Source organism: Bos mutus, chromosome 10 (genome assembly GCF_027580195.1).
Source record: "Bos mutus isolate GX-2022 chromosome 10, NWIPB_WYAK_1.1, whole genome shotgun sequence".
NCBI classification, from domain to species: Eukaryota; Metazoa; Chordata; class Mammalia; order Artiodactyla; family Bovidae; genus Bos; species Bos mutus.
In genome coordinates this window covers 90591592-90663680 of record NC_091626.1, presented here as the reverse complement: position 1 = coordinate 90663680, position 72089 = coordinate 90591592, and positions in this window count along the sequence as shown.

Here is a 72089-nt window from a genome sequence, read left to right as displayed (position 1 = left end):
GTATGTGATTGTTTTTGTGTATCCCATGTATGGACTTTTCATCTCATACTTACAAAATTTTCTGAGATAAGTTCTACAAGTTCCCCCACTATACAGAGGAGAAAGCCAATCATGGAATGATTAAGTGCTATATATTAGATTTAGGTAAAAACGGTAATAGCAAATGGTTAAACAGGGGATCTAGAATATAAATATCTCAGATGCTTTGAAGAATGTCGAGTCTTGGAAAATAGGGGAAGCAAAAGTGAGGAAGAAGAAAGAGTTTGAGCATGTTGAAGAACAATTAAGGAAAGTATAACCCTCAATCATAATCTCGGTGGAAGGGATAGTAGAAGGGGAAGATATGTCCCCAGTGATATGCTAAATTGCAATAAAATAATTATAATCATCATTTTTGTTTTTTTCATACTATACCATCAGGCACTCTGCCATCAGGCTTTCCAGATTCAATCCCTGGGTCAGGAAGATCCCCTAGAGAAAGTCATTGCAACCCACTACAGTAGTCCTATCTGGAAAATCCCACGGACAGAGGAGCCTGGCAGGGACCCTGGAGTCCACAGGGTCACAAAAATACACACACAACTGAAGCAACTTAGCCCTCATGCACATCCCATCAGGCACGGTATTGTAAGAATGCTTTATTATTACAGAAACATTCAGTGCTGTTATCAGACGCATTTTACCAAATATACACCTGAAGACTATTTCTTTTAACAGAAGATATATAGGACCTGAGAGGCAGAATGTTACTTTAGAATTTTAATGTCACTTTACTTGTTTAAAGTATTGGTTTAAACTTGTTTATTGGTTTACACTATCTTCTGTCATCTATTGCCTGCCTGGCTGGGCTATTTTTTTAAATTAATTTATTTTAATTGGAGGTTAGTTACAACATTGTGGTGGTTTTTGCCACACATGGACATGAATCAGCCACAGGTGCACATGTGTTCCCCCATCCTGAAACTCCTCCCACCTCCCTCCCCACCCCATCCCTCTGGGTTGTCCCAGAGCACCAGCTTTGAGTGCCCTGTTTCATGAATTAAACTTGCACTGGCCATCTATTTAACATATGGTAATATATACATTTCAATGCTATTCTCTCATATCGTCCCACCCTCACCTTCTTCCACACAGTACAAAAGTCTATTCTTTGCATCTGTGTGTCTTTTGCTGTCTTGCATATAGGGTTGTTGTTACTGCCTTTCAAAATTCCGTATGTATGTGTTAGTATATTGTATTAGTGTTTCTCTTTCTGGCTTACTTCACTCTACTGAGGTGTTGGAGAAGACTCTTGAGAGTCCCTTGGACAGCAAGAAGATCCAACCAGTCCATTCTGAGGAAAGCAGTCCTGAATATTAATTGGAAGGACTGGTGCTGAAGCTGAAACTCCAATACTTTGGCCACCTGATGTGAAGACATGACTCATTAGAAAAGACCCTGATGCTGGGAAAGATTGAAGGTGGGAGGAGAAGGGGATGGCAGAGGATGAGATGGTTGGATGGCATCATTGACTCAATGGACATGAATTTGAGTAAACTCCAAGAGTTGGTGATGGACAGGGAGGCCTGGTATGCTGAAGTCCATGGGGTTGCAAAGAGTTGGACATGACTGAGTGACTGAACTGAACTGAACTCACCCTGTATAATAGGCTCCAGTTTCATCCACCTCATTAGAACTGATTCAAATGTGTTCTTTTTAATAGCTGAGTAATATTCCATTGTGTATATGTACCACAACTTCCTTATCCATTCATCTGCATATGGACATCTAGGTTGTTTCCATGCCTTAGCTATTGTAAACGGTTCTGCAATGAACATTGGGATACTTGTATCTCTTTCAATTCTGGTTTTCTTGGTGTGTATGCCCAGCAGTGGGATTGCTGGGTCTTATGGCAGTTCTGTTTCCATTTTTTTAAGGAATCTCGACAGTGTTCTCCATAGTGGCTGTACTAGTTTGCATTCCCACTAACAGTGTAAGAGGGTTCCCTTTTCTCTGCACCCTCTCCAGCATTTACTGTTTATAGACATTTTGACAGCAGCCATTCTAACCGGCATGAGTTTGCACCTCATTGTGCTTGTGATGTGCATTTCTCTGCTAATGAGCGATGTTGAGCATCTTTGCATGCGTTTGTTAGCCATCTGTATGCTTTCTTTGGAGAAATGTCTGTTTAGTTCTTTGGCCCATTTTTTGATTGGGTTGTTTATTTTTCTGGTATTGAGCTGTTATAGGCTACTTGTATAGTTGGGAGATTAATTCTTTGTCAGTTACTTTGTTTGCTATTATTTTCTGCCATTCTGAAGGCTGCCTTTTTACCTTGCTTATAGTTTCCTTTGTAGTACAAAGCTTTTAAGTTTAATTAAGACCCATTTGTTTATTTTTGTTTTTATTTCCATTACACTGGGAGGTGGGTCATAAAGGATCTTGCTGTGATTTATGTCAAAGAGTGTTCTGCCTATGTTTTCCCATGAGTTTTATAATTTCTGGTCTAACATTTATTTATTTATTTATTTTTAATATAAATTTATTTATTTTAATTGGAGGCTAATTACTTTACAATATTGTATTGGTTTTGCCATACATGAACATGAATCCCCATGGGTGTACACACACATGTTCCCCATCCTGAACTCCCCTCCCATCTCCCTCCCCATGCCATCCCTCTGGGTCATCCAAGGGCAGCAGCCCCGAGCATCCTGTATCATGCATTGAACCTGGACTGGTGATTCATTTCACATATGATATTATACATGTTTCAATGCCATTGTCCCAAATCATCCCACCCTTGCCCTCTCCCACAGAGTCCAAAAGACTGTTCTATACATCTGTGTCTCCTTTGCTGTCTCGTGTACAGGGTTGTTGTTACCATATTTCTAAATTCCATATATATGTGTTAGTATACTGTATTGGTGTTTTTCTTTCTGGCTTACTTCACTCTGTATAATAGGCTCCAGTTTCATCCACCTCATTAGAACTGATTCAAATGTATTCTTTTTAATGGCTAAGTAATACTCCATTGTGTATATGTACCACAGCTTTCTTATCTAGATTACTTCCATGTCCTGGCTATTATAAACAGTGCTGCGATGAACATTGGGGTACACGTGTCTCTTTCCCTTCTGGTTTCCTCAGTGTGTATGCCCAGTAGTGGGATTGCTGGGTCATAAGGCAGTTCTATTTCCAGTTTTTTTAAGGAATCTCCACACTGTTCTCCATAGTGGCTATACTAGTTTGCATTCCCACTAACAGTGTAAGAGGGTTCCCTTTTCTCCATACCCTCTCCAGCATTTATTGCTTGTAGACTTTTAGATAGTAGCCATTCTGACTGGTGTGAAATGGTACCTTATTGTGGTTTTGATTTGCATTTCTCTGATAATGAGTGGTGTTGAGCATCTTTTCATGTGTTTGTTAGCCATCTGTATGTCTTCTTTGGAGAACTGTCTGTTTAGTTCTTTGGCCCATTTTTTGATTGGGTCGTTTATTTTTCAGGCATTGAGCTGTAGGAATTGCTTGTATATTTTTGAGATTAGTTGTTTTTCAGTTGCTTCATTTGCTATTATTTTCTCCCATTCTGAAGGCTGTCTTTTCACCTCGCTTATAGTTTCCTTTGTTGTGCAGAAGCTTTTAAGTTAAATAGATCCCCTTTGTTTATTTTTGCTTTTATTTCCAATATTCTGGGAGGTGGGTCATGGAGGATCCTGCTATGATTTATGTCGGAGAGTGTTTTGCCTATGTTCTCCTCTAAGAGTTTTATAGTCTTACATTTAGATCTTTAATCCATTTTGAGCTTATTTTTGTGTATGGTGTTAGAAAGTGTTCTAGTTTTATTCTTTTACAAGTGGTTGGCCAGTTTTCCCAGCACCACTTGTCAAAGATAAGGGGTCCATAGGTGTGTGGATTTACCTCTGGGCTTTCTATTTTGTTCCATTGATCTATATTTCTGTCTTTGTGCCAGTCTCATACTGTCTTGATGACTGTGGCTTTATAGTAGATCCTGAAGTCAGGCAGGTTGATTCTTCCAGTTCCATTCTTCTTTCTCAAGATTGTTTTGGCTATTTGAGGCTTTTTGTATTTCCATATATTTGTGAAATTATTTGTTCTAGCTCTGTGAAGAATACCGTTGGTAGCTTGATAGGGATTGCATTGAATCCATAGATTGCTTTGGGTAGTATACTCATTTTCACTATATTGATTCTTCTGATCCATGAACACTGTATATTTCTCCATCTATTAGTGTCTTCTTTGATTTCTTTCATCAGTGTTTTGTAGTTTTCTATATATAGATCTTTTGTTTCTTTAGGTAGATATATTCCTAAATATTTTATTCTTTTCATTACAATGGTGAATGGAATTGTTTCCTTAATTTCTCTTTCTGTTTTCTCATTATTAGTGTATAGGAATGCAAGGGATTTCTGTGTTGATTTTATATCCTGCAACTTTACTATATTCATTGATTAGCTCTAGTAATTTTCTGGTGGAGTCTTTAGGGTTTTCTACATAGAGGATCATGTCATCTGCAAACAGTGAGAGTTTTACTTCTTCTTTTCCAATTTGGATTCCTTTTATTTCTTTTTGGCTCTGATTGCTGTGGCCAAAACTATGTTGAATAGTAATGGTGAAAGTGGGCACCCTTGTGTTTTTCCTGACTTTATGGGCAATGCTTTCCATTTTTCACCATTGAGGATAAAGTTTGCTGTGGGTTTGTAATATATAGCTTTTATTATGTTTAGGTATGTTCTGGTCTTACATTTAGATTTTTAATCCATTTTGAGTTTATTTTTGTGTATGATGGCTGCCCTATTTACATTGCTGCTCTGAGGTATTAAATATCAATATATAACATTGATTAAAGGAAAGGAAATTTTAATATCTTACACTTTAGTAGTAGAGCCATCTACTTAAGTTTGTTACAATTTTAGAATAAGGATATGTGAAATGAATCACAGCCAACTTATAATAGGAGGAAGGAATTAGAAATACTCTAAGGCTTGTACTATGTGTAAATATGGCATAATGCTATTTCAAAGTGTATCTAGACTAGTTGATAAGGTATACTGCATGTTCTATAGAAAGCATTGTTTGTTTTAAAAAGTACTGTGATGTGATACAAGAGGAAATAACATGGAATCATTTAAAATTTGCAATTAAAGCCATACAACACAGGAAATGAGGAGAAACAGATACAACAAACAGAAAACATTTACACCATAAATATTAGTTTCTAAATAATCACTTTAAATGTGAATTGTCTAGATACAAAAATTGAAAAGCAGAGTTTTTCAGTCATAAAATAATATAGTAGCCTACAAAAATATTATTCATTAATAAGCAAGAATAATATTAAAACAAGATAGCTATAGGTTGTTGTCTATAAGAAACTACTTAAAATATAAAGATTCTGAATTTTTTTAAATGGGAAAAGGCATATCATGATAACATCAATTAAAATTTAATAAGAACAGCTATAATAATTTCAGACTAAGCAGATTTTAGAACAAGAAAGTTATTAGGGAAAAATAGAAGCATATCCTAATGGTAATTGGGCCTGATCTAGAAGAAGACATTATTACTTTAATGTTATTCAACTAATATGAATGTCAAAATATTTGAGAAAAGAATCTGATAGGACTATGAAGAAAAATAGAAAAGGAAAGAAAAGGTATACAGATTGGTAAGGCAGAAATAAAACATGTTTTGTTCCCTGAATGCATGATGGTCTATGCAAAGTGTCAAAGAAATAACAGAAAAAACTCCTGGAATGTATAAGCAAATATATCAAGTTATCAGGATATAAATTTAATATACAAAAGTTTTTTCTTCCCTAATGCCAGTAATGAACAGTTAGAATTTAATACTTGAAAAAACAGAACAGCATTAATATCAAAAATGCAAAATGCTTAAGTATAAATCTAACAAATTATTTACAGGGTCTATATGTGAAGAACTATAAAACTCTGATGAAAGAAATCAAATTTATCCAATAAATAAAAAGATATTCTGTGTTCTTAGATTGCATTTTGTATTTTTAGTAGTCTTATATATTCTGTATTCAAAGTCAGTATGGTTTAGATGTTAACTCTTCCCAAATTGATCCATGGTTTCATTTCAATCCTGATCAAAACCTAAGCTAGCTATTTTGTGGATATCAGCAAATGGATTATAATGTTTATATAAAAAGCCAAAGAATCAGAATAGCAAACGTTAGTGTGAAAATGTAGAACAGAGTTGGACTGACATCACCAAATTTATGAAACTATAGTGTTCAAGACAGTGTGGTTTGGGTGAAAGAACACATAAATGCATTTGTGGAACAAAATGCAGAGCCTACAAATAAACCCATACAAATGGAAGGCACTGATATTTGATAAAGGATCAAGTCAATATAATGTGGAAAGGATATTCTTTTCAACAAATGGTGATGGAACAATTGGATGTAGAATGCAAAGGAATGAATCGAGACACAGCACTTTCACTTTTGCAAAAATATACTCAAAATTAATCGTCAAATTAAATGTAAAATGAAAAAAACTATAAGATTTCTAGCAGATAAAATAAGATAAAATGTTAATAACACTAGGTCTTAATGAGTTTTTAGAAAGAATATCAAAATCACATTCCATGAAATAAATATTACTGAGTAGGGCTTTATTAACACTAAAATTTTTGACTATGTAAAAGACATCGTTAAAATTAAAAAAAAAAAAAAACACATAGACTGGGAAGATTTTTCAAAGCAAACATCTGATAAGGTTTTAGTATCTGAAGTACACAAATAACTCCTAAAAGCCATCACATGAAAATAACTCATTTTAAGAATGAGCAAATTATCTGAACAGACACTTCACCAAAGAAAACATTCAGATGGAAAATAAGTATAGGGAAAGACATTTAACATGCCTTTTCATTATGGAATAACAAATTAAAACATCAGTAAGATATAACATGCCTTTTCATTATGGAATAACAGATTAAAACATCAGTAAGATATAACATGCCTTTTCATTATGGAATAACAGATTAAAACATCAGTAAGATATAACATGCCTTTTCATTATGGAATAACAGATTAAGAAATCAGTAAGATATGACTGTCATTTATTTAAAGTAAAAGTGACAGTGTTAGTCTCTCTGTCATGTGCAACCTTTGCCACCCCCTCAACTGTAGCCTGCCAGGCTCCTCTGTCTGTGGAATTCTCCAGGTAAGAATACTGGAATGGGTTGCCATTCCCTGATCCAGGAGATGTTCCCAACCCAGGGATCAAACCCAGAGACTGAACCCGGGTTCCCTACATCACAGGCATATTCTTTACCATCTGAGCCATCAGATAAGCCCCTAAAAGGAAAAAGAAAACAACAACAACAAAAACCCTAAAAGTACCAGTTCCTGGCACAGATGAAAAACAGCTGGAACCTCTCATCTATTACTTTTTAAAATTCAGAATTATACTCTCACTTTGAAAGATTATGTCATAGTTTCTTACAAAGTCTTGTTTTGTGATCCAGTACTTATGCTTTTATTATCAAACTAGTTTATCTTCCTGCATGTGGTGGCTCAGTGGTAAAAGAATCCGCCTACCGATGCAGGAGACTCAGGAGACGCAAGTTCGATCCCTGGGTTAAGATCCTCTGAAGAAGGAAATGGGAACCTGCTCCAGTATTCTTGCCTGGAAAATTCCATGGACAGAGGAACCTGGCGGGCTACAGTCCAAGGGGTCACAAAGAGTCAGAAATGACTTAGTGACTGAGTGCAGCTACACGTGTGCACACACACACACACAGAAATGAGTGTTTATAGAGTTTAATTCATAATTGCCGAAAAAAAGGAAGCAACTAGCACGCCCTAGAATTAACAGATTAACAACTGAAATATCCCTGTGGATAATATCAGTTATTTTAACATGTGAGCTATCAAGCCACATAAACACACAGATTCATCTTAATGGTGTATTGCTTCATGTTAGAAGTCCATCTGAAGTGTTATACAATATATGGTTTTAATTATATAACATTTTGGGAAGGGAAAACTTATAGCTACTATAAAAATACTAGCAGTTCCTAGGAGCTTGAGGGCCACAGACGAGTATTGAATAGGTGAACACAGGATTTGTTATGGCAATAAAACTAAATGTGATACTGTAATTAAAGGTATATGACAGTATGCATTTGTCAACATCCATAGAACCTGACATGACGTAGAGTGAACTTCACATAAATTTACAGAAAACATTTAGTAGATTCAGTGTTCAAAACTAAAGGCAGGATACAATAAAACAACCTACCCATATTGCACGTGTGCATGCTAAGATGCTTCCGTTATATCTGGCTATTTGCAACCTTGTGGACCGTAGCCTGCAAGGCTTCCCTGTCCATGTGATTCTGGAGATAGGAATACTAGAGGCCCTTCCCCAGAGGATCTTCCCAACCCAGGGATTGAACCTGCATCTCTTATGTTTCCTGCATTGGCAGGCATGTTCTTTACCACTAGCACCACCTCAGTAGCCCCCAAAATTACAGTGTATAATGTAATGTAATACAATGTGTTACAAATGTATAAAATAATTTCACTGAAGTTGCTGACCTGAGAAATAAGTGAAGTTTGCAAGAGTAGAGACAAAAGAGACTAGACATTAAGACTGTACTCTACTTGATAAAATTATTTCCCGTGTATGGGTTAACAAATATGATACTACCATTCATGTATGTTGAAAACGAACAATTCAGTAAATGAGAGGCAGATGGTAGGAACCGGATTTCTCACTGATATACTGGGAAGTTACAGATAAGGAAGGGAAGGAGGCTAAAATGACCCATATGATAATACTTTACAGTTCGAAAGATCAGTTCCAATTCTCGTTTTGCTTTGTATTGACACATAGCTTTACATTTAGGCATATTTGTAGGCATGTGCATATATACAAGTTAATATACACAGATAATTCTCATGGTATCTCAGCTGAGAGGCCCTGCAAACAAGGACACCCTGTGTCAACAGCACAGCTAGAACCTAGGTCTTGGTTTTTAATACTATTGTCCAATAAAAAGAACCAGGTCTCCTTGGAGAAATGACTAATTCTAAGACTAGCGATGAAGTATACAAGAAGAGCCTGGAGTGTCTCTAATACGGGAAAGTAAAAAAAGTAGGTGAAATGGATGACCAGTCCACGTTTGAAGCATGAAGCAGGGCACTCAAAGCCGGTGCACTGGGACAACCCAGAGGGGTGGGATGGGGAGGGAGGTGGAAGGGGGGTTCAGGATGGGGGTCACATGTACACCTGCGGCTGATTCATGTCGATGTATAGCAAAAACCACCACAATATTTTAATTAACCTCCAGTTAAAATAAATAAATTAATTTAAAAAATAACATCTTTTCATGTTGTTGTTTTTAAAAATTAATTAATTCATTTTAATTGGAGGCTAATTACTTTAAAATATTGTGATGGTACGGGGAGGGAGGTGGGAGGGTGGGTTCAGGATGGGGAACACGTGTATACCTGTGGCAGATTCATGTTGATAGGTGGCAGAACCAATTCAATATTGTAAAGTAATTAGCCTCCAATCAAAATAAATAAATTTAAATAAAAAAACAAACAAAAAAAATAACCAAAAATAAAGTGCTAGAAACACACAGAAAATGGTAAAAACAAGTGATTGAATAAACACATAATGAAAGACAAGAGAAAAAAAAAACCTCCTGTTTAGAAAAATTCCTAATAAATTATGTAGATATTTTGCTCTTAAGGAGGAGGAAAGTTTAATTCCTTAATGTGTGATACATATAGTAATGGGCTTCCCAGATGACTCAGTGGTAAAGAATCTGCCTGCCAACACAGGAGACAAGGGTTCAGTCCCTGGGTCCAGAAGATCCCCTGAAGGAAATGGCAACCCACTGCAATCTTCTTGCCTGGAAAATCTCATGGACAGAAGAGCCTGGCAGGCTACAGTCCATTGGTCGCAAAAGAGTTGGACACAACTTAATGACTAAACAACAACAACAGATAATAACATCCTTCCAATGAACACAGCCTGAGAAGGGGGATAAAAAAAGAGGCTTATGATAGAAAAATCTGTCAAACCTCATCCAGGAGATCCAGGTTAATATAGTCATAAACTGCACTGATAGTATACATCCTTGACAAAAGATGATGAAAGGCATTTTACCTTTTGGACGTCTGTGGTTTTCCCTCAGAAACACACATCCCTAGTCTTATCATCGGGGAACATTAGGTATATCTCAGTTGACAGGTGTTTTGCAAAACACCTGAACAATGCTTCTAAAATGTTAAAGTTGTAAGACCCAAGGAAAGTCTAAGAAACTGTCCAAGCCAAGACATTTAAGGAGACATAAGGATTAAATGTAATGTGGTGATCTGGAATGGATCTTGGGGCAAAAACAATAAAAAAAGATATTAGGGAAAAACTGAAGAAATGAAAATGAAGTATAAGCTTTATTTAATGATAATGTATTAACACTGGCATACATATATGACAACTAGAGCATTCTAACACACATGCATTCAAAGTCTCTTCAGTGTCTGACTCTTTGTGACTCTAAGGACTGTAGCCCACCAGGTTCCTCTGTCCATGACAGTTCTCCAGGCAAGCATACTGGAGCGGGTTGCCACACCCTCCTACAGAGGATCTTCCCAGCCTGGGGATGGAACCTGTATCTCCTGAAACTCCTGCATTGCAGGTTGATTCTTTACCTCTGAGCCACTGGGGAAGCCCATTCTAGCACAAGATATTAATTGTAAGTGAAACTGGGTTTGACGTATCTGGGAACTCTCCCCACATTCTTCATAGTTTCTGTTAATCTAAAACTGTTGCTGAAATGAAAGTTTACTAAAAAAAAAAAAAAAAAAAAAAAAGAAGTGAAGTGAAGTCGCTCAGTCATGTCCGACTTTTTTCGACTCCACGGACTGTAGCCTACTAGGCTCCTCCATCCATGGAATTTTCCAGGCAAGAGTACTGGAGTGGGTTTCCATTTCCTTCTCCAGGGTATCTTCACCACCCAGGGATCGAACCTGGGTCTCCCACATTGCAGGCAGATGTTTTAGCATCTGAGCCACCAGGGAAGCCCCCCTACCTCTCAAAAATAAATAAATAAATAAAGTACATAGGGCTTAAATTAAATATGAGATTAGAGTGCAACATTCAAAAACTTTGATAGAAACATGTTAAAAAAAAAAAAAAAAAACTTAGGAAACTTACAGGAAGCTAGTACAATTTGACACATATTGAATAGCTAAGAAAGTCCTAAGTACTTAAATAAGTCACTCTTTACCTCAAAGTTGACCTTAGCTTCCTGGTGGAAAGGAAACCTGTTCTCTTATGGGCTGCCCACTGGACTCCCATATCTGCTACCCTGTGTACTAAAAAGAGAGAGAGACAAACAAAAATAGAAAAAATATTGATGGAAAGAAAGAAAAAACAAGCTGATAAAAAAATGAATTAAAAAGAGCAGAGGGTCTTTGGCTGTGTCTGAAGGGCTGTATCTTGTGAGCTGTTGTGACTTTGCATAGGTGGATTAAGCGAAACTGGATTGAAAGCTGTAAGGCCAGATGTGGACAGGTGTGGCTCATAACGGAAGAGGCACACTGGTGTGCCTGTAGCTGGTAGTCGCTGTAGGGCTGCGTGTGCACACTTGTGCTTCTATGCCTGCATGCTCGCGCACCTTCATATCTTGTACATTCCTACTTAGTTAAGCTAAATGCTGTTTTCTGCATTTTTCTAGTGTTTCTTACAGACAGATCATGCCTAAGCAAATGTGGAATTCAAGTTATGCTCAGATTGCTCTCTAATATGTCAAACGCATTGGAACAAATTCACATTTTCAAAACAAGTGTTATGGCACAGCTGACTGTACAAGCAAATATGAATACAGATATGCATGCTTATATCCTTTGTTACACGGAGGTAACTTACTTACTATTTATACTCTCCTGTCCCTTGTTTCTTCTTTAGGAAATTTCACAGTGTCTGAAAATGACCAGGGTTAATAAGTGATATTTTGATGATTAAATACCTATATTAGAGTTGACGTTGTACACTCTAAACTGTATTGCCAAACATTAACCTGTAAGTCAGAAACCGATGAACTTCTCTGAACGCCTGAACTATGCATGTGACTTAATATAGCAAGACCTCAAAACCTTTTTCTAAACCAGAGGTCTTAAAATTTCATTGGTATAAACTATTTTGGAATATTTATTAAAAATGTACATTACTGTTTTCCCGGAACCACTGAAGCAGAGTCTTAGGAGATATACTTGAGGTCCAGAGCCCATGTTTATTAAACCTATTTAACAAACACATAAGGTGATTTTTATGCAAAGTATGTTTTAGAAAGGGCTTCCCAGGTGGTGCTAGTGGTAAAGAATCTGCCTGCCAGTACAGGAGACATAAGAGACAGGGGTTCAATCCCTGGATCAGGAAGATCCCCTGAAAGAGGATATGGTAACCCACTCCAATACTCTTGCCCGGAGAATGCCATGGACAGAGGAGCCTGGCTGGCTACCATCCATCGGGTCAGAAGGAGCATGCTGAGCACACACGCAAGTTTTAGAAACACTGGTTTAAACCCACTGAATCAGAATAGCTGGGCTGGAACTCTGATGTCTGCATGTCTAATAACCACAGCTGATGTTTATCATGAACATCTACATTTGAGAATTGTTTTTTTACAACACAAATTCAGCTCAGGAACAATCTTATTTCCCTGAAGCGCATCATCATGACTTCTCTGGTCTACTGTTTTGCCTGGATGGTCATTTAGCAGAATGCTCGTCAATTTCAGCCAGAGCTAGAGTCAATTAGAACAATATATAGAAGTGTATTTTAACACTCTGAAGCACAAGCGATTTCCCTAAGACTTACTCATAAAACATCAGGGTAGAAGAAAGCTCAGCATCTCTGGAGGGTAAATTCAACTGAGTGTGTATCTCCTTTGCCACATCTGGAAGTTTGCTTTTCAGTGTTCTGGACTGCTTGGCTGTCTCTAAGTGAGATTCTCTTCCATTCGTTGTTGGCTGGGGTCTAGCTAAATGTTTTGCTGATACTGAAATCACACCAGCTGTTCAGATTTTCTTGTCACCGTTTTAAAGGTTTCTCTGTCTTTCTCGTTTATTTCTATCCTCTTGCCCTCCCTTTTTTACCTTTTTTTTTTTTTTTTTTTAAGCCAGCCACCTATAAAGAATATGAACTCCCATCTGCTCAGACCAAGCAGAGGCTGGACCAGATGTGACCTGCAATTTGCTGAATGGGAAACAAACGCAAGGAATGGAGCCATCTGCCATCTGTTGATGCAGAAACCAGCAGGGCATGCCTGGCATTTCAACAGGGCTTCCCCCACTGGGAAATTGAAAGGGGAAAAGCATTTGCTTCATTTTCCCCCTTTCCTGACCTGACAGCTCCTTTGAGCAAAGTGGAAAGGAAGAGAGGACATCTTGCCATGAAGAAATGACAGCTTATATCTAAAAGGTGGAGCTCAATAAATAAATTCTCTTTTGCATTAGATGGTCTACCCTGGCCTCTCCTCAGTGGGATTGAGCACCTCATCTCTGCAGTTGTCAGAAAAACTGCAGAAAGGCAGATTCTCCTCTTCCCAATTCCTAATCAGTTTTTTCTGCTTTTTATCCCTGAATGCCACACAAAAGGCTGTTAGGGGAGTTAAAGGTAATGAGGCAGGTGTTAGCTGCAGACACAAACAAAAGGAAAGATTTCTCCTGGATGTGGAGTCCTGGTCTTACATGGTCAGAGACCATCTGGTTCACATTTTCAGAAACGGATGGATGTAATAGAACAAGTGGCCCTGGTGACATAGACATGTTAACTTGGACCCTTCTCTCTCCTAGCCTGATAGTGTGAACTGTGCCATTCCATTCAGACACATGACACAGAGATAGCAATTTCCTTCCTGGATGCAAACTCTTACTAAAGGTCCCTCTTGGTCACCAGATTGCACTGTGATGAATAAAAGAGTCCCCAGTCTCATGAGGAATTTTGTCTCACAGAACATGCTTTCTAAAAAGAAAAGAACTTTAGTTATAAAGGTGTCTTTTTTGTTTGCTAAAGTAGGCAACTCTGAATTTTAAAATGTTTTCTCAAAGGAGGATGCCTCAGTCATCTTGATGTTCTTAAATTGTTTATTCAGTAAATACAGCTTTAGATTATTTCAAAAATTACACCTGCCACAGAATTATCACTTAAATCAACCCTAAGTAAATTGTAAAATTGGTATTAAAATGGAATTTACAACTTGAAATAGTAACAATCCTATTTTACATGTGGAAGTGGAAGTGTTAATCGCTCAGTCCAGTCATGTCTCTTTGTGGCCCCATGGACTGTAGCCCGCCAGGCTCCTCTGTCCATGGGATTCTCCATGCAAGAATACTGGAGTGGGTTGCCATGCCCTCCTCCAGGGGATCTTTATGACCCGGGGATTGAATCTGTGTCTCGTGCCTCCTGCACAAGCAGGCAAGTTCTTTAGCCCTAGTGCCGCTGGGAAAGATTTTTAAATGTGGATGGTGTTTCAAATAAACAAAACTCATAACCAGACCTCTACAAACTATGTTTTCCTCATACTATAATGATGTGCAAAACACCTTTTCAGTAAGGGCAAGAGAAAATATATTTTTCAAACTATCTGTAACTTTCAAACAACAAAAAAATCTCTTGCCAATGTATTTGGTATGCAAAAGTGGGAACGGTTCTCTTCCCTAAGTTCCTCGTTTCCGACTCATATGTAAACAGCTATGTATACATAATAATATTTTGATGCCTACAAATACAATAAGAAAACAAATCCTACACAAGTGATCAGAGCCTGTCTCAAAGAGTGAAACACCTATCATAACTGGAGGTAACCTCATGAGTCATGATTTACTATGTATTTTAATACTTCTGTTAAGGAAGAAACTATTCACAGATTTTTAAGACTATAAAGCAAATGTCCTGTAGCTATGTGTTATAATTTTAAAGCAAATTCCTAAAAAATTCTATATTATTTAAATCATGAACTAAATATGTGTTGTTGAGGATGAGCTAACCTTCCAACTAAATCACATCAACAACATTTAGATGTGACCAACACCCCTGAAAGTCCAGTGTCACCTTGGCTGCAGTATTCCTGCCTCTGGGGAGAAGCTTCTGTAAGTGCCCTCAGTGATAACATCCCTTGTGTTCTGAACTAAGATATTAACTTTACTTCTGGATGAATGAAATTTCAGTGAGTTAATATACTGTGCAAAACCATTATTACTAACCCTATCTTTACATGTCTATAGGGGAACACTTACTGCTGTCCTCAAACTCTGGAATAAACCCCCACAGGCTGTATCGTTGGAGGTCAGCTATCTCTCAGAAAGTTACTAGCTGTTTCTGAGATTGCAAAATTCTGGTTTTGTGTATGCTAACATAGAACTTGTCATTTACAGGATCCACACACTATTTCTTTGTAATTATTTTTTTCTTTTCCACAGAGTCATACAGCCTGCCCTTTAATATAAAGTAGAAAATTTTGTTACAATCATTCATCATCAAAAATGAAATTTTCAAAATAATGCTGGTCTTTAGGATTGCCAGATATACTGGCGGGGGGTGGGGAGGGGGGTCTGAAGAGAAGTGTGGAAAAGGGCTTTCTCTTCATGTGTGTGGCATATATTATTACTTGAATTCTATAACTCGTTGAATCTTCTGTAGTCAATGTTTCACAAAGTCTTTTCCAAGTTGAAATGTTCTGTCTCTTTTACTTCTATTCTTGAAATTCAAAATTGGGCACGGACTGAATGAAGGACAAATAGTATTTTTATTCATTCATTCAGATGATAATTATAGAGAATATTCTATGAACTGGGCATCGTTCTAGGTGTGACTGTGAAATGGGAGCATGATATGGAAAGAAACACAAGAGACTAAAATTCCTTCCCTCATGAAATTCACATTTGTGTTGGAAACAGATAAAATTCTTTTAAAGAATAATTAAGTGTATAGTACCTTATATTATATGAGCTACTATGCAGACAAATCAAGGGTTATACTAGGTCCAGTTTTATGTAGGAAATAAAGGAAGTCTTTATGAAAAAGTGTTATTGTTGTAGTCTTAGAGATGGTGAGGAAGTGAGTGAAGTGGATGTTTAGGAGATGGGCAGAGAGAACAGCAGGTGCAATGACCTTGGGGCTGAAACATGCCTGGCATGTTCAAACAAGAGACTAGGATTCAGTGTGTAGTGAATATGAGTTAGACCTGGACTGGGTTCAAACCCTGGAAGGCTTTATGTGCCACTGTAAGGACTTTCATGTTGTTTCTGGATGAAATGAAGAGCAATGGGAAAGCATCCAGCAGAGAGGCAATAGGATCTGACCTATTCTTACTAGGACTATGCAATATTGAGGCTAGACTAAAGGTTCTCATGGTCAACAAAAGAGTCCAAAATGCAGTACTTGGATGCAATCTCAAAAACGACGGAACGATCTCTGTTCATTTCCAAGGCAAATCATTCAATATCACAGTAATCCAAGCCTATGCCCCAACCAGTAACGCTGAAGAAGCTGAAGTTGAATGGTTCTATAAAGACCTACAAGACCTTTTAGAACTAACACCCAAAAAAGATGTCCTTTTCATTATAGGGGACTGGAATGCAAAAGTAAGAAGTCAAGAAACACCTGGAGTAACAGGCAAATTTGGCCTTGGAATATGGAATGAAGCAGGGCAAAGGCTAATAGAGTTTTGCCAAGAGAACGCACTGGTCATAGCAAACACCCTCTTCCAACAAAATAAGAGAAGACTCTACACATGGACATCACCAGATGGTCAACACCAAAATCACATTGATTATATTCTTTGCAGCCAAAGATGGAGAAGCTCTATACAGTCAGCAAAAACAAGACTGGGAGCTGACTGTGGCTCAGACCATGAACCCCTTACTGCCAAATTCAGACTTAAATTGAAGAAAGTAGGGAAAACCACTAGACCATTCAGGTATGACCTAAATCAGATCCCTTATGATTATACAGTGGAAGTGAGAAATAGATTTAAGGGCCTAGATCTGATAGATAGAGTGCCTGATGAACTATGGACGCAGGTTCGTGACATTGTACAGGAGACAGGGATCAAGACCATCCCCATGGAAAAGAAATGCATAAAAGCAAAATGGCTGTCTGAGGAGGCCTTACAAATAGCTGTGAAAAGAAGAGAAGTGAAAAGCAAAGGAGAAAAGGAAAGATATAAACATCTGAATGCAGAGTTCCAAAGAATAGCAAGGAGAGATAAGAAAGCCTTCCTCAGCAATCAATGCAAAGAAATAGAGGAAAACAACAGAATGGGAAAGACTAGAGATCTCTTCAAGAAAATTAGGGATACCAAGGAAACATTTCATGCAAAGATGGGCTCGATAAAGGAGAGAAATGGTATGGACCTAACAGAAGCAGAAAATATTAAGAAGGAATGGCAAGAATACACAGAAGAACTGTACAAAAAAGATCTTCATGACCCAGATAATCACGATGGTGTGATCACTGACCTAGAGCCAGACATCCTGGAATGTGAGTCAAGTGGGCCTTAGAAAGCATCACTACGCTGTATATGAGACAGCAAAAGAGACACTGATGTATAGAACAGTCTTTTGGACTCTGTAGGAGAGGGAGAGGGTGGGATGATTTGGGAGAATGGCATTGAAACATGTATAATATAATATATGAAATGAGTCGCCAGTCCAGGTTTGATGCACGATACTGGATGCTTGCGGCTGGTGCACTGGGACAACCCAGAGGGATGGTACAAGGAGGGAGGAGGTAGGAGGGTTCATTATGGGGAAAACATGTATACCTGTGGCAGATTCATGTTCATATATGGCAAAACCAATACAATATTGTAAAGTTAAAAAATAAAATAAAAAAAGAAAGCATCACTATGAACAAAGCTAGTGGAGGTGATGGAATTCCAGTTGATCTCTTTCAAATTCTGAAAGATGATGCTGTGAAAGTGCTGCACTCAATATGCCAACAAATTTGGAAAACTCAGCAGTGGCCACAGGACTGGGAAAGGTCAGTTTTCATTCCAATCCCAAAGAAAGGCAATGCCAAAGAATGTTCAAACAACTGTACAATTGCTCTCACCTCACACACTAGTAAAGTAATGCGCAAAATTTTCCAAGTCAGGCTTCAGCAATATATTAGCTGTGAACTTCCAGATGTTCAAGCTGGTTTTAGAAAAGGCAGAGGAACCAGAGATCAAATTGCCGACATCCACTGGATTATTGAAGGAGTAAGAGAGTTCCAGTAAAACATCGCCCTTTGCTTTATTGACTATGCCAAAGCCTCAGACTGTGTATATCATAACAGACTGTGGAAAATTCTGAAAGAAATGGGAATACCAGACCACCTGACCTGCCTCCTGAGAAATCTGTGTGCAGGGCAGGAACCAACAGTTAGAACTGAACATCGAAAAACAGACTGGTTCCAAATAGGAAAATGAGTATGTCAAGGCTGTATATTTTCACTCTGATTATTTAAATTATATGCAGAGTACATCATGAGAAATGCTGGGGTGGAAGAAGCACAAGCTGGAATCAAGATTGCCGGGAGAAATCTCAATAACCTCAGATATGCAGATGACACCACCCTTATGGCAGAAAGTGAAGACAAACTAAAAAGCCTCTTAATGACAGTGAAAGAGGAGAGTGAAAAAGTTGGCTTAAAACTCAACATTCAGAAAATGAAGATCATGGCATCTGGTCCCATTATTTCATGGGAAATAGATGGGGAAACAGTGGAAACAGTGTCAGACTTTATTTTTTTGGGCTCCCAAATCACTGCAGATGGTGATTGCAGCCATGAAATTAAAAGACACTTACTCCTTGGAAGGAGGGTTATAACCAACCTAGATAGCATATTCAAAAGCAGAGACATTACTTTGCCAACAAAGGTCTGTCTAGTCAAGGCTTTCACGTCACTCCAGTACTCTTGCCTGGAGAATCCCATGGATGGAGGAGCCTGGTAGGCTGCAGTCCGTGGGGTCGCTAGGAGTCGGACACCACTGAGCAACTTCACTTTCACTTTTCACTTTCCTGCATTGGAGAAGGAAATGGCAACCCACTCCAGTATTCTTGCCTGTAGAATCCCAGGGATGGGGGAGCCTGGTGGGCTGCCATCTCTGGGGTCGCACAGAGTCGGACACGACTGAAGCGTCTTAGTAGCAGCAGCAGCAGCAGCAGCAGAAGCAGTGATCATTTATGGATGTGAGAGTTGGACTGTGAAGAAAGCTGAGTGCCAAAGAATTGATGCTTTTGAACTGTGGTGTTGGAGAAGACTCTTGAGAGTCCCTTAGACTGCAAGGAGATTCAACCCATCCATCCTAAAGGAGGTCAATTTTGGGTGTTCATTGGAAGGACTGATGCTAAAGCTGAAACTCCAGTACTTTGGCCACCTCATGCAAAGAGTTGACTCATTGGAAAAGACTCTGATGCTGGTAGGGATTGGGGGCAGGAGGAGAAGGGGATGACAGAGGGTGAGATGGCTAGATCGAATCACTGACTCAATGGGCATGAGTTTGAGTAAACTCTGGGAGTTGGTGATGGACAGGGAGGCCTGGCATGCTATGATTCACGGGGTCTCAAAGAGTTGGACACGACTGAGCAACTGAAGTGAACTGAAAAGTTCTCAAGTGTAGAAACACAACAATCAATTTGGAGGTGATAGCAAGTGATGGAGCTAAAGATCATGGTGTACAGGGACAGGACAATAGTAAAGATGGCAAAGGTAGGAGAATTTTGGGTGTATTTTGAATAAAATTCAATATGCTAATTGATTGGATGTGTAATTAAAAAAGAAAAAGAAGAGATTACTTCACAGTTTTCATCCTGGGCAACTAGAAGAAAGGAGCTGCTGCAAACTGAGACAGAAAAGGCATAGAAAGAATAGCTTTGGAGGAGAGGAGCAGATTTGAACTTTGAATTTGTAAAAGTCAAGGCAACCATTAGATAATTAAGTGGAGATTGCCATCAATCAGAATACAGATTTAAAAAGTCTGTATTTCAAGGGGAAATTGTTCTTGGCTCAGTTCAGTTCAGTTCAGTTGCTCAGTCGTGTCCAACTCTTTGCAACCCCATGGACTGTAGCACGCCAGGCCTCCCTGTCCATCACCAACTCCTGGAGCTTGCTCAAACCCATGTCCATTGAGTCAGTGATGCCATCCAACCATCTCATTCTCTGTCATTCCCTTCTCCTCCTGCCTTCAATCTTTCCCAGCATCAGGGTCATTCTTGGCTCTGTATTTGTTATCAGCAAATAGATGTTCTCTGAAACAAAAAGGTTAGATGAGACCAAATTTAGAAAAGCACAGAGGCATAGAGATTGAGCCCTGGGGAATAGCAATGGTGAAAGTTTAGTAAACTGAGGAACATTTCCTTCCTAGCAATATAAAGGGTTTTCTTCCTAGAAATGCTTTCATAAATGGAAGAGGAAAATGATGAAAAGCTGAAAAGAAAGAGAAGTTTTTTGAAGAAAGATGGAATAATCATTTAGATGATTTAGGAATTAAATAGATAAGATAAGTATAGCATTTAGAGACATTAATCTGACCCCCTGCAATGAGTGATTATACATTTAAAGTCAGAGCAATCAGCATGGTTGTGTTTTCCATCCCTCTGAATTGCTTGTCACTAGTACAGGAGCAATATAAGAAAAAAAAAAAAAAAAGGTAAAATCAGAGTCGTGATTTTGTTAAAGTAAAAATGCAGAACAAAGAGGAATTTCAAGGTATCAGAAAAAAAGTGTTTAATATGATTGAACATTGAATTTAGGCTAAGTAAGGAGAAAAGAGAGAATAATGATTGGAACCAGAGGAGTTAAATATTGGAAATAAATGAAAAGCAATTTTACATATGTCAGTTGCTGCAAAGGTTATTGGACAGAAATAAGTAGACGGAGTAAACTAGCTAGATGGAAATTGTTTGTCAGAGAGTGGAGATTTTGTAATTCAGTTTTAGGGGGGCTAAAGTTACAAGTAGTTTCTACTAGAGCATCATCATAATATTGAGTGGTTTTGGTGGGATGAGAAACAAGAATATAACTAACTTGAGAGACCAATTCATGGGATGGTTAGATAGCATCATTTACTCAAGGGGCAGAAATTTGAGCAAACTGTGGGAGATAGTGGAGGACAAGGAGCCTGGCATGCTGCAGTCCATGGAGTCACAGAGTCAGACACAACTTAGTGACTGAACAACAATTTGCTGGAAGTTTCATCAGTGTGGATGTTGAAATTACCAAGTATTCTGGAAGAAACAGTGTAAGGAAAAGGGACAGTGATCCTGGAGGTAAAACATCCACAAAGGAAGAGAAGTGTCCTGGGAATGAGCGGATGACTTCCATAAGCAGAAATGAGTATGTTGTTGCCTGACGCTTTGAAATTCAAAGGTTGCTATTTTTACTTCAGGTGAAGTAGTAGGGGTAGAGTAAGAACAAAAGTCAACTTTACATAGAGAGCTCCAAGGCAAGAGGAACTCAGAGCATCAAGGTTCCACTAAAAACAGATGATAAAGAAAACTTTCAGATACATTTTCTTGATCGTAAGGGATTTTGCTGATGACTGAGAATGGCTAAGTGCAGGCGGCTGCCACCGGCGCGCTAAGTGCAGCGTGGCCGAGAAGAGCTACTCCACGTCCGAGGTCAGGGGCAGAAGCCGGGAGGACCCCATGCCCAAAGGGCGGCGGTCAAGAGGAGTTACCCCACGTCCGAGGTCAGGGGCAGCGTCCGAGAGTGCCAGACTGCGACAGCGCAGGGACGGCCGAGAGGAGCTACCCCGCATCTGATGTTAGAGGGCGGGGCGAGAGGAGATACCCAGCGTCCGAGGTCAGGGGAGGCAACGAGAGGAGTTACCCCATGTCTGAGGTCAGGGGCAGCGGCCTGGAGGAGCTACCCCATGCCGCTAAGCCCCAGGCTAGGGGCGGCAAGTGGGAGGAGCTACCCAATGCCGGATGCCAGGGCAGTGGCCAGGAGGACCAACCCCATGTCCAAGGAGCTGTGGCTGCGCAGGAGGGCCTAGAGGAGCTATCCCATGTTGAAGGTCAGGAAGGGCGGTGCTGAGGAGATACCCCTCATCCAAGGTAAGGAGCAATGGCTGCGCTTTGCTGGAGCAGCCATGAAGAGATACCCCACGCCCAAGGGTAAGAGAAACCCAAGTAAGACGGTAGGTGTTGCAAGAGGGCATCAGAGGGCAGACACACTGAAACCATACTCACAGAAAACTAGTCTATCTAATCACACTAGGACCACAGCCTTGTCTAACTCAATGAAACTAAGCCATGCCCGTGGGGCAACCCATGATGGTGAAGAGATGGTCATGGTGGAGAGATCTGACAGAATGTGGTCCACTGGAGAAGGGACTGGCAAACCACTTCAGTAATCTGGCCCTGAGAACCCCATGAACAATATGAAAAGGCAAAATGATAGGATACTGAAACAGAAACTCAGAGGGTCAGTAGGTGCCCAATATGCTACTGGAGATCAGTGGAGAAATAACTCCAGAAAGAATGAAGGGATGGAGCCAAAGCAAAAAGAATACCCAGCTGTGGATGTGCCTGGTGATAGAAGCAAGGTCCGATGCTGTAAAGAGCAATATTGCATAGGAACCTGGAATGTCAGGTCCATGAATCAAGGCAAATTGGAAGTGGTCAAACAAGAGATGGCAAGAGTGAATGTCAACATTCTAGGAATCAGCGAACTGAAATGGACTGGAATGGGTGAATTTAACTCAGATGACCACTATATCTACTACTGCGGGCAAGAATCCCTCAGAAGACATGGAGTAGCCTTCATGGTCAACAAAAGAGTCCGAAATGCAGTACTTAGATGCAATCTCAAAAACGACAGAATGATCTCTGTTTGTTTCCAAGGCAAACCATTCAATATCACAGTAATCCAAGTCTGTGCCCCAACCAGTAACACTGAAGAAGCTGAAGTTGAGCAGTTCTATGAAGACCTACAAGACCTTTTAGAACTAACACCCAAAAAAGATGTCCTTTTCATTATAGGGGACTGGAATGCAAAAATAGGAAGTCAAGAAACACCTTGGAGTAACAGGCAAATTAGGCCTTGGAATACGGAATGAAGCAGGGCAAAGACTAATAGAGTTTTGCCAAGAAAATGCACTGGTCATAACAAACACCCTCTTCCAACAACACAAGAGAAGACTCTATACATGGACATCACCAGATGGTCAACATCGAAATCAGATTGATTATATTCTTTGCAGACAAAGATGGAGAAGTTCTATACAGTCAGCAAAAACAAGACCAGGAGCTGACTGTGGCTCAAACCATGAACTCCTTATTGCCAAATTCAGAATTAAATTGAAGAAAGTAGGGAAAAGCACTAGACCATTCAGGTATGACCTAAATCAAATCCCTTATGATTATACAGTGGAAGTGAGAAATAGATTTAAGGGCCTAGATCTGATAGAGTGCCTCATGAACTATGGAATGAGGTTCGTGACACTGTACATGAGACAGGGATAAAGACCGTCCCCATGGAAAAGAAATGCAAACACAAAATGGCTGTCTGGGGAGGCCTTACAAATAGCTGTGAAAAGAAGAGAAGGGAAAAGCAAAGGAGAAAAGGAAAGATACAAACATCTGAATACAGAATTCCAAAGAATAGCAGGAAGAGACAAGAAAGCCTTTCTCAGCGGTCAATGCAAAGAAATAGAGGAAAACAACAGAATGGGAAAGACTAGAGATCTCTTCAAGAAAATCAGAGATACCAAGGGAACATTTCATGCAAAGATGGGCTCGATAAAGGACAGAAATGATATGGACCTAACAGAAGCAGAAGATATTAAGAAGGAATGGCAAGAATACACAGAAGAACTGTACAAAAAAGATCTTCATGACCCAGATAATCACGATGGTGTGATCACTGACCTAGAGCCAGACATCCTGGAATGTGAAGTCAAGTGGGCCTTAGAAAGCATCACTACTAACAAAGCTAGTGGAGGTGACAGAATTCCAGTGGAGCTATTTCAAATCCTGAAAGATGATGCCGTGAAAGTGCTGCACTCAATATGCCAGCAAATTTGGAAAACTCAGCAGTGGCCACAGGACTGGAAAAGGTCAGTTTTCATTCCAATCCCAAAGAAAGGCAATGCCAAAGAATTTTCAAACTACCGCACAAATGCACTTATCTCACACGCTAGTAAAGTAATGCTCAAAATTCTCCAAGCCAGGCTTTAGCAATATACGAACCCTGAACTTCCTGATGTTCAAGCCGGTTTTAGAAAAGGAAGAGGAACCAGAGATCAAATTGCCAACATCTGCTGGATCATGGAAAAAGCAAGAGAGTTCCAGAAAAAGCATCTATTTCTGCTTTATTGACTATGCCAAAGCCTTTGACTGTGTGGATCACAATAAACTGTGGAAAATTCTGAAAGAGATGAGAATACCAGACCACCTGATCTGCCTCTTGAGAAATCTATATGCAGGTCAGGAAGCAACAGTTAGAACTGGACGTGGAACAACAGACTGGTTCCAAATAGGAAAAGTAGTACCTCGAGGCTGTATATTGTCACCCTGTTTATTTAACTTATATGCAGAGTACATCATGAGAAACGCTGGACTGGAAGAAACACAAACTGGAATCAAGATTGCCGGGAGAAATCTCAATAACCTCAGATATGCAGATGACACCACCCTATGTCAGAAAGTGAAGAGGAACTCAAAAGCCTCTTGATAAAAGTGAAAGTGGAGAGTAAAAAAGTTGACTTAAAGCTCAACATTCAGAAAACGAAGATCATGGCATCCGGTCCCTTCACTTCATGGGAAATAGATGGGGAAACAGTGGAAACAGTGTCAGACTTTATTTTTCTGGGCTCCAAAATCACTGCGGATGGTGACTGCAGCCATGAAATTAAAAGACGCTTACTCCTTGGAAGGAAAGTTTTTACCAACCTAGATAGCATATTGAAAAGCAGAGACATTACTTTGCCATCAAAGGTTCGTCTAGTCAAGGCTATGGTTTTTCCTGTGGTCATATATGGATGTGAGAGTTGGACTGTGAAGAAGGCTGAGTGCTGAAGAATTGATGCTTTTGAACTGTGGTGTTGGAGAAGACTCTTGAGAATCCCTTAGACTGCAAGGAGATCCAACCAGTCCATTCTGAAGGAGATCAGCCCTGGGATTTCTTTGGAAGGAATGATGCTAAAGTTGAAACTCCAGTACTTTGGCCACCTCATGTGAAGAGTTGACTCATTGGAAGATACTCTGATGGTGGGAGGGATTGGGGGCAGGAGGAGAAGGGGACAACAGAGGATGAGATGGCTGGATGGCATCACTGACTCGATGGACGTGAGTCTGAGTGAACTCCGGCAGTTGGTGATGGACAGGGAGGCCTGATGTGCTGCAATTCATAGAGTCGCAAAGAGTCGGACATGACTGAGCAACTGATCTGATCTGAGAATGGCTATCAGAGAGCACAGAAGAAGAAATTTCAGAGTTAGGAAGAGATGGATTTATAAAGTCTAATGGTTGACACCATCGTTTGAATGACCTGTTTTTTTCAAGGTTTTATTATTTTTTTTAATGGTGATTTATGACAACATTGATAAAGGAAAGAAATAATTGTCCTGCTGATTCTAAAACAGAGAGTAGTGGTGACTCTGAAGTCTGTTGACAGAATTTTCCCTCTAAGGGGCATATAAAATTCTTTTCTCCACCGGACTCAGCTGACAGAAGTTGTAGCAGCCCTAGAGGGGAGTGTTTCCCAGACAGCACAGACACAGTCTTGTTGTCTGCCCATGTAGGATTGTCAAACTCCAAACCAGAGCTACCTCTTTATCCCTTTAACTTCCCCATCAGACCAGTATGGTTCTCTAATAAACCAAGCTTACATTGTATTAAGAAGCAGAGACATCTCTTTGGTGACAAAGGTCCATATAGTCAAAGCTTTGGTTTTTTCAGTAGTCATCTACAGATGTGAGAGCTGGACCATAAAGAAGACTGAGCACCAAAGAATTGATTTTTTAGAATTATAGTGCTGGAGAAGACTTTTGAGAAACCCTTGTATAACAAGGAGATCAAACCAGTCAATCCTAAAGAAAACCAACCCTGAATACTCATTGGAAGGACTGATGCTGAAACTGAAGCTTCAGTACTTTGGCCACATGATGTGAAGAGCCAAATCATTAGAAAAGACCCTGATGCTGGGAAAGACTGAGGGCAGGAGGAGAAGAGGGTGACAGAGGAGGAGATGGTTGGTTGACGTCATCAACTCAATGGACATGAGTTTGAGCAAACTCCGGGAGGTAGTGATGAACAGAGAAACCTGGCGTGCTGCGGTCCATGCAGTCAGAAAGATTCGGATGCGACTGAGCAACTGAACAATGACAACGTGGAAACAGGTGCGTGTATGTGATGTTTATACTAGCAGAATAGATTTTGGCACAATAGATTTCTTTTTGGAACTATTGGCTTGATTTTTTTTTTTTTTCAGGAAAACAAACACTGCGGTTTTGACAAATGTTTATATATCTGTTCTCCAAGTATTTAAAATTAGCCCCAGAATTTTTTTCATACTTTCCTTCTGTGATTCATGATTTAGATAGAAGAATTTAGATCTTTTTTTTTTTTTTTTTTTTTAACCACGGAGAGACCAACAATTAATTAGAAATTCTATTAAAAACCTAAATTTGTATATCCTTTTGTTAGAGACCTGTTTTGCTTATAGATAAAACTTCTTAAAGTGATGTTCTCAAAGAGGTTGAGTTATTAGAAAGTATCATCAGACAAAAATTAACTGCATGCTTCTGTGTGGTGAATATAAGCATGATAATGACTGTCATTCACAATCTCTCTGGATACAGGTCAAGTCAGCATCTTATAAACTAGCACCTGGAGCTGCTCATGCTGGCCTCTGTTAGGTATTCAGCTTCTGAATTTCTGGCTTGGAATCATCTCTTAGCTCATTCACACATCCCCTTTATTATGACATACTGCTTATAAAAAATTATTTTTAGTGTGTGTATTGTTTTGTTTTCTCACAGAAGTTCTTCCTCGAGACACAACATGTGCTACCAGGATATCCTCTCTGTTCCATTTTTTTCTGATGATGGAGCATTCTCTGCAACACTATTTTTTATGTCTTACTCTACTTGACTTAGGAGTCAGCCCATCTGACTACTGTAAGCCTCTTTCTGTTTTTTCTTTTCTTTTTCCTAGAACACTGTTTCCCTAGAAAGCACAGATGATAGTAGAGGTCCACGAGCATTCTTTCCTCAGTGTTATTTTTCTGGTTGATGTCCTTTATCCATGTTGAGGAGGAGCAGGGACAGTTGGCAGGGTTCATTTAATGCTAAGGAGGTCCTGAGTTACCTCAGATCAGATGCGCACTGGTCCTGGTGAAAGCCCAGGTTTGGGAGAGGGAACAGGATGATGAACCTTCACGACACACATGAAGATGCAGACTGTCAGAATGTGGACAGAAACTAACTGAATTCCTTTACCATGACAAGGTGCTAGCTGAGCAAGTGCCCCTTTAAATGAGAGTCTGCAGAATTTCAGACTAGTGGTGAAGTCAGGCGTTTTTGACTTGCTATTTTTGTAGGGTTGTATGGTACTGGAGTCGGTCTAACATACTTTGTTATTTCATTAGAAATTTACTGAAAGATAAATCTCTCTACATCTGCCCTATTTCTACTCCGAAAAGGAGTGATCCGTCATCAGTGAGTGTGCTGCCAAAAAGTTTTGTAAAGTCAGGAGCCATTCCAAATGGGAATTAATGGGGAACACAAATGATCTTTCTCATATTCTCAGGCTTCATAATGTATGGCAATCTGTCTTTAGGTGGGGCTGCAAATCAATTAAGCATGAATGATGTATACAGTGTAGAATGTGACCTTAACAAGTTGTCTTATCTCTGCCTTGATGTTTCCATCTGGTTTGTGCAAAGAATGTTCAGATAATGCAGCAAGGGGGAAGATTAAGATTTCAAAGGGAACAACCATTATGGGTCACTATCTTCCCGGGCCTGATAAGTTTAATCCAAGTTGCCTGGGAGGGAAGAACTCATAAAATACTTTATCTGAAGCAAGTGCAAAAATACTCATAAACTCAAAGGTTAATCACTGCACCAGAAGAACAGATGAAGGAGACAGGGCCATTTTATGTTTCGTTACTGTGCTGCCCTTATTAATCATGTTGTGGGTTGCTTTAAAATATCTGCCTGTACTTTATTTTAAAAAGCCAAATGGATAGACAGACAGACACTAAAAATGAAGTTGGAATGATGGTGCTATGATTTATTCATCTCTCTTTCTACTTGCCAGTATCTACAGGAGATATTAAGGTCAGGGTATGCATATAGTTATATTTTTCAAATCTGTTTTATTTTCAAGCCATACTTTTTTTTACACTATTATTTTTTAACATAATTTAAAATCCAGCATTCTTATTTGTACTGAACTTCAGGTATTTATGTTTTGTGCAAGTGGAGTGTTATTTTAAGAGGACATGTGAAGAGACTGATCATCTCTATAGTGATCCCTTCAGATTCCACCAAACAGCATGTAGGTGGATTCGAGAATGATACTAATAGAGCTGTTGTTGCTAAACCAGCAAATGAGTTCCATTTATGTCTCTAGATTCATGCAGGAAATCTTTGAACAAATTAGAGCATAAAGGATCTATCTATACAGGCACAAAGGACATTGGAAGTTCCCTGTATATTATGTATATTGATGGGAAAGTATCAATGTTAATACATAATTTAAAAAGTTTATATCATTTCTGTGATTGGCAAGCTTTGTCTTTAAAAAGACAAAATACTAGAAATTTTCAGCTTTACAGAGAATATGATCTTTGACCCTGTAGTGTGAAAGCAACCATTGAAAATATGCAATTGAATATGCATGGCTTTGTCTCAATGAAACTGTCTTTAAAAAACACAAGAAAGTTGCAAAAAGGCCCTTGAGTTAGAGTTTGCTGAATTCAGAAGTAGATTATTTCTAAGGGTAGAATAAATGTGTAGGAACCGTGTCTTTTACTTAGTGTAGTACTACATAGAGTGCATTTGAAAACTCCTTTTTAAAAATTTTAATTGGAAGATAACTGCTTATCAATGTTGTGTTGGTTTTTCTAATACATCAGCATGAACCAGCCATAGGTATACATATGCCCCCTCCCTGTTAAACCTCCCTCCAGTCTCCCACCTCATCTCAAGCCTCTAGGTTGTCACAGAGCCACAAGTTAAGCTCCCTGTGTTATAAGCAAATTCCCACTGGCTTTCAGGAAGATGCCCTGGAGGAGGAAATGGCAACTCACTCCAGTATTCTTGCCAGAAAATCCCATGGACGGAGGAGCCTGGCAGGCTACAGTACAAAGGGTCTCAAAGAGTCAGAAAGGACTGAGCAACTGAGCACATCGATTTCACATAGAGTAATATATACAATTTTTTTTTCCTTTCAGTTCCTCTTCCAGGCTTATAAACTCAGGTGTTAGCAATGGCCAGGAAGTCAGTTAAATATATAAAACTGAAATGGTACAATATCATAAAGTATGATGAACCTTATGATTAACTTAAGCTTGTGTGCTGTCCCTTCAGTTGTATCTGACTCTTTGCAACCCTGTGGACTGTATCCTGCCAAACTCCTCTGTCCGTGGGATTTTCCAGGCAATGACACTGGTGTGAGTTGCCATGCCCTCCTTCAGGGTATCTTTCCCAACCAAGGATGGAACCCAGTCTCATATGTCTCCTGCATTGGCAGCAGGTTCTTTACCACTAACCCCACCTGGGAAGCTTTAACTGAAGACTTTGTTGCTGTTGGTCAGTCCTTCGGTCATGTCCACCTCTTTGAGACCCCATGGACTATAGCACACCAGGCTTCCCTGTCCTTCACCATGTCCCCAAGCTTGCTCAAACTCATGCCCCATTAAGTCAGTGATACCATCCAACCATCTCATTCTCTGCCATCCCCTTCTCCTGCCTTCAATCTTTCCCTGCATCAGAGTCTTTTCCAATGAGTCAGCTCTTTGAATCAGGTGATCAAAGTATTGGAGTTTCAGCTTCAGAATCAGTCCTTCCAATGAATATTCAGGATTGATTTCCTTTAGGATTGACTGGTTGGATCTCCTTGCTGTCCAAAGGACTCTCAAGAGTCTTCTCCAACACCACAGTTCAAAAGCATCAATTCTTCGGCACTCAACTCTTTTTATAGTCCAACTCTTACATTCATACATGACTACTGGAGAAACCATAGCTTTGACTAGATGGACCTTTTTTGGCAAAGTAATGTCTCTGCTTTTTAATATGCTGTCTAGGTTGTTATAGCTTTTCTTCCAAGGAACAAGAGTCTTTTAATATTATGGCTGCAGACACCATCTGCAGTGATTTTGGAGCCCAAGAAAATAAAGTCTCTCACTCTTTCCATTGTCTCCCCATCTATTTGCCATGAAGTGATGGGACCGGATGACATGATCTTAGTTTTCTGAATGCTGAGTTTTGAGTCAGCTTTTCTTTCCCCTTCATCAAGAGGCTCTTTAGTTCGTCTTCACTTTTTGCCATAAGGGTGGTGTCATCTGCATATCTGAGGTTATTGATATTTCTCCTGGCAATCTTGATTCTTGTGCTTGTGCTTCTTCCAGCCCAGCATTTCACCTGATGTACTCTGCATATAAGTTAAATAAGGCGAGTGACAATATACAACATTGACATACTCCTTTTCCAATTGTGAACCAGTCCATTGTTCCATATCCACTTCTAACTGTTGCTTCTTGACCTGTATACAGGTTTCATAGGAGGCAGATAAAGTGTTCTGGTATTCCCATCTCCTTAAGAATTTTCCACAGTGTGTTGTGATCTGCAGTCAAAGGCCCTGGCATAGTCAGTGAAGCAAAAGCAGTTTTTTGTTTATTTGGGTTTTTTTTTTTTTTTTTGCAAAATTCTCTTGCTTTTTCCATGATCCAACTGATATTGACAATTTGATCTCTGGTTCCTCTGCCTTTTCTAACTCCAGCTTGGACATCTGGAAGTTCTTAGTTGATGTACTGCTGAAACCTGGTTTGGAGAATTTTGAACATTACTTTGCTAGAATGTGAAATGAGTGCAGTTGGGCAGTAGTTTGAATATTCTTTGGCATTGACCTTCTTTGGGATTGGGCTTCCCTGGTAGCTCAGCTGGTAAAGAATCCTCCTGCAATGTGGGAGACCTATATTCAATCTGGGATGGGAAGATCCCTGGAGAAGGGAAAGGCTACCCACTTCAGTATTCTGTCTGTGGGGTCACAAAGAGTCACACACGACTGAATGACCTTCAATTTCTTTGAGACTGGAATGAAAACTGATTATTTCCAGTCCAGTGGCCACTGCTCAGTTTTCCATATTTCCCTATGGGCCTCAATTCTTAAATATAGATAGATAGATATAGATATATAGATGCAGTAAGACAAGATTTGGCCCAATTTGAAATTTCTGCTCTATACAGCAGTTTGAATTTCTGTCTGATTGCTATGCCCATACAATGGTTCTGCAGCTCTGCTTGAAGATCTCATCCCTTCTGTCTTTTGTCTAATCCTTTCCTTCTCCATTTGTATCGGTATGTAAATAGATCATTCCTTTCTCTTTTAAAATGAGAAGGAAATGGCAGCACACCCCAGTATCCTTGCCTGAGAAACCCGGGGATCAGAGAAGTGGGCTACAGTCCATGGGGTTTTAAGAGTAAGACACGACTTGGAGACTAAACCATCTACCAGCTTTTAAAATGCAAAGACCACCCTGGTGGTCCTGTGGTTAAGACTCATTTCTGGCCAGGGAACAAGGACACCACATGTCATACGGCATGCCAAAAAATAAATAAAAAAGTAAAAGGTATTTTTTAACTCCCCTAGGATACAGTTGTTTCTCCCCAACAGACTGTCATCTTGAATTATGAAATATATTCACATGGTCTCTGATTCAATGAAAATCCCACCTTTTTTGAAAAACTTATCCTCTTCCAGCATGAAACTTCTTATGTATAATTTGTACTCAGAGAATCTTTGTCATCCCAAATGTTGCTGTTTATTCTCTCACTATGTGAAATCAAGACTAAACAGGTTTTATATTTTTCAATGAAATCTTTACTATCTGGCATCCCACTACCTACTATTTCAAACTAAAAAAAAAAATTAGAGAAAATAAATAATACCATATTTCTTTATCCAAACTCACCCTAAACTTGTGCTATTCAAATAGGATATCCAGTAAATGTGGGTAATAGTAGGGAATGGGGTAAACAGTAGCCTAAGGCCTACAATGGGCTCTCTTTTATAATCCATGTGTCTGACTCTTTGTGACCTTGTGGGCTCTATAATCCAACATAATCCATTGGGACCATCTCACAAATTAAAAATTGTCAGAAGCTTTTTAACAGCAATATATTCCCCTTGATGACTTTGACAAACACCTAAATTTGCAATGACCTGTAACACTATACATGAAAGAAGCTCTGATACTCTGATAACCACTCCAGCTTAACTTCTGCTGTATCCCCTGCTGATAAACCTACTCAAGCCACACTAGCCTTTCAAATTTGCAGTCTTTCCTACCATTGGTCATTTTACCTACTGTATCTTTTTTCTGAACATTTTTCTCCTTCTTCTCAAGTGGGACTCCACCTCATCCTTCAAGTCTATACTTAAGTGATGTCCTTAGAAAGGATATTCATTACCATTCTAGAAAAATAAATCACTCATTCATTTATTCAGTTCATGAGTATCAGCTGTGAGTCACCATGAACCAGATACTCCAGAAGGCACTAAAAATATTATGATACACAAGACATAATGAGTTATGACTTTCATTGGCTTTATATTGCAATTAATTACAGGGTTCCCTGGGGTTAGCCTCTACTGCATTCATCGATTCTCCACTGCCTGACTCTACTGAATGAAATTTAACATGTAGTGCAATCTGTAGCTTTTCCATTTGCTGATGTTTTTGTAACAATATACGGCTATTGAACACTAGAAACTATATCTCATTCACCATCAACTCTTGGCCATCTAGCACTGTGTCTGGCACACTACAAGCATTTTACACTTAAAGACATAATGGCTGTATGCCACAAAAGCTCTAATTTTCTTTTCCTGTGCTTTGATTGACTCAAATTTGCAGTGGAACATATTTCAGATATATTGTACTTAGGTTGAATATTGTAAATAGAAATAAATTGTTTTAGACAACTGGTTCCAAATAGGAAAGGGAGTATGTCCAGGCTGTATATTGTCACCCTGCTTATTTAATGTATAGGCAGAGTACATCACGAGAAATGCTGGACTGGATGAAGCACAAGCTGGAATCAGATTGCTGGGAGAAATATCAGTAACCTCAGATATGCAGATGACACCACCCTTATGGCAGAAAGTGAAGAAGAACTAAAGAGCCTCTTGATGAAAGTGAAAGTGGAGAGTGAAAAAGTTGGCTTAAAACTCAACATTCATAAAACTAAGATCATGGCATCCAGTCCCATCACTTCATGGCAAATAGATGAGGAAACAGTGGAAACAGTGGCAGACTTTATATTTTTGGCCTCCAAAATCACTGCAGATGGTAACTGCGGCCATGAAATTAAAAGACACTTACTCCTTGGAAGAAAAGTTATGATCAACCTAGATAGCATATTAAGAAGCAGAGACATTACTTTGCCAACAAACGTCTGTCTAGTTAAGGCTATGATTTTTCCAGTAGTCATGTATGGATGTGAGAGTTGGACTATAAAGAAAGCTGAGTGCTGAAGAATTGATGCTTTTGAACTGTGTTGGAGAAGACTCTTGAGAGTTCCTTGGACTGCAAGGAGATCCAACCAGTCCATCCTAAAGGAGGTCAGTCCTGAATGTTCATTGGAAGGACTGATTCTGAAGCTGAAACTCCAATACTTGGGCCACCTGATGCAAAGAACTGACTCATTAGAAAAGACCTTGATGCTGGGAAATATTGAAGGCAGGAGGAGAAGGGAACAACAGAGGACGAGATGGTTGGATTGCATCACCAATTCAATGGACATGAGTTTGGATAAACTCTGGGAGTTGCCAATGGACAGAGAGGCCTGGCATGCTTCAGTCCATGGGGTTGCAAAGGGCTGGACTTGACTGAGCAACTGAACTGATATTGTGGTATATAGCAAATATTTATAAAATTAAAGTGGTTTAACATGTCATTTTACAACTCTGTACAAGTGAATCTGCAACCACTGAACAAAACAGAAAGTGTCAGCAAGTATAATTTTATTAATTATTTTTTGCCCTGGTTTTCATCAAACTTAGGCAATAGTCAATAGGCAGTTCTTATTTGGAAGTAGTTTCAATTCAATGTGAATATAAATATGTTGAGATGAATTGTCATTTGATGAGTATCACAGATTTTAATTGAACATTGTATGTATGCTTTTGATGTTTCATTTCTAAAGTATTATCATTTATTCCATGACCTTGACAAAAACCTTATTTGCATTGTTAATATGGATTCCACTTTTCACAAAAATTTTTTTTAAAAAAGCTGTGGGATAGACACAAAAACTGCTTTCAAAGATCAGTTCAAAATCTAACTTTACCATACACATCTTTGGGTAGTATGTTTTCTAAATTAATTTGTTTTAACATTTATGTCATTTCTTTCATGTCATACAGATAATTATATATATATATATATATATATGAATATATTTTTTCAATGAGCAAATGATAATTTTAAGGTATCATAAAAATTAGCATAATTTACAGATAAAGTATGATCCAGCTATTTTTACTTTGCTGATATATGAAAGTCTACAAAGCATAAATCTCATTTATATTAGTGACTTGAGGTAAAGTGTGACTTACAGTACCTAATAAATAACTTCATTTATATTTTATACCACCATATTGAATACTTCCAGTATGTTCTGTCAGGAAACAGGAGAACAAGGCTATGTACACTGCCACATTTTAAACGTATCAATCATATGGCACAATCCTTTATCAGATGTACTTTCTATGATTGAGGCTGTCAATAATAGTTTTGAGGACCTGCTCATCACCTCCTCAGTTTTTCAGAAAGTTCAAATGTGTGTGTTGGTAATAATTTTCTCAGGAATTAGAATTTAAAATGAGTTCCATGAAATAGAAACAAAGAAAGCACCCCCATCACTTGCTCCCACTAATCTCTCAAGCTGAACACAACTTTGGTTTTATGATTGATGGAAGATATGACTAATAGTCAAAGGATCCAGAACATTAGGCAAATATGGGTATTCATGACAGCAACAGAACAATAGTCATTTGAGATAAGGCTAAATTAGGAGCATTCGTGCAGGTAAATAGAAACTTCGATATGGGGAAATCCTTGTATCTTGAATAACCTGACTGTTGTTGCTCAGTTGCAAAGTCAGGTCCAACTCTGAGACCCCATGGACTGCAGCATGCCAGGCTTCCCTGTCCATCACCATCTCCTGGAGTTTGCTCAAATTCATGTACACTGAGTCGGTGATGCCACCAAACCATCTCATCCTCTGTTGTTCCCTTCTCCTCCCTCCTTCAGTCTTTCCCAGCATCAGGGTCTATTCTTGGGCATCAGCTCTTCACATCAGGTAGCCAAAGTATTGGAGCCTCAGCTTCAGCATCAGTCCTTCCAATGAATATCCAGGGTTGATTTCCTTTATGATTGACCAGTTTTAGCTCTCTGCTGTCTGAGAAACTCTGAAGATTCTTCTCCAGCACCACAGTTCTAAAGCATCAGTTCTTCAGTGCTCAGCCTTCTTTATGGTCCAAATCATTTGCCTGGTTCTCTATGCATATCTCAGAGATGAAGGAATAGTCAAAACTGGGAGAGATTATGTCACTGGAAACTCTAGACAGTACTGGTGGACAAAGAACCCAGATTTAGAACCTCTGTTTGGAGGGCAATAAAATGGAAATATTTCCAACTTTTCCAATGGTCATGAAATTCTAGGAAACTGGTGACAATCCAATTCCTATTAAGGACCATGATGATGACTATAAATAGTATGTCTCCTGGGAGCAACCATTAACAAAGCATTCAATGTGCCTTCCAAGTTGGATTAGGTTCTCGAGAGAAGCAGAACCAATATAAAAGGAGATTTATTATGAGGAATTTGTTCACATAATTATAGAAGCAGAGAAGTCCCACAAACTGCTGTCTGCAGGCTAGAGACTTGGGGAAATCTGAGTCCAAAGTCTGTGAGCCACCGGAGCTGATGGTGTATATTCTGGCTCAAAGGTAGAAGATAAGATCAGATGTCTCTGCTCATCAAGTAAGGCAGAAAAAAAGGCAAAGTCATCCTTCTTCTGTCTGTTGTGGTATTCATATCAATGGGTTGAAGGACGCCTACCCACACTGGGGTGAGCAGTTCCTACTTCTCTGAGTCTACCAATTCAAATGCTTATTTCATCTAGAAATACTCTCACCACCCAGAAATAATGTTTAACCTGGGCAATCCATGGCCACTCAAGTTGACACATAAAACTAATGATCACAGGAAGTGACCTGAGAATTGGAGAAAGGACAACTCTTTTTGGCTCATTTGCGTGTTTTGTTTGGTGCCCTGAATAGGTCAGCACCCTATTAAGGCAACACAGCTAGCATTTATTAGTGGCTACCTCACCAACTGGGAACATGGAATCTAGATCACAAAATTCCTCTTCTACAAACCCTGAATATTTTTTTCTATTCATTTATCTGCTTTCTCTATTTGTTTCTTCAGTCACATGACTCTGTGATTCCTGAATTTTATCTTTATGACTTTTTATGAGATGTATTCAATTTCCCACTAAACTGGAATGCTTTGTCTTTTCTGAATATACGTCTAAGCATTCTGTGTTTTCTATTTACATGCTTGTGACCGAGCATACGAGTAATTTCTGATTTTTTTGTATGATAAGTGTATACTTCCTGTATTATAACATGCAACATCATCTTAAACATTTGAAATCAAAGGTGTGCTTTAGCAGTGTGCTTATTTATTAATATGTTCTGCTTTTGCTTTCTTCTACAAAGCTGTCATTAAATCATTAGTGAATCTCAAAGTTTTTGGTATCAAAAAACATTTAGGAAATATGCTAGCAAACTTTTACTCACTTGAAGACTACATTGTTTTCTGGGTTGTGACCCATTTAAGATATGAATAACTTGTATTATAACTTTCTTGAAAAACTTGTATTACAGTTGGTATTTATTTCCTTTTTTTTTAATCTACATTTTTTAAACTCAAAACAACCATTTGAAGCCCATGATACAACAAGATGCACACAACTGACCTTCTGTGTAGAGTTGAATTTCACATTTTTGTCTTGTTTCTGTCCACGGAAAGTAAATATAAAGCTTTATATTTGTACATCTTACCAGCAGACATATGCCCAAATGCACAGCCCTGAAGGTATTATGAATATGTATTCTTAGTAATATCAAATAAATTACTGAAATCCAAGAATGCATAGCTCTTATTTGCATTGTTTTACTCAACATCACTTCTAAATATTCAAAGAAAACTGATGGATATTGACTTTGACAGAATGGGCAGGCACTACTATCCATTCTTCAGGGGCTAGTGTAAGATAATTCCTTATCCTATTGGGCTGTGTGGGGTGCTCAGTTGAGTCTGACTCTTTGCGATCCCATAGACTGTAGCCATGGAGATCAAACCAATCAATCAATCTTAAGGAAAGTCAACCCTGAATACTCACTGGAAGGACTGATGCTGAAGCTCCAGTACTTTGGTCACCTGATGCAAAGGTTGTGGTGGTGGTTTAGTGGTTTAGTCACCAAGTTGTGTCCAACTCTTGAGACCCCCATGGACTGTAGCCTGCTAGGCTCATCTGTCCATGGGATTTTCCAGGCAAGAATACTGGAGTGGGTTGCCAGTTCCTTCTCCACTGTCTTATTATCTGTGTCTTATTAGAAAAGACACAGATGCTGAGAAACACTGACGGTAAAGAGAAGAGGGCAGCAGAGAATGAGATGGTTAGATTCTGTTACTGACTTGATGGACATGAATTTGAGCAAACTCTGAGAGATAGTGGAGGGCAGAGAAGCCTGATGTGCTGTAGTCCATGGGGTTGCAAAGAAAAAGACAGGACTTAGGGACTGAATAACAACAATATGTGTATATATTCTTAAAAAAAAGTTAATAGAAGGGATTATAAAGAGAAACTGAATTCAGTAATATGTAAGCAAAATAAAATACCATGACTAAGTTGGTTTATCCCAACAATGTAAAGTTGTTTCAAAGTTAGAAAAATGAATTAATGAATTTTATTACTTAATTAGAATAAAGAAGAAAAATAAGGATCTCAAAAAATTCAAAATAGAACATTTGGCATAGTTTTAAATAAATATGTAAGATAAAAATCTCGTAATGAGAATAAAAATGGTTTCCATAACCTAGAAGAAACTGCATGAAACATCATGCTTAATACTAGAATTTAATGCTGATTATGTTTAAATCAAGAACAATATACAGATGACATAAACAACTAGAACAACAAATGCACTTTTAATAAATATAACCAGGTAAATAGATTTGACCTAATTCATAGCAATGTACATCCTACAGTGGACTTTGTCTTTCTTGGTGTAGTATGTTTTCTTTTCTCCACATCATCTGTTTGCATATTACAACTCCCCCAAAATCTGAGCAGACGGAGATATGGCTAACTGATGTTTCATCTGTATTGGAGCTGACGAATCTTCTTATTTGGTAGATCATTCTCACAACATTGTATCAGAATAATATTTTATGACATTTGCTACTGTTAAGTGAAAAATGAATATTTTGAAAGAAGAGAAGTTTGAAACACTAAAGCAATTGAAATTCAGTTTTCCAAAATCTGAGGAGTTTGTGAACTCTGTTTAAAAAAAAAAAAATGTTTTAATTGCTCCCTAGCTTCGCAGGTTCCCATTCGAGGAATGTTGTCTGTGATTATTAAATGAAGAATGAAATAATCCAGCTATATATGTATATATGTGAATCACTGACTCCCACAGTCATCGGAGAGCTCAAAGAAGAGTAGAAGGGAATCTTCAATACATTTCTGATCCTGGAGCTTTGCTTATTCACCCCCTCCCATTCATTATTTTACAACTTGCACTAAATTTAAAATAAAATCCCTGGGGCCCACATCATCTAATAACACCTAAGAAGAATTAAAAAAATATATATTAGATCATTGTACACACTTAACAATTTGATAATGCTGAAAGAAAAAACTAAACAAGTATTGCCTTGTTAGAAGTAATACACTATAGATTTGTGATGAATTTGGCAGCTGTGTTGGAAAAGAGAATACTTTGAACTCAAATTTTATATCTGAGTGGAATTTTCCTCATTTAAACTCATTGTTAGTCCAATATGAGTCCAAATAAAAGGAATAGAGAGCTATCACAGATCCTTTTTCAGAAGTGGTGTATGGTAAGCACTTTCTGAATTGACACTTTGTTGTTTCTAAATAAGTACTCATCTATGTTTAGGCTATCTATAAGTGTGAGATGTTTAAAAATTTTCTGAATAGATAAAAGACATAGCTGGAAAATAACAGCTATGACTTCCCATTCTTTCTTTTTCTTCTAAATCCTTTGTGAGAAATTTCCAGTTTGGGGGAGATATTTGCAGGAGTGGGAAAACATTTCTTCTCCTGATAACCATGTATTCCTGCTAATGTATATGTGAGCTAATTTTCAGTTCAGTTCAGTTCAGTTCAGTCACTCAGTCGTGTCCGACTCTTTGTGATCCCATGAACTGCCGCATGCCAGGCTTCCCTGTCCATCACCAACTCCTGGAGTCTACTCAGACCCATGTCCATTGAGTCGGTGATGCCATCCAACCGTCTCATCCTCTGTCATCCCCTTCTCCTCCTGCCCTAAATCTTTCCCAGCATCAGGGTCTTTTCAAATGAGTCAGCTCTTTGCATTAGGTGGCCAAAGTATTGGAGTTTGAGCTTCAACATCAGTCCTTCCAGTGACTCAGGACTGATCTCCTTTAGGATGGACTGGTTGGATCTCATTGAGCTAATTTTAAGAATGGGCAAATACTCTTCACTATCAGATAAAAATAATGATCATATCTCACTAATTGCTGGGTTTTATCAACAAAAGTTACTCGAAATGTAAACACAAGAAAAATTTCTCTTCTCTTAACAATATAGAAAGGAAATTGATAGCAATGTCATTAGCCATGATGGATCCCAATCATCGTAAGGACTGTTTTGCAGAATAAATCTAAGAACCATGGAGGCAAAAGTGACGCCTGTCAATTCACAAAACTTTAACTGGGGGATACATACATCTCTGTGATAATACTGTTTCTTTCCAATGATTAAAAAGATTATTTATTGGCATGTATCCCAAGAAATAAGGCTGATAAGCTGGAGGTCATCAGACTGAAACAACAAATTCCCTTTACTCTTCTGAAATCCTTATCTTTTATATAAACCAAAAGTTATGGTTTTTTTAAATTAAAATCACTTCTCTGATATATTATCTGAGACACATTCACCCCCTTTCACTGTGTCATTGATTCAGTCAATTCAGTTGCTCAGCCATGTCTGACTCTTTGTAACCTCATGGACCACAGCACACCAGGCTTCCCTGTCCATCACCAACTCCCAGAGTTTGGTCAAATTCATGTCCACTGAGTCTGTGATGGCATCCAACCATCTCATCCTCTGTCATCCCCTTCTCCTACTGCCCTCAGTCTTTCCAGTATCAGGATCTTTTCCAACAGTCAATTCTTCACATCAGGTGACGAAAGTATTGGAGTTTCAGCTTTAGCATCAGTCCTTCCAATGAATATTCAGGATTGATTTCCTTTAGGATGGACTGATTTGATCTCCTTGCTGTCCAAGGGACTCTCAAGAGTCTTCTCCAACATCACAGTCCAAAGCATCACTTCTTCGGTGCTCAGCTTTCTTTATAGTCCAACTCTCACATCCATAAATGACTACTGGAAAAGCCATAGCTTTGACTAGATGGACCTTTTTTGGCAAAGTAATGTTTCTGCTTTTTATTTTTATTTATTTATTTATTTTTTTGTTGTTTCTGCTTTTTAATATGCCATCTAGGTTTGCTATTAAATGTATTTTTATTGTTTCACCTTAGATAGTTTATATTTTTTAACCTCCTTTTCCTAAAATTTTAAAGTTAGAAAGGCCATCGAGTTCATCTTATTGATCCATAACCATGATATTGGTCATTAAGTTACTTGCCAAAAATCAAATATCCTTCTGATTCCTGAATTTTATAATAATGTCCTTAGGCTCTTTTTCTTATGTCCTAATATGGGGCTAGTTCACTTTCACTTTCCACTTTCATGCATTGGAGAAGGAAATGGCAACCCACTCCAGTGTTCTTGCCTGGAGAATCCCATGGACGGAGAAGCCTGGTAGGCTGCAGTTCATGGGGTCGCACAGAGTTGGACACGACTGAAGCAACTTAGCAGCAGCAGCATGGGGCTAGTACCTGGCACATAATGGAATTTTATTTATATATTCATTTATTCAACAAAGATTATGAAGCCCTTGTTTTGGTTTAGAAACTGAATAAATACAAACAGTGAAAAAAAATTTTCCCATCTACATTAGCTCTAAAAGTTTTCATCAGGTCCATAGTTTTAAATACAATTTATATATGTCCTCTGCTGCCAAATATCTACCTCCTGCCCTAACCTTTACAAGGACATCAGACTCATATATGCAAATGTCATATGATTTTCCAATATAAATGTCAAATTTTACATTTGATATCTCTTGCCCCTGTACTTACTCTCCCAGCTGTCCTCACAGATAGTAAGTATGTCCAGTTGTTCAAGCAAAGATTAAAAGGATATTTTACACCCCCTCTGAACCACAGCTATCTGCTTATAACTCATCAGCACATCCTGAAAGTTTTATATTTAGTAGGAAAGTATATGCAATCTCCAGTCAGTTTGACACAGCTGAAATCTAGACTTCACCATTGTTAGTTACATGACATTTGATCTGGTAGTTAACTTTTCTTTTTTTTGCGGTAGTTAACTTTTCTGAATGGGAAAAGTGAACGTGTTGGTCGCTCAGTCATGTTCTACTGTTTGTGGACCCCAAGAACTGTAGCCCACCAGGCTCCTCTGTCCATGATGTTCTCCAGGTAAGAATACAGGAGTGGGTAGCCATTCTGTTTTCCAGGGGATCTTCCTGACCCAGGGATTGCACCCGGGTCTCTTGCATTGCAGGTAGATTTTTTTATATATCATTTTCTTCATCTAAAACAAAATTAACAGTAATGTCTACATCATATAATTGTTATAAGAATTGAATGGAATAATACATGTATTTAGTATAGTTTCTGATCATTGTCAGTGAATTTTTAACAATGTAGAGTCAATAGGAATTGTTTAGAGAATGACAATGGAGATGAGAGAAAAGATGCTCAAAACACCCCTGCCTTGGGCAAGTGGATGATTGATGGTAGCCCTTCCATTTAGCAAGTTAAGCATTATGAGAAGAAGGCTGTATGTGAGGAAAACAATGCTGAGTGTAATACGGAGGATATTGAGCTGAGTTGCCTCATATATTTTTAGGTGTAGAAGTCCAAATTACAGTTGTATAGATGCAAAGTTCTTTTACTGCATAAACTCAAAAGGATCATTCCCGCTGCAGAAAGCCTGGACTTCTATAGGGGCTTAAAAATTGCACCTATTTAAATTTTAGTTAAATTCCACCTAAGGTAATATTTGTCTTATTCTGTCCATATGCATCCATATTTTAAGATACCCTTGAAGCAAAAAAAAAAAAAAATCTGTTATTTACAAGCTTGGATAATTCTATATTTGTAACTGATTTTCAGGGCAATAATGAGATCCAAAAATATGTTGAAAATGGAAACTGTCTTCTCTACTAAAGTTCTCCATACAAAAGGTACTGAATGATATAAGTATACAATAGTTATATGCCAATAACTATACAATAGTTCATTTCTGTGCATTCACAGCTTTCACATTGCCACTGTTAGCTTCTCATCCATTCTGAATTTCTGAGATGTACTACATAGTTTTTATTATTGGAAATAATTGTTATGCGGAGAGGGTAGTGTAGATAAATGCACATATGTAAGTAGAGTGAGAAATGATTATGAGCTATATAGAAATAACACTTATCACTAATGGAACATAAAAATGTCATTCCCTGGGTGGCAACTTAGCTGCTAAAATTGCTCTGGGGAAGCAGAAGCAACTGCAATTTCCTCTGACCTCCAGGGTGGTCCAAATTTCTCTGGTTGAAATAGCCCATTGCAAATGAATGATTACAGAATCAAAAAGTAGTAATGTATGTAGCAGTTAATATTCCATTTCAGTAGGATAAATTGATCGGTCATAAATGTACACTTTTCAAGAGCTTATATGAAAGTGACATATGAATTTCAATGTTAATTGTATTTATTCATGTTAATTTCTAACTTCTTTTGTTTAGAAAGATAGACTACATGAAGATCTTTGCTAAGTCATGTCTGACTAGTTTGTGATGCCATGGACTGTAGCCCATCAGGCTTCTCTGTAAGTGGGATTTCCCAGCTGAGAATACAGGAGTGGGTTGCCATTTCCTTCTCCAGGGGATCTTCCTGACCCAGGGATCACACCTAAGTCTTTTGCATTAGCAGGTGGATTTTTTACAACTTTTGCCAATAAGGAAAGCCTAGTATTTACTACAGAGCACTCAATCTAACATCACATACATCTCATTAATTTCTAACTGAATTCTGGCTCAAATATTTGTTAAATTTTGCTTATTTCTTCCTAGGCAAATAAGCTTTTTAACCTGTCTTTGAATTCTCAGGTGAATTCATAGGCAAGAATATGAATAAGACTCAACAATGAGGAAATACGCCTATCTAAAAGAGATGTATTTGATTCACATTTAAGGTAAGCGATTCACGTTGTGTGGGAAACAGGATTGGACCTGTAACTAATCATGATGATGATTTTGGCCTTTTTATTGTTTTCCTGGAGGGAGTTTGAGATTAAAATACCAAACGGCCAGGATAAAGTGAAGCAGCTACTGTTAAGACTGTCTGTCCTCCCGGGTCGCTCTTCTCCATGGACAGCACTCTTTCAGCCAATCACTGATAACCTCAGACAAGAAGAGTGGCAGCTTAAGGTGGCATATCTTAAATAATAAGAAAGTTTTTGGCTACTCGAATAAAGTTACATTTATTTACTCTAATAAATATTATATTTATTACTCTTTATAAAACCTTGGAAATTTTCTTCAGTATTATGTTATTTTTTTTCCTTAAATGAATTTGAAAGAACAGAAACTAGTATTTCAAATAGATATATCACAAAAACAAATTTTGCTTTTCATTTAAAGTTTAAAAGAGTAATTAATTTTAGAGGAAAAGCAACTGTAATTTTACTCGCTTACTTATTTCTAGTTGGCTCTGTCTAGCTCATCCTTGTTCAGTTCAACTTTAGTGCAATTTAAGGTATTAACAGCTTAAAAGTGAAAGTGAAATCTGCTCAGTCCTGTCCAACTCTTTGTGACCCCCTTGGACTATACAATGCATGGAATTCTCCAGGCCAGAATACTGGAGTGGGCAGCCTTTCCCTTCTCTAGGGGATCCTCCCAACCCAGGGATTGAACCCAGGTCTCCCACATTGCAGGTGGATTCTTTACCAGCTGAGCCACAAGGGAAGCCCAAGAATACTGGAATGGGTAGCCTATCCCTTCTCCACTGGATCTTCCCTACCCAGGAATTAAGCCAGGACTTCTGTATGGCAGGTGGATTCTTTATCAACTGAGCTATCAGGGAAGCCCAACCAATAACAGTTTTATGATGCAGTAATAGCCGTAATCAAGATTGCCAGGAAAAATATCAATAACCTCAGATATGCAGATGACACCACCCTTATGGCAGAAAGTGAAGAGAAACTAAAAAGCCTCTTGATGAAAGTGAAAGAGGAGAGTGAAAAAGTTGGCTTCAAGCTCAACATTCAGAAAACGAAGATCATGGCATCTGATTCCATCACTTCATGGGAAATAGATGGGGAAACAGTGGAAACAATGTCAGACTTTATTTTTGGGGCTCCAAAATCACTGCAGATGGTGACTGCAGCCATGAAATTAAAAGACGCTTACTCCTTGGTAGGAAAGTTATTACCAACTTAGATAGCATATTAAAAAGCAGAGACATTACTTTGCCAACTAAGGTCCATCTAGTCAAGGCTATGGTTTTTACAGTAGTCATGTATGGATGTAAAATTTGGACTGTGAAGAAAGTTGAGCGCCAAAGAATTGATGCTTTTGAACTGTGGTGTTGGAGAAGACTCTTGAGAGTCCCTTGGACTGCAAGGATATCCAACCAGTCCATCCTAAAGGAGATCAGTCCTGGGTGTTCTTTGGAAGGAATGATACTAAAGCTGAAACTCCAGTACTTTGGTCACCTCATGCAAAGAGTTGACTCATTGGAAAAGATTCTGATGCTGGGAGGAATTGGGGGCAGGAGGAGAAGGGGACGACAGAGGATGAGATGGCTGGATGGCATCACTGACTCGATGGAGGTGAGTTTGAGTGAACTCTGGGCGTTGGTGATGGACAGGGAGGTCTGGCATGCTGCAATTCATGGGGTTGCAAAGAGTCGGACACGACTGAGCGACTGAACTGAACTGAACTGAATAGCAATTTAGTGAAAGTGAAGTTGCTCGGTTGTGTCTGACTCTTTGTGACCCCGTGGACTGTAGCCTACAAGGCTCCTCTGTCCACAGGATTTTCCAGGCAAGGGTACTGGAGTGGGTTGCTATTTCCTTCTCCAAGGAATCTTCCCAGCCCAGAGACTGAACTTGGGTCTCCCTCATTGCAGGTAGACTCTGTACTATCTCACCCACCAGGGAAGCCCTGATATCAGGGTACATTCAAATAGGTACATTCTAATAGCAGCTTAATTATGACTAAAGAAAAGTTAGGGCTTCCCAGTTGGCACTAGTGGCAAGGAACTTTCTTGGCAATGCCGGAGACTTAAGAGACACAGGTTTGAACCCTGGGTAGGGAAGTTCCCCTGGAGAAGGAAATGACAACACATTCCAGTATTCTTGCTCGAGTATCCTATGGACAGAGAAGCTTGGTGGGCTACAGTCCATAGGATTGCAAAGAGTCAGACACGACTGAAGTGACTTAGCATGTATGCAACATGTAAAGATAAAATGATGAGACCCACTCAGTTGAAAACAAATTCAATCAATACTTAGTTTTATCAGACAAAGTTATCAAATTCTAATTTTCAATAGATACATTCTAATGTGTATTTGCCTAAGAGCAGTTTGGCTTGAACTAGCATAAATGCTATATGTCTTGCGTTATAGACAAACTTCCTTCAAAGAAGTTTGCCAATTGGGTTGATTTGAGAGACCTTGCTAACAAATAGGCATATTTAATCTTAATATTTACCTAGCAATTAAGGAATTTACTTTTGATCTTCTATTTGGTAGAAAAATTATTTAAAAAGAGATTTGAAAAAAATTGTAGTCTGTAAAATAAACAGATGATATATGCAGAGACTGTGAAATTGTCAAGTAAATCCATCTTTGTGCTCTATTTTCCATGTTTCTTTGTTGTTGTTGTTTTTACTTAGAAGGTATCTCAATTTTGGGCTTCCCAGGAGACCCAGTGGTAAGAATCTGCATGCCAGTGCAGGAGATGAAGGAAATGCAGGTTCGATCCCTGGTCAGAGAAGACTTTGGAGAAGGAAATCACAACCCACTCCAGGATTCTTGCCTGAAAACCCCATGGGCAGAGGAAGCTGGTGGGCTATAGTACTTAGGTTCACAGAGTCAGACACAGCTGAGCACAAATACATGCATCTCAGTTTTAGCAATGTATCTTTTTGAGATCACTTTAAAAATCCATATATTATATGAGTGAAAAGTGTACAAAGCAAGAGACATATTTTTCTCCTCATCTCAGATAAGAATCTACATAAGACTTCATCAAGAATAGCAAGATACATATTGCCAATCCAAACATGTAAGCAATGAGACTCTGATCTGCCTTGAGCTCTAACTATGATCCTGAAGCAAATACCAGTTTCCGTACAGCAGACACTGGATTAAATCTGGGAGGCAGAGTAGGCTAAAACCCTCAAAACTGTGTGCTCCCTTGAGGGGCAGTGAGGATTTTTGTATTCAAGGGGGCAGGATTGCCAATAAGGATCAGGTTGTCCTACAGGCTCCACATTTCTTTATTCCAGAAATCATCTGGTGCCAGGTGATGATGGGAAAACTGACCTTCTCTGGAATGAAGAGTGCTCCATTAGTAGTTAACATCTTCCATTTCCTGCTAGTTTCCACAATGGTGTGATTACACACCTAGAGACAGATATTCCGGAATGTGAAGTCAAGTGGGCCTTAGGAAGCATCAGTATGAACAAAAATGAAAGAGGAGAGTGAAAAAGTGGGCTTAAAGCTCAACATTCAGAAAACTAAGATCATGGCATCTGGTCCCATCACTTCATGGGAAATAGATGGGGAAACAGTGGAAACCATGTCGGACTTTATTTTTCTGGGCTCCAAAATCACTGCAGATGGTGATTGCAGCCATAAAATTAAAAGATGCTTACTTTTTAGAAGGAAAGTTATCACCAACCTAGATAGCATATTCAAAAGCAGAGACATTACTTTGCCAACAAAGGTCCGTCTAGTCAAGGCTATAGTTTTTCCAGTGGTCATGTATGGATAAGAGAGTTGGACTGTGAAGAAAGCTGAGCATGGAGGAATTGATGCTTTTGAACTGTGGTGTTCGAGAAGACTCTTGAGAGTTCCTTGGATGGCAAGGAGATCCAACCAGTCCATTCTAATGAAGATCAGTCCTGATTGTTCATTGGAAGGACTGATGCTAAAGCTGAAACTCCAATACTTTGGCCACCTCATGCAAAGAGTTGACTCATTGGAAAAGACTCTGATGCTGGGAGGGATTGGGGGCAGGAGGAGAAGGGGACAGCAGAGGCTGAGATCGCTGGATGACATCACCGACTCAATGGATGTGAGTTTGAGTAGACTCCAGGAGTTGGTGTTGGACAGGGAGGCCTAGCGTGCTGCAATTCTCAGAGTCGCAAAGAGTCAGACATGACTGAACGCCTGAACTTAACTGACTGAGACTCCCATGGGGAGTTTTGGTGGCTCAAATGGTAAAGTGTCTGCCTACAATGCTGAAGACCCATGTTCGATCCCTGGGTCAAAAAGAGCCCCTGGAGAAGGAAATGGCAACCCAGTCCAGTATTCTTGCCTGGAAAATCCCATGGAAAGGGGTGGGGCACAGTTCTTGAGGCATGTGCCTACAGTGTTCCCCTCTCCTCAGGCTGAGAATTAAATTCACCTTTCTGTTTTCTCTAAACTCCATCTCTGTATTCTTCATTCAGCTTTGGTGGGCAGAGAAGGCCAAGATTTTAGCCAGCAACAATATCATGATGGCAAATCAGCTACAACTGTACTTCAGTGGAAGTGTAGTAGGAGCAGGGAGACTTAATGTGAGAAGGGTGGCTCAAATTGACCATCAGAGGACATGCAGGTGAGCAGATCACAATAACAAAAACATGATAAAGACTTCAGAACATTTGCCCAAGAGGAATTGTTGTAAAATAAATCAGCATAACAGTACCTTATTTGTACTGGTGCTTTTAAGAATCCGCCTGAATTGCAGGAGACCCCGGTTTGATTCCTGGGTTAGAAAGATCTGCTGGGGAAGGGATAGGCTACCCATTCCAATATTCTTAGGCGTAGGGTCCCAAAGAGTTGGACACAGCTGAGTGACTTTCATTTTCACTTCCAGTTAATAATATACAGAAGAGACTTTCAAGAACATACCTGATTCCTGAAACTTGTGCAATTTCCCAATGGGACTAGAGAGGCATTTCCAATGGAAGCCCCCAGAAATGCTAGGATACTGGTATCCTTTACCATTTTTTCTGTCAAATCACACTTTCAAGAGACTTTTAAATTTTATTTTTACTTTATGAAACTGAGGTTGAGTAGTACAAATCAAGGGAATTCAAATAACACAAACACATTTCCATGATTCAAAGTATTAAAAAATACAAGCATGTGACTTTGGCAGTCACCAACTAGTCAATCTAATCACACTAGGACCACAGCCTTGTCTAACTCAATGAAACTAAGCCATGCCCGTGGGGCAACACAAGATGGACGGGTCATGGTGGAGAGATCTGACAGAATGTGGTCCACTGGAGAAGGGAATGGCAAACCACTTCAGTATTCTTCCTATGAGAACCCCACCAACAGTGTGAAGAGGCAAAATGATAGGATACTGAAACAGAAACTCCCCAGGTCAGTAGGTGCCCAATATGCTACTGGAGATCAGTGGAGAAATAACTCCAGAAAGAATGAAGGGATGGAGCCAAAGCAAAAAGAATACCCAGCTGTGGATGTGCCTGGTGATAGAAGCAAGGTCCGATGCTGTAAAGAGCAATATTGCATAGGAACCTGGAATGTCAGGTCCATGAATCAAGGCAAATTGGAAGTGGTCAAACAAGAGACGGCAAGACTGAATGTTGACATTCTAGGAATCAGCGAACTGAAATGGACTGGAATGGGTGAATTTAACTCAGATGGCCATTATATCTACTACTGCGGGCAGGAATCCTCAGAAGAAATGGAGCAGCCTTCATGGTCAACAAAAGAGTCTGAAATGCAGTACTTGGATGCAATCTCAAAAACGACAGAATGATCTCTGTTCGTTTCCAAGGCAAACCATTCAATATCACAGTAATCCAAGTCTATGCCCCAACCAGTAATGCTGAAGAAGCTGAAGTTGAACGGTTCTATGAAGACCTACAAGACCTTTTAGAACTAACACCCAAAAGAGATGTCCTTTTCATTATAGGGGACTGGAATGCAAAATAGGAAGTCAAAAAACACCTGGAGTAACAGGCAAACTTGGCCTTGGAATACAGAATGAAGCAGGGCAAAGACTAATAGAGTTTTGCCAAGAAAATGCCCTGGTCATAACAAACACCCTCTGCCAACAACACAAGAGAAGACTCTATATATGAACATCACCAGGTGGTCAACACCAAAATCAGATTGATTATATTCTTTGCAGCCAAAGATGGAGAAGCTCTATACAGTCAGCAAAAACAAGACCAGGAGCTGACTGTGGCTCAGACCATGAACTCCTTATTGCCAAATTCAGACTGAAATTGAAGAAAGTAGGGAAAAGCACTAGACCATTCAGGTATGACCTAAATCAAATCCCTTATGATTATACAGTGGAAGTGAGAAATAGATTTAAGGGCCTATATCTGATAGACAGAGTGCCTGATGAACTATGGGATGAGTTTCATGACATTGTACAGGAGACAGGGATCAAGACAATCCCCATGGAAAAGAAATGCAAAAAGCAAAATGGCTGTCTGGGGAGGCCTTACAAATAGCTGAAAAGAAGAGAAGTGAAAAGCAAAGGAGAAAAGGAAAGATATAACCAGCTGAATGCAGAGTTCCAAAGAATAGCAAGAAGAGATAAGAAAGCCTTCTTCAGCGATCAGTGCAAAGAAATAGAGGAAAACAACAGAATGGGAAAGACTAGAGATCTCTTCAAGAAAATCAGAGATACCAAAGGAACATTTCGTGCAAAGACAGGCTCAATAAAGGACAGCAATGGTATGGACCTAACAGAAGCAGAAGATATTAAGAAGAGATGGCAAGAATACACAGAACAACTGTACAAAAAAAGATCTTCACAACCCAGATAATCACGATGGTGTGATCACTGACCTAGAGCCAGACATCCTGGAATGTGAAGTCAAGTGGGCCTTAGAAAGCATCACTACAAACAAAGCTAGTGGAGTTGATGGAATTCCAGTTGAGCTATTCCAAATCCTGAAAGATAATGCTGTGAAAGTGCTGCACTCAATATGCCAGCAAATTTGGAAAACTCAGCAGTGGCCACAGGACTGGAAAAGGTCCGTTTTCATTCCAATCCCAAAGAAAGGCAATGCCAAAGAATGTTCAAACTACCGCACAATTGAACTCATCTTACACGCTAGTAAAGTAATGCTCAAAATTCTCCAAGCCAGGCTTTAGCAATATGTGAACCGTGAACTTCCTGATGTTCAAGCTGGTTTTAGAAAAGGCAGAGGAACCAGAGATCAAATAACCAATATCCGCTGGATCATGGAAAAAGCAAGAGAGTTCCAGAAAAGCATCTATTTCTGCTTTATTGACTATGCCAAAGCCTTTGACTGTGTGGATCACAATAAACTGTGGAAAATTCTAAAAGAGATGGAAATACCAGACCACCTGATCTGCCTCTTGAGAAATCTATATGCAGGTCAGGAAGCAACAGTTAGAACTGGACGTGGAACAACAGACTGATTCCAAATAGGAAAAGGAGTTGGTCATGGCTGTATATTGTCACCCTGTTTATTTAACTTCTATGCAGAGTACATCATGAGAAACGCTGGACTGGAAGAAACACAAGCTGGAATCAAGATTGCCAGGAGAAATCTCAATAACCTCAGATATGCAGATGACACAACCCTTATGGCAGAAAGTGAAGAGGAACTCAAAAGCCTCTTAATGAAGGTGAAAGTGGAGAGTGAAAAAGTTGGCTTAAAGCTCAACATTCAGAAAACGAAGATCATGGCATCCGGTCCCTTCACTTCATGGGAAATAGATGGGGAAACAGTGGAAACAGTGTCAGACTTTATTTTTGGGGGCTCCAAAATCACTGCAGATGGTGACTGCAGCCATGAAATTAAAAGACTCTTACTCCTTGGAAAGAAAGTTATGACCAACCTAAATAGCATATTCAAAAGCAGAGACACTACTTTGCCAACAAAGATTGGTCTAGTCAAGTCTATGGTTTTTCCTGTGGTCATGTATGGATGTGAGAGTTGGACTGTGAAGAAGGCTGAGTGCCGAAGAATTGATGCTTTTGAACTGTGGTGTTGGAGAAGACTCTTGAGAGTCCCTTGGACTGCAAGGAGATCCAACCAGTCCATTCTAAAGGAGATCAGTCCTGGGTGTTCTTTGGAAGGAATGATACTAAAGCTGAAACTCCAGTACTTTGGCCACCTCATGCAAAGAGTTGACTCATTGGAAAAGACTCTGATGCTGGGAGTGATTGGGGCAAGAGGAGAAGGAGACGACAGAGGATGAGATGGCTGGATGGCATCACTGACTCAATGGACGTGACTCTGAGTGAACTCCGGGAGTTGATTATGGACAGGGAAGCCTGGTGTGTTGGGATTCATGGGGTCGCAAAGAGTCAGACACGACTGAGCGACTGATCTGATCTGATCTGATTGAGCAACCAGCTTTCTCCTTGTACTGTTGTTACATTATCAGAAACAGAAGAGATGTAGGTATGATCACCGGAGCTCCGAGATATGTCTTCCCAGAATTATGATTCAATATCTAATTTTTTATGAGTACAGTTAATATGTAATAATCTAATTAAAGGGGTGTTTTAGTCCACTATACTTTCCATCACTTGACTTATATTTCAAAACAAAAGTAATGAATATAGGCTGAATTATTTTCCATAAATTATAAAATATTTATAATTTAATTAAACATTAACTGTATTCTTTATATTACTTATGTTATATTGCTTTTAATGTATCACTTTTTAATACTTATAATTACTTATTAACTTGAGAATTAATGTCATAATTTATGAGAAAAAATAATAAAATTTTGCACATGAATGTTTGATAGATGTCATCACCAAAAATCACTAAATCTAGCCTGTTTCTTTTATCAATCCATTTGAGAATAAAATATGTTTCCTGATTTGTGTGTGGCTTAATCTATGTAATCAAAACAGCATTTTTTCTACTTCCTTCACATCACCTCATTTTACTTTACATATCTTATGTTATTTTTTTTTAATCCCAATTCTTGGGGTTTTGTGGAAATAAGAGCCTATAGATGTAAATAATAGTTGGATATTTAATTACGCACATACATTGAAAACAGCTCACATCAATTTTATTGATTCTCCCGAAGAACAGAGCAATTCATGAAGGAAGTGAAGTTGAGTTCAGCTGAACAAACATTCAAATGATGCCTCCTTTGAGTTTTTCCCTCTGCTAGAGGCTGTGGGATTCAGGGTCACTATTTGAAGAAGCCAACAGTACAGTAAAGGAAGCGCACATAGCCTTTAAGAATTTTGCTAGAAATACGCAGAGAATGCTATTAGAACACAGAAGAGAATCATCTAAAACAAGCTTGGGTGAAAGAGTCATAGACAGATGGATTGCCACTTGAGGAGAAAGTGTTAATTAGCTAAATGAAGTGTAGGGGTGGATGAACGTTATTAACAGAATGCTATGCTACAGCTAAGATAAAATTCACAAGAGTTTATGATATATGAAATCAAAACCATTTGGTACTGATGTACCATAAAGAGAGGAAAAGGAAGCAAAAGACTATAAGTTTATATATATATATGTTTATATATGTATATATAAGCAGATTCATTTCGATATTTGGCAAAACCAATACAATATTGTAAAGTTTAAAAATAAAATAAAAAAAGACTATAAGTATAGAATGATAAGCATTTTTTTGCCATTTATGTTTTTTTTTTTTACTTTCTTTATATATTTTGAATCACATATTCTTTTCCAGATATGTCATTTACACATTTTTTCTCCAAGTATGAGGACAGTCATGTCATTCTGTTAACAGTGAAGTGTTAGTTGCTCAGTCATGTCCAATTCTTTGCGACCCCTGCCAGGTTCCTCTGTCCGTGGAATTCTCCAGGTGAGAATACTGGAGTGGGTAGCCATTCCCTTCTCCAGGGGATCTTCCTGACCCAGAGATCAAACCTGGGTCTCCTGTATTGTAGGCAGATTCTTCACCATCTGAGTCATGGGGAAAGCCCTTTTAAAGAACGGGTGGTTTAAAATGTAAGCAATTCGATTAATGATTTTTTTATGAATTTTGTTTCTGTGGTACACAAGAACTCAAGAGTCAAAATACTTTTCTTCCTTTATTTCTTGTAGAAGCTTTACAATTATACACTTTTTGTAAAGACCTATGATCCATTTAAATTCATTTTTTAAATGGTATGAAGCAGGGATTAATGACTATATTTTTTATATATTGCTAGTAAATTGCTCAGAGAAGGCAATGGCAACCCACTCTAGTACTCTTGCCTGGAAAATCCCATGGATGGAGGAGCCTGGTAGGCTACAGTCCATGGGGTCGCAAAGAGTTGGACTCAACTGAGCAACTTCACTTTCACTTTTCACTTTCATGCATTGGAGAAGGAAGTGGCAAGCCATTCCAATATCCTTGCCTGGAGAATCCCAGGGACGGGGGAGACTGGTGGGCTGCCATCTATGGGGTTGCACAGAGTCAGACACGACTGAAGTGACTTAGCAGCAGCAGTTAATTACTCCAGTTGAATTGATCAATTAATCAGATATGTGTAGGGCTTTTTCTGGATTTTATTTCTGTGTTGAATTTTATTGACCCATCTAAATTAACACCAATACATACCCTCTTGAATGTTGTAGACTTGTAACGAGACTTGGATTCAGATGGTATAAGTCCTGAAAAACTGCCTTTTCCTTTTACTTCATTGAATTTCTATATGAGTTTTAAAGACAGTTTATCACATTAGCCCCTAGAGGAGGGCATGGCAACCCACTCCGGTATTCTTTCCTGGAGAATCCCATGGACAGAGGAGCCTGGCAGGCTACAGTTCATAGGGTTGCTAAGAGTAGGACATGACTGAGCAACTAAGCATGGCACATAATCTTTAGCACAAAATGCTATGAGATTTTGTATTTAAATTTTGTTGAATCTATGAATTAATTTGAGAATTTTCATCTTAGCAAAGTTGATTCTTTTGACCCAAGAACACAGAATGTCTTCCATTGAACTATGTCTTCTTGAACTCTCTCAGCAAAGTTTGTAGTTTTCAATGCACAGCTCTTAACACAGCCATTGTCCACTTAATGTCTTCAGTTCAGTTCAGTTCAGCTGCTCAGTCGTGTCCGACTCTTTGCGACCTCATGAATTGCAGCACGCCAGACCTCCCTGTCCATCACCAACTCCCAGAGTTCACTCAAACTCATGTCCATTAAGTCAGTGATGCCATCCAACCATCTCATCCTCTGTCATCCCCTTTTCCTCCTGCCCCCAATACTCCCATGGTCAGAGTCTTTTCCAATGAGTCAACTCTTCGCATGTCTCAGGGTATCTGAATCTGGTTCTATTTTACATGGCATTTTAAAAATTGAATTTAGATTTTTAATCTGGTCTGTTGGACATATGTAGTTATATAATCAGTTTTTGTATATTGATCTTATATCCATACAAAAGCTATTATTAGTTGTAGTTGCTTTTCTACTGATTTCATGAAATCTTCTAAATAGACAATTAAGAAATGTGCTGTTTCTTCTTTTACAAACAAGATGCCCTTTATTTCTATTTTTGTGATGCCTAGAACCCCTAGATGGAGAAGGCAATGGCACCCCACTCCAGTACTCTTGCCTGGCAAATCCCATGGATGGAGGAGCCTGGTAGGCTGCAGTCCATGGGGTTGCTAAGAGTTGGACACAACTGAGTGACTTCACTTTCATGCATTGAAGGAAATGCAACCCGCTCCAGTGTTCTTGCCTGGAGAATCCCAGGGATGGGGAGTTTGGTAAGCTGCCCTCTATTGGGTTGCATGTTCGGACATGACTGAAGTGACTTAGCAGCAGCAGCAGAAGAACCCTTAGAAGTAGCTATAGTAAGAATAGACACCTTAGTCCTGTTCCCAGCTTAAGGGGAAAGCTTTCAGCCTTTCCCTGTTAAATACCATCTTAGCTATAGAGTTTTTGTAGACATGTAGATTTTTTTTTTTTGTAGGTAAACTTCACATTTGTAAAGTGCTCTTTTAATTTTTATTTACTGAGTATGTCTTTTCTTTGTTTGCTTGTGTGTGTGTCAGGGCAGGGGTTGGTGCAGGGAGAGGGCTTTTAATAAATACTATTTTGTGCCTCTATGAAAATAGTTTTTTTTTTACTTTTTTCTTTTGATATGCTAAGTTTAATTGTTTTATTTTCAGATGTTAAGCAAACCTTTCATTTTCTTGGAAAACTTCACCTTGTATAATGCATAGAGGATAGAAGATAGATATTTCTTATTAGAATAAAGGAGAATAATAGTTTAATCTACTTTTTTGCTTTTGTATTCAAGATAAAGCAAATTTGACTGGATGTTATGAACTTAATAATAGATATAATTCAGTTCAGTTCAGTCACTCAGTCGCGTCCAACTCTTTGTCACCCCACGAATTGCAACACGCCACAACTCCCTGTCCATCACCAAATCCCGGAGTTCACTCAGACTCACGTCCATCAAGTCAGTGACGCCATCCAGCCATCTCATCCTCTGTCATCCCCTTCTCCTCCTGCCCCCAATTCCTCCCAGCATTAGAGTCTTTTCCAATGAGTCAACTCTTCACATGAGGTGGCCAAAGTACTGGAGTTTCAGCTTTGGCATCATTCCTTCCAAAGAAATCCCAGGGCTAATCTCCTTCAGAATGGACTGGTTGGATCTCCTTGCAGTCCAAGGGACTCTCAAGAGTCTTCTCCAACACCACAGTTCAAAAGCATCAATTCTTCAGCGCTCAGCCTTCTTCACAGTCCAACTCTCACATCCATACATGACCACAGGAAAAACCATAGCCTTGACTAGACGAACCTTTGTTGGCAAAGCAATGTCTCTGCTTTTGAACATGCTGTCTAGGTTGGTCATAACTTTCCTTCCAAGGAGTAAGTGTCTTTTAATTTCATAGCTGCAGTCACCATCTGCAGTGATTTTGGAGCCCCCAAAAATAAAGTCTGACACTGTTTCCACTGTTTCCTCATCTATTTCCCATGAAGTGATGGGACCGGATGCCATGATCTTCGTTTTCTGAATGTTGAGCTTTAAGCCAACTTTTTCAGTCTCCACTTTCACCTTCATCAAGAGGCTTTTGAGTTCCTCTTCACTTTCTGCCATAAGGGTGGTGTCATCTGCATATCTGAGGTTATTGATTTTTCTCCCAGCAATCTTGATTCCAGCTTGTGTTTCTTCCAGTCCAGCGTTTCTCATGATGTACTCTGCATATAAGTTAAATAAACAGGGTGACAATATACAGCCATGATGAACTCCTTTTCCTATTTGGAACCAGTCTGTTGTTCCATGTCCAGTTCTAACTATTGCTTCCTGACCTGCATATAGATTTCTCAAGAGGCAGATCAGGTGGTCTGGTATTTCCATCTCTTTCAGAATTTTCTACAGTTTATTGTGATCCACACAGTCAAAGGCTTTGGTATAGTCAATAAAGCAGAAGTAGATGTTTTTCTGGAACTCTCTTACTTTTTCCATGATCCAGCAGATGTTGGCAATTTGATCTCTGATTCCTCTGCATTTTCTAAAACCAGCTTGAACATCAGGAAGTTCATGGTTCACATATTGCTGAAGCCTGGCTTGGAGAATTTTGAGCATTACTTTACTAGTGTGTGAGATGAGTGCAGTTGTGCGATAGTTTGAGCATTCTTTAGCATTGCCTTATAACCTATATAAATTTTCAATCACTATGTTGTACACCTGACACTAATATAATTTGTGAATCAGTTATACTTCAACAACCATAAAACATGCAAATCATTTTAATTCTGTGGACACAATGCCTGGTAAGATTATGAAATGGAACCTGAACTGATGTTTTGTAAGGGCTTGCAATTAAAGTTCAATTTCTAAAGGCTGTCATAGTTACATTAAGAATAATTCAAATTGATCTTGTTTCTTTTAGATAGATATATTTTTTCTAGAAAAATGGCATCTATAGGTACTTTCATTTCAGCAAGGCATTTTATATACCAAATTGTGATAAGCTTTTGAATAACAGCATGACTATTGAATAATATCATGAATCTAGCCTGACTGATAATACAGTTGCAAAGTGTCAGTGTTACTTGACTGATTATACTCAACACATGTTCACAGATGAATCCAGCAACCTAGACTCTCTCCGTTTCCTATGTCAAAGATTCTTAATATTCAGTTCAGCTCAGTTGCTCAGTTGTGTCCAACTCTTTGTGACTCCATGGACTGTAGCACACCAGGTTTCCCTGTCTATCACCAACTCCCAAAGAATGATCAAACTCATGTCCATCAAGTCAGTGATGCCATTAAACCATCTCATATATACTTGACAGCACAATGAAAATTTTGTCTTGCCAAACTAACAATTAATTTTGTAGAAAATGAAGATTCTGTTCTGTGTTTCAAAATTAATACACTAAAATTATTTTGCTTGAAAAAATGTATATCTGTACATTATGTTTACACATATATACATATATATATACACACTCATATATAAGAACAGTTGTGTGTGGGGTGTGTGTGTATGTGTATGTGCTCAGTTGTGTTTAACTCTTTGTGACGCCCTGGACAGTAGCCCACCAGGCTTCTTTGTCCATGGAATTTTCCAGGCAAGAATATAAGAGCTGGTTGTCCTTTCCTACTCCAGGAGATCTTTCTGATCGAGGGATGGAACCTGTGTCTCTTGAATCTTATGAGTTAACAGGTATATTCTTCACCATTGTGCCACCTGGGAAACCCATATATATACACATATATAAAACTAATTCTGCAAAAATTTTCTAGTGCTATATAACAGTTGCCACCCATAAAACAGTAATGAGTTTGTAGTCAGTTTGTTAATTTTTACAAAGTGGGCAAGTAAAATAAACTTCCTATTTCAAATATAGTCCCACCTTTAAATAAAAATGCAAAGTTTTATATCAGATCAGATCAGATCAGTCGCTCAATCCTGTCCGACTCTTTGCGACCCCATGAATCACAGCACGCCAGGCCTTCCCGTCTATTACCAACTCCCAGAGTTCACTCAGACTCATGTCCATCCAGTCAGTGATGCCATCCAGCCATCTCATCCTCTGTCGTCCCCTTCTCCTCCTGCCCCCAATCCCTCCCAGCATCAGAGTCTTTTCCAATGAGCCAACTCTTCGCATGAGGTGGCCAAAGTACTGGAGTTTCAGCTTTAGCATCATTCCTTCCAAAGAAATCCCAGGGCTGATCTCCTTCAGAATGGACTGGTTGGATCTCCTTGCAGTCCAAGGGACTCTCAAGAGTCTTCTCCAACACCACAGTTCAAAAGCATCAATTCTTCAGTGCTCAGCTTTCTTCACAGTCCAACTCTCACATCCATACATGACCACAGGAAAAACCATAGCCTTGACTAGACGAACCTTTGTTGGCAAGGTAACGTCTCTGCTTTTGAATATGCTATCTAGGTTGGTCATAACTTTCCTTCCAAGGAGTAAGCGTCTTTTAATTTCATGGCTGCAGTCACCATCTGCAGTGATTTTGGAGCCCAGAAAAATAAAGTCTGACACTTTTCCACTGTTTCCCCATCTATTTCCCATGAAGTGATGGGACCAGATGCCATGATCTTCGTTTTCTGAATGTTGAACTTTAAGCCAACTTTTTTACTCTCCACTTTCACATTCATCAAGAGGCTTTTTAGCTCCTCTTCACTTTCTGCCATAAGGGTGGTGTCTGAGGTGATTGATATTTCTCCCGGCAATCTTGATTCCATAAAGTTTTATATAGATATATTCTAATAAATTTAATACCTTAAATAATATGAAGTTATCCAATTAATGATCCTTGGAATTATTTATGCAGTTTTTATAGAAAATCTACTGGACATTTGAGAAAACATCCAGAAAATTGAAGTCATGATAAAAAATACAAATCACATAGATTTAAATTTTATAGTAACTAAAAAGTAAATGTTTTCTAGACTAACTTTTATAACTAAGCAAAACTAATAAGGAACTCAGAGCTTTGCTTTCTCAAAAAAGTCTTTCTTAGAGTTCCTTTATTCAAAGTTTCTCAGTTAAGTGCCATGAAAAAGTCAATTATACATTTTCACTACAACTTTTTAAAATTAGAAATGTATCAAAAAACACATACATTCATATTTGCATAGCTCAGAGACCACTCAGTGCTTTCACATCTATTCTCTTTTGGTTCCTTAGTAACAGAACACAAATTTACAACTAGTACATTGCTCTCCACCTAAAAGGTGACACTTTTCAGGCTCCCTTGTTGCTGCAAGGGCTGATAGATATGATCTATGGAGTTTCTTGAAATTCTCTATCAGAGTGCGGCATGTTGTACTTCTGGAACTTCCATTCTGCTGGCAGAAATACAGCTCAGAGCTGGAGACCCAGCATCTTTCTTCAGCTAGGCATCTGTGGTTCTAATGAATGACAGTTGATCATGTCATCCCTATATCAACAACTTCTGAATTTTTTTTTCTTTTTACTAGAGAGAGAAATACCTTTTTTCTCATTTCAACCACTTTTAATGCAGTTTGATTTTTTCTAAAAACTAAATTGTGATAATGGATGAATGCAAGTTCCTACTTCTAGATTAATCACATAGGTTAAAAATCCACAACAATTTAAGCAAAGAAGACTAGGACTTCAGTCAACCACATGGAGAAGCACAGTCCAGAGAAAGAGATCTAGTGGCACCAATCCTTGTTCCCATAATTCCCTAAAAGTGGCATTCCTGCCCTGCCTGTGTTGGCTATATGATGATCCAATGTATCCTCGTTTTATTTTTCTTATCCTTGTTTCTTTCTTTTCTTTTTTTGCCAATATCTGTTTCACAGTTCAGTTTGATACACAGGGGCGTATCAGTTCATCAGCTATGTGATTGCCATCACCTGTGATAAAATCATAATTGACACTTGATGGATAGGACTAAGGGCAATGGTCAAAAGAGAGGACTACAGGGCAATTAGCCTGTAGTAGTACATCATTAAAAAATAAAATATAAACATTATATTTGCAAAAAGAAAAACATACTGCTTTGAGGGTAGCCAATATCTTGTAATTTAACCATATATATATATATATATTTTTTAACTTTTTATTTTCTTATTTTATTTTAATTGGAGGTTAATTACTTTACAATATTGTATTGGTTTTGCCATACATCAACATGAAAAAAGGGAAGTACCCATCAAGGGATTGTACATAGAGAATGTCTAGTGATAGAAGCCCATGTAGCTAGGTACGTTCAAAGGACCTTTAAATAAGATACTGTGGTTTTAACCTTTTAATCCTAAGCTCAGAGTTAGAGTCTTCTCTTGTGTAGTTGGAAGAGGGTGTTATGAACAGTGCGTTCTTTTGGCAAAACTCTATTAGCCTTTGCCCTGCTTCATTCTGTGCTCCTAGGCCAAATTTGCCTGCTACATTTATTGTTCACTTTCAGTTCAGTTCAGTTCAGTCACTCAGTCATGTCTGACTCTTTGTGACCCCATGGACTGCAGCACGCCAGACCTCCCTGTCCATCACCAACTCCCGGCATTTACCCAAACTCATGTCCATTGAGTCGGTGATGCCATCCAACCATCTCATCCTCTGTCATCCCCTTCTCCTCCCGCCTTCAATTTTTCCCCACATCAGAGTCTTTTCCAATGAGTCAGCTCTTCGAATCAGGTGGCCAAAATATTGGAGTTGCAACTTCAACATCAGTGCTTCCAATGAACATTCAGGACTGATCTCCTTTAGGATGGACTGGTTGGACCTCCTTGAAGTGCAAGGGACTTCCAAGGTCTTATCCAATACCACAGTACAAAAGCATCAATTCTTCAGCACTCAGCTTTCTTTATAGTCCAACTCTTATATCCATACATTACTGGAAAAACCATAGCTTTGACTAGAGGAATGTTTGTTTGCAAAGGAATGTTGTCTAGGTTGGCTATCAGAAGAAAATATATGCATCTATGATTATTTTAAAGTTGAATTATGCCTGATATTTGAGTTGATTATATACTGGAAATGGGGCAACTTAACATCCAGTTGAGCTATTTCAAATCCTGAAAGATGATGCTGTGAAAGTGCTGCACTCAATATGCCAGCAAATTTGGAAAACTCAGCAGTGGCCACAGGACTGGAAAAGGTCCATTTTCATTCCAATCCCAAAGAAAGGCAATGCCAAAGAATGCTCAAACTACTGCACATTGCACTCATCTCATATGCTAGTAAAGTAATGCTCAAAATTCTCCAAGCCAGGCTTCAGCAATATGTGAACCATGAACTTTCAGATGTTCAAGCCGGTTTTAGGAGAGGCAGAGGAACCAGAGATCAAATTGCCAACATCCGCTGGATCATTGAAAAAGCAAGAGAGTTCCAGAAAAATGTCTATTTCTGCTTTATTGACTATGCCAAAGCCTTTGACTGTGAGGATCACAATAAACTTGAAAATTCTGAAAAAGATGGACATACCAGACCACCTGACCTGCCTCTTGAGAAACCTATATGCAGGTCAAGAAGTAACAGAACTGGACATGGAACAACAGACTGGTTCCAAACAGGAAAAGGAGTATGTCAAGACTATATATTGTCACCTGCTTATTTAACTTATATGCAGAGTACATCATGAGAAACGCTGAACTGGAAGAAACACAAGCTGGAATCAAGATTGCCGGGAGAAATATCAATAACCTCAGATATGCAGAAAGTGAAGAGGAACTCAGAAGCCTCTTGATGAAAGTGAAAGTGGAGAGTGAAAAAGTTGGCTTAAAGCTCAACATTCAGAAAATGAAGATCATGGCATCCGGTCCCATCACTTCAAGGAAAATAGATGGGAAACAGTGGAAACAGTGTCAGACTTTATTTTGGGGGGCTTCAAAATCACTGCAGATGGTGACTGCAGCCATGAAATTAAAAGACGCTTACTCCTTGGGAGGAAAGTTATGACCAACCTAGATAGCATATTCAAAAGCAGAGACATTACTTTGCCAACAAAGGTCCGTCTAGTCAAGGCTATGGTTTTTCCAGTGGTCATGTATGGATGTGAGAGTTGGACTGTGAAGAAAGCTGAGCGCTGAAGAATTGATGATTTTGAACTGTGGTTTTGGAGAAGACTCTTGAGAGTCCCTTGGACTGCAAGGAGATCCAACCAGTCCATTCTAAAGGAGATCAACCCTGGGTGTTCTTTGGAAGGAATGATGCTAAAGCTGAAACTCCAGTACTTTGGCTACCTCATGAAAAGAGTTGACTCACTGGAAAAGACTCTGATGCTGGGAGGGATTGGGGGAAGGAGGAAAAGGGGACGACAGAGGATGAGATGGCTGGATGGCATCACTGGCTCGATGGTTGTGAGTTTGAGTGAACTCCGGGAGTTGGTAATGGACAGGAAGGCCTGATGTGCTGTGATTCATGGGGTCACAAAGAGTCGGACACGACTGAACTGAACTGAACACCCAGAAAGTCCAGGGGACTTTTCCATGAATTTAGTCTTCACTCCAACTAGCCATTTATTGAAATTGGTCCTTCCAGGGATGTCACAAAACCTGGAAAGAATAGTACGTGACCCATTAGTAGCAGGTCAAGAGCATCAAGTTCAGTTTTATCACACATGGTGATATAAAAATATATTCTATTTGGCATTAGAGCTAGTCAAGATTCATTTTTAAAAAAAGCAATTTTAAATAATTGGCTACCATCTTGTCTATTCAACTTTATTGTAAAAATTTAAAAGAAAGATCACTAACGTTTATGAACGTAGAACAGGTCCATGTCATCTGTCTCTGTTTTTACTACTGACACTGCCACACTGCCAGAACTTCAAAACAAAATCCCTTAAAAGTGTCACAGGAGGATGTCAACTCAGTGCTTGTAGACAGCTAAGGGTTTCTTTTGCAAAGTGATAAAAAGTTTTAAAGAAAAAAAAAAAAAAAAAAGACTGGGCTTCCCAGTGGTTTAGTGGTAAAAAACCTACCTGCCAATGAAGAGATGTAGGTTCAATTCCTGGGTTAGAAGGATTCTCAGGGACAGGAAATGGCAACCCACTTCAATGTTCTTGCCTGAGAAACCCCACAGATGGAGGAGCCTGGTGGGCTACAGTCTATAGGGTCACAAAGAGTCAGATATGACTTAGTAAGTAAATAACAATAACAACAAATTTGAGTGGACTGAAAGAATAGACATTTTCTTGAGAGTGAAGTGTCATCATCAAAGGTCAATTCACAGCAGCCATGATGCTCACTGATGACACAAATTTACAATCATGCATTATTCTCATCCTACAATCAGCACAAAATGTGTTAAATTTATTATCTCAAATCTTGAGAAAAATGTGATTTTCAGCTAGAAACACTTGATAAAATGTTTTATCAGTATCCTCTCTTTCCATTCCTATTGTTCTCCAGTGCATAATAAGCTCATCTAAGCCAAATCCCCATGAATGATATTTTCTGCACAAGGCCGCCCTCTTGAAAAATTCAAGAAAACCATTTGCTATGGGCAAAAGTGAATCACTCTTATGTATTTATTATTTTTAAAAATAGTTTTGGCATTTGGTAATATCACATAAAAATATAAAATCTAATTTGGACACGGCATTATTTCTATTTAACTACTCTAGTTTTTCAAGTTGTAGTTTCCATCAAGGTCATCTTAGGAAAGAGATAACACACAATACTTCACAATTGTGTGAAGTTCAACACACAATAAACTCTAACAGCTTGCTGACAACCAACTCTCCCTTAGCCTGTTCTGTAAATTTAATGCATTTGAAAAAAGGTTCACTTTAGTAGGACTTATTTTGCTTTCTACCATTTAACTCCAAAATAAAAGAATACTTTTTTGTGTGTTTCTTTCCTTTTCCTCAAACAGGAGGTCAACTCATTGGAAGAAAAAGCAGCTGCTTGCAATATAGAATATAATTTATCATGATAATTGTGAAGTATATTCTCAATGGTAAATTCTACACCATTTTTTTGAAATTTTCAGAATGATATGATGGTGAAAAAGCTACTGATTTGTCTAAGAAAGTTAATAGTCATGCAATAGGTTGTGAGATGTTTAAATAAAAGACTTTAAGTTTCAAAGGTCATCTTGGTGTTTATAATAAGGTCATCATTTGAAGTTAACAGCTAAATATTTAGCACATACTTTTTTCTTTAGCATTTATTTCAAAAGTTGCCAGTTGGTTTTAATTTCTACTGAAACGTTATTGAAACACAGTTTGTAATTTATTTCTTAACCTAAAATAAAACAAACCTAAAACACAGCCCAGACATTTTCTCAGTGTGAACCTCTTTCTATTTTCTAAAAGATCACAGTGAAATTTGCAGAAGAGTGAAGGAATATAAAAGTAATGTGAGAAAATAAGTCTGGCAACAAATTAAAATAAAAGATAATCCCTAGAAAATTAGCATTATACACACACACACACACACACACACATATATATATAGCCTAATTCATCAACAGGGTTTGAAGATTACATGAAACAGTCAATGAGTGACATTTATCCAGAGTGGACTTGTTCACCCATCTCTGTTAGTCTCTGATCTCAGGTTATGATTGCATTCCTATGGTAGGAATCCAGTCTATATTATGAAACAAAGACAGAGATGGTGTCCATGAGCCCTGTAAATACCCAGTTAAATAATTTCTCTCCAACATGTCTGTAGAACTTATCTTTTCCATTTTATTTTTTTTTCTTCAGCTGTAGTTCTTTCCCCCTCTTCAAAACTCATTGAAAAAAGAGGATTTGGTGGATTTGTTTTATTTTTATTTTCTGACAGGAGGTGGTTAACAGTATGCCAAACATAAGTAGTTATGCCACTTTTCATTTAGTGGCATCTTGCATGCAGCTGTGAATAATTGTCCCCATGCCAAATAGGCTGTAGAGTTATCATTCCAGGATGGATTTATTAGTCAGCATATATTTAGTAGCATAAATCTTAAATTAGCAGTAATATCACATGGAGGTCTTTGGAAGCATTTAACTAATCAGCACTTCATTTTACAAACTCTCATTTTGGAATAGAGAAATACACTTTCATAAATTCAACAACACCCTTTTGAAGCCGAAGTTAACCCTAAAGAATGTTGTATTAGCAACTTCAGATATATAATACAATCATAATTCAGCAAAATTCTTTATGTCTAAGTTAACCCTAAAGAACTTAAAAATTATATTGAAGATTTTGATTTGGGATTCATCATAGGGTTGATGAAGGCTCAGCACCAAAGAATTCATGCTTTCAAATTATGGTGTTGGAGAAGATTCTTGAGAGTCCCTTGGACTGCAAGGAGCTCACACCAGTCAGTCCTAAAGGAAATCAACCCTGAATATTCATTGGAAGGACTTTTGATGTTGCAACTGAAGCTCGATATTTGGCCACCTGATATGAAGAGCTGGTTCATTGGAAAAGACCCTGATGCTGGGAAAGATTTATGGCAAAAGGAGAAGGGGAAGGCAGATATGGTTAGATAGCATCAGTGACTCAATGGACATGAATTTGAGCAAACTCTGGAAGACAGAGAACAGAGGAACTTAGCATGCTGCAGTCCATGGGTTGCAAAGAGTGGGACACTACTTAGCAACCAAACAGCAAACAATAGGGTTGATTGGTAAAGGTCAATGACAAAAGGGTATTTTTTACTAAATAATAATAATAATAAATGTCTTGAGAGAACAGCATTTTTGTAATTCTAACAATTTCTTGTTTGTTTGATCCACAACAGATTAATTTTATTAAAAAAAAATGGAGGCATGAGTCTACAGTAAAGATCCTTGTGGGCATGAAAGAATACTCAATGAAAATTCCCTTGTTTAAATAGGTTAGATAAGTTAAATATAGAAAATCTGAGATTATTACATTAACATTCTTTTTTTTTAAATTTTATTTTATTTTTAAACTTTACATAATTGTATTAGTTTTGCGAAATATCAAAATGAATCCATCACAGGTATACATGTGCTCCCCATCCTGAACCCTCCTCCCTCCTCCCTCCCTATACCATCCCTCTGGGTCGTCCCAGTGCACTAGCCCCAAGCATCCAGTATCGTGCATTGAACCTGGACTGGCATCTCGTTTCATACATGATATTTTACATGTTTCAATGCCATTCTCCCAAATCTTCCCACCTTCTCCCTCTCCCACAGAGTCCATAAGACTGTTCCATACATCAGCGTCACTTTTGCTGTCTCATACACAGGGTTATTGTTATCATCTTTCTAAATTCCATATATATGCGTTAGTATACTGTATTGGTGTTTTTCCTTCTGGCTTACTTCACTCTGTATAATAGGCTCCAGTTTCATCCACCTCATTAGAACTGATTCAAATGTATTCTTTTTAATGGCTGAGTAATACTCCATTGTGTATATGTACCATAGCTTTCTTATCCATTCATCTGCTGATGGACATCTAGGTTGCTTCCATGTCCTGGCTATTATAAACAGTGCTGCGATGAACATTGGGGTACACGTGTCTCTTTCCCTTCTGGTTTCCTCAGTGTGTATGCCCAGCAGTGGGATTGCTGGATCATAAGGCAGTTCTATTTCCAGTTTTTAAGGAATCTCCACACTGTTCTCCATAGTGGCTGTACTAGTTTGCATTCCCACCAACAGTGTAAGAGGTTTCCTTTCCTCCACACCTCTCCAACATTTATTATTTGTAGACTTTTGGATCGCAGCCATTCTGACTGGTGTGAAATGGTACCTCATAGCGGTCTTGATTTGCATTTCTCTGATAATGAGTGATGTTGAGCATCTTTTCATGTGTTTGTTAGCCATCTGTATGTCTTCTTTGGAGAAATGTCTATTTAGTTCTTTGGCCCATTTTCTGGTTGGGTCATTTATTTTTCTGGAGTTGAGCTGTAGGAGTTGCTTGTATATTTTTGAGATTAGTTCTTTGTCAGTTGCTTCATTTGCTATTATTTTCTCCCATTCTGAAGGCTGTCTTTTCACCTTGCTGATAGTTTCCTTTGATGTGCAGAAGCTTTTAAGGTTAATTAGGTCCCATTACTATTCAACATAGTTTTGGAAGTTTTGGCCACAGCAATCAGAGCAGAAAAAGAAGTAAAAGGAATCCAAATTGGAAAAGAAGAAGTAAAACTCTCACTATTTGCAGATGACATGATCCTCTACATAGAAAACCCTAAAGACTCCACCAGAAAATTACTAGAAATAATCAATGACTACAGTAAAGTTGCAGGATATAAAATCAACACACAGAAATCCCTTGCATTCCTATACACTAATAATGAGAAAACAGAAAGAGAAATTAAGGAAACAATTCCATTCACCATTGCAGCAGAAAGAATAAAATACTTAGGAATATATCTACCTAAAGAAACTAAAGACCTATATATAGAAAACTATAAAACACTGGTGAAAGAAATCAAAGAGGACACTAATAGATGGAGAAATATACCATGTTCATGGATTGGAAGAATCAATATAGTGAAAATGAGTATACTATCCAAAGCAATCTATAGATTCAATGCAATCCCTATCAAGCTACCAACAGTATTCTTCACAGAGCTAGAACAAATAATTTCACAATTTGTATGGAAATACAAAAAACCTCGAATAGCCAAAGCGATCTTGAGAAAGAAGAATGGAACTGGAGGAATCAACCTGCCTGACTTCAGGCTCTACTACAAAGCCACAGTTATCAAGACAGTATGGTACTGGCACAAAGACAGAAATATAGATCAATGGAACAAAATAGAAAGCCCAGAGATAAATCCATGCACATATGGACACCTTATCTTTGACAAAGGAGGCAAGAATATACAATGGATTAAGGACAATCTCTTTAACAAGTGATGCTGGGAAAACTGGTCAACCACTTGTAAAAGAATGAAAGTAGAACACTTTCTAACACCATACACAAAAATAAACTCAAAATGGATTAACGATCTAAACATAAGACCAGAAACTATAAAACTCCTAGAGGAGAACATAGGCAAAACACTCTCTGACATACATCACAGCAGAATCCTCTATGACCCACCTCCCAGAATATCGGAAATAAAAGCAAAAATACATTAACATTCAATTTGCTTTTAAATAAATTTAAAAATTAACACAACAAATTGTAGCCCTCTTAACTATTTGAAACTGGTCCTTCATTGAGTATATTCGATTCATTAAGTGTACTTGGGATTCACTCAGAAAAACAGAAGTCACTTTGGTTTTAAAGATTTCGGCTAGATTTACAGGGAAACCATCACCAGGGTCTCCACCCACAGCCTCAGAGGGATGGGTGGGGTGGTCCTCCAGAGCTCACAGAGAAACTCCCTGGGTCCTCTGGAATGTCTGAAAGTGAATGTGTTAGTCTAGGAAGAGCCTTATCCTATTTTGGAATGTAGCACTTGGATGTGTGATTCTCAGGCTCTCATCAACAAACCACTTAGAAATTTATTCCTGCCATTAATTCACCCACTCAGTAAACCTCAGCTGAAGCACTTATCTTTCTCTTCCAACTTTTAACTGTTGTATGACTCTTTGTCAAAGGCAGAAGAAGGGAGTTTCGGGAAATGTAGTTCCAGACTCTTCTCTGGAACAATCTATTACACTGGAGCTTTACAAGGTGGAGATGAAAGTGATGCTGATCGCCACTAAGGACAATCCAGCTGGCTGATCAATTACATGAATTGATCACTACTCTCTATGAAACCAACAAAAATAGCTATGCATTTGCTATTGTCTATGCATTTAACAGACAGTTATCACAAACTAATACACATCTACAAATTTTATCCATCATGCTAAAATCCAAAAAACTCAGAAAATCCAGGTTTTTTTTTTTTTTTTAATTCATTTATTGGCAAATTTGACCTGACCAAAACTCATGTTGAAAAAACTGTCCCACATAGATATGGCAATGTGTTGTTTATGCATGACATTTATATTGAATTTTATTATATTTGCTGGAGAAATTTAAAACTGTTTGGGTGTTGAATTCTGCCTCATCTTTCTCAAATCAGAAAAATCTAAATTCTGAAACACATCAGGTCTGATTTCCAGAATGGGAGTGTGAACTGGCATTTTATGGATTATCTTTTCTGTTAAACTTTACTGAAATGATACTTTAGCCAAATAATTTTTCAAATTATTACCTCACCTGGTGGCACATTCCACTTTTATGTCTCCCTTAAATCTAATAAGTTGTCTCTTATGGAACAAAAATAAAGTGTATTTAAATTCTATTTATATTTTATTACCTAAGTAGTATTATTAATATGTGATACAATTTAAAAAAAATACTGAATGACAGTTTAACTGAACTTTGCCACATGAAACAAGAGATTTAGTCTAACAATTTTGACCTTAATGGATGTCATTATTATTTAAGATAAGTACAATTCTATGACCATAACCCTAAAGAATATGACTGCCAAGAATTTACAAATATATTTCATCCATGATGCTTATGGCTATTCATGTGATCATTTTCTCCATAATGCACAGAATTTAATTCTTAAAAATCCTTGTGTTTTCCTTTCATATTCAATCACAACACAAGATACAGATGAAAACTATATTCTCTGATTGAAAGCAATCAAGGTCTTTGATTTTGATCATATTTTTAGCAATTTAATGTGAAATAGATGAATCTTCCTTTTTAAACTGTTTTATCATCACGATTTGGCATTAACTATTGAATTATTCCCTGGTGGCTCAGATGGTAAAGCGTCTACCTGCCATGTGGGAGAACCGGTTTGATCCCTGGGTCGGGAAGATCCCCTGGAGAAGGAAAAGGCAACCCACTCCAATACTCTTGCCTGGAAAATTCCATGGATGGAGGAGCCTGGTAGGCTACAGTCCATGGAGTTGCAAAGAGTCGGACACGACTGAACAACTTCACTTCACTATTGAATTATTTACACAATTTATGTAAAGGGGTGGCAGAGGATGAGATAGTAGATAGCATCAGTGACTCAATGGACAGGAATTGGAGCAAGCTCTGGTAGATGGTGAAGGACAGAGGAGACTAGCATGCTGCAGTTCAAGACATGGCTTAGCGACTGAACAGCAACAACAAATTTATGTGATTGTAATTGGTGGAATCTATCACTTCACTTGCTATGATTAGTCTTCATATAATGGAAGCTTAATCAATTGTCTAGTTCCGTGAAAGGGGGAGAGATGTCCCATAGAGAAGTCCCAATCTACAGGAGGCATTGGGTAAATCATACATTTCAGTAAATATTCTTAGATTCAGGAGATGTTTATTATAAAAGTATAGTCTGTCCTAATCTTATCAATATCCTTCTGTACAGTATCAGCAGCTAATGGATTATCCTATATGGGAAAAATGTATAGATAATAATAATTTTAATATGACATAGTATTATAAATTTTCAGAAATGTTTGAGAGTGTAAATGTTTATTAATGTCATATTTGTAATCTTTATGGATTGATTAGAGGAAAACTATTAGGGCCTAATTTTTTTTGTTATTGTACTCTTTTTAAATTATAATTCTATTTTGTATAACATCTTCAGTTGATCAATGCCTTAATGAAATAAACTTTCTAGCTTTATAAGCATGGTATTAATGGCATGGGTTTTTGGTTTACATTTTAAACAGTATAACATTTTGTAAACAGCACAAAGGGGAGAAATGAAACTCCATTATCTCTAGTTCACATGTGTGCTCAGTCCCTGAATCGTGTCCCACTCTTTGTGAAATCATGGACTGTAGCCCACCAGGCTCCTCTGTCCATGGGATTTCCCAGGCAAGAATACTGTAGTAGGTTGCCATTTCTTTCTCCAGGGGATCTTCCGGACCCAGGGATCGAAACTGCGTCTCCTGCATTCCTTCGCTGGCAGGAAGGTTCTTACCACTGAGCCACCTGGGAAGTGTCTCATGCACATAATAAGATACATTTTAAAAGTTATCTTTGTCAGGTATCTAAGTCAAGTATAGTAGCTATTTTTAAATATTTCAGTTTAAATCTATTATCTACCAATTATATTTGTGAATTCTTTATCATAAGTCAATGGGAGGTAGATATATGTGTATTTTTCTTTTACAGAATCTTCATCCCATGCACACAAAGCTAAGAAATATTATATATATATATATATATAGTATTTAATAATATAAATTGCAACACCTTTAATCTAGAGAATACTTAGAAGTCGTGTACTAAGACATCCCATCCAATGAAGAAATCTCTTCTAGCTTTTTGTTTTTAATCCTCCACCTTTTTAATTAAAATGCCACTGGTGCCAGAAAACTCTCAAGTCTTAAGGG